At 32.0% G+C, this 72,089-nt stretch overlaps 5 protein-coding genes across 5 annotated transcripts; 2 read left to right on the forward strand and 3 right to left on the reverse strand.

Annotated features, from left to right (window-relative positions):
- Positions 1 to 5,523: 5,523 nt before the first annotated feature.
- Positions 5,524 to 8,813, reverse strand: LOC133702653 (small ribosomal subunit protein uS11z-like). The gene is made up of 6 exons (XM_062126958.1): positions 8,622 to 8,813; positions 7,928 to 8,047; positions 7,791 to 7,836; positions 7,423 to 7,508; positions 6,365 to 6,494; positions 5,524 to 5,802 (listed from the first exon to the last, which is right to left on the reverse strand). Exons 1-6 carry the CDS (start codon positions 8,622 to 8,624, stop codon positions 5,735 to 5,737), a joined length of 453 nt encoding a protein of 150 aa, XP_061982942.1. The 5' UTR covers positions 8,625 to 8,813; the 3' UTR covers positions 5,524 to 5,734.
- Positions 8,814 to 16,830: 8,017 nt separating this feature from the next.
- On the reverse strand, positions 16,831 to 23,302 carry LOC133703791 (phospho-N-acetylmuramoyl-pentapeptide-transferase homolog). The gene is made up of 8 exons (XM_062128471.1): positions 22,919 to 23,302; positions 22,704 to 22,772; positions 22,375 to 22,595; positions 21,231 to 21,681; positions 21,085 to 21,149; positions 20,137 to 20,330; positions 18,781 to 18,989; positions 16,831 to 17,381 (listed from the first exon to the last, which is right to left on the reverse strand). Exons 1-8 carry the CDS (start codon positions 23,024 to 23,026, stop codon positions 17,199 to 17,201), a joined length of 1,500 nt encoding a protein of 499 aa, XP_061984455.1. The 5' UTR covers positions 23,027 to 23,302; the 3' UTR covers positions 16,831 to 17,198.
- Positions 23,303 to 24,138: 836 nt separating this feature from the next.
- LOC133703745 (la-related protein 6A) lies at positions 24,139 to 29,883 on the reverse strand. Its single transcript, XM_062128378.1, has 11 exons — positions 29,569 to 29,883; positions 29,248 to 29,329; positions 28,276 to 28,370; positions 28,096 to 28,167; positions 27,926 to 28,005; positions 27,749 to 27,833; positions 26,782 to 26,829; positions 26,625 to 26,690; positions 26,423 to 26,560; positions 25,854 to 25,947; positions 24,139 to 24,612 (listed from the first exon to the last, which is right to left on the reverse strand). Exons 1-11 carry the CDS (start codon positions 29,761 to 29,763, stop codon positions 24,476 to 24,478), a joined length of 1,092 nt encoding a protein of 363 aa, XP_061984362.1. The 5' UTR covers positions 29,764 to 29,883; the 3' UTR covers positions 24,139 to 24,475.
- A 9,254-nt stretch (positions 29,884 to 39,137) lies between these two features.
- LOC133702902 (stigma-specific STIG1-like protein 1) lies at positions 39,138 to 39,823 on the forward strand. Its single transcript, XM_062127233.1, has one exon. It carries the CDS (start codon positions 39,252 to 39,254, stop codon positions 39,729 to 39,731), a length of 480 nt encoding a protein of 159 aa, XP_061983217.1. The 5' UTR covers positions 39,138 to 39,251; the 3' UTR covers positions 39,732 to 39,823.
- Positions 39,824 to 54,998: 15,175 nt separating this feature from the next.
- LOC133702893 (uncharacterized protein ycf23-like) lies at positions 54,999 to 58,439 on the forward strand. The gene is made up of 9 exons (XM_062127223.1): positions 54,999 to 55,280; positions 55,598 to 55,663; positions 55,762 to 55,836; positions 56,328 to 56,390; positions 56,548 to 56,607; positions 56,909 to 56,998; positions 57,081 to 57,188; positions 57,753 to 57,875; positions 58,115 to 58,439. The coding sequence occupies exons 1-9, from the start codon at positions 55,083 to 55,085 to the stop codon at positions 58,244 to 58,246; spliced, it is 915 nt and encodes a 304-aa protein (XP_061983207.1). The 5' UTR covers positions 54,999 to 55,082; the 3' UTR covers positions 58,247 to 58,439.
- Positions 58,440 to 72,089: the final 13,650 nt, after the last annotated feature.

Here is a 72,089-nt window from a genome sequence, read left to right on the forward strand (position 1 = left end):
ATTATAGTCCTTGTCGGATGTATTTCATACGTGATGGAATTCTAGATAGTTTAATGGAACAATAAAAAATATTTTATATAAAGTATTATTTATTTCAAGATGTAATAACAATAGTTAAATTTACAATATTTAAATTAAAAACCATCAATATATATATATATATATATATATATATATATATATATATATATATATATATAACTTCAATTTCAAAAGCATTCTTAACCAAACACATTAAACTACTTTTTGTTCAACCTCAATTTCAACCATAATTTTAACTAAACATACATAAATATCAAATCAATCTCAATCAAAAATACTTTTTATAAAAACAATTTTTTTCAAACCACAACCACAAAAGCTACCACAATACCAAATAGACTTTTTAGTACCCCCTAAAAGGAATGTATGTGATAAAGGGTATTGGCCTGTAAACAAGCTAAGTTATAGGCTTGATACAATACTTTTGATTCAAATGTTTTCACTAGGTCTTTGATCTCTACTTTTAACCCTCATAAGAAAAAAAACTAAGGTCTGGTTCTCAATGATCTCTACTTTATTCTATAATATATCAAAATCCTAGATGTAAGCTTTCAAATCACCCTCCTATTTAAAGTCTTTAAGCTCTTCTAGTGGGTTTTTCTACCTATCAAACCCGCAACATAATGCCTCCACATACTCCCTCGAAGTAACACCCTAGTTTTCCATGCTTCTCATAAAATTATGGTGCAAGTATAATGTTCTACCATCTAAATAATATATTGCTAGTTCAAGCTTATCAGCCTCTTGGATTTCCTCAATCTCAAAATACTGGTTGCACACGTAAAGCCACTTGTGAACATCATCACCATCAAAACTTGGAAAGTCACGCCTTGGTTTACAAACCTTATAGGATGGACGATGGTCCTTATAATTACAACAAGCATTAGGGAACTGATTGATGCAACCATATTATTCAATAGTTTTACTCATATTTACTTAGTATTTTTCCTATGTTTTATATATAAAATACTTTGATATTCTTTATTTTATGTTTTGAAAGCACTTTTGGATGTAAGATTCAAAAAGAAGTAAATTTAAGATAATTAGCAGATTTGACCTCCAATCGATGTTTTGTGTAGAGCTTGAGCTCTAGAGGTAAAAATAAAGTGATTCTAATGGAATTAAAAAGTTAACATCCATACCTTTTATACATATATGGAAAGAAAAATAAAAAGAGAAAAAGCATGGAAATCACAGCCTTCAAAGACAAATCTTACATTCTGTTAGTGTTGACCTTCGATCATTTCAATTTGAATATCTTGAATTAGAGAGTCCATTTGATGCAAACTTAATTTTTTTAGATTCATAACTCGAAGACCTATCAGCTTACCAAATTTCAGTAGAAAAAGAGCTCATATGAGACATATATGATTTTTCAAATCAAACATGGATTGCAGACAGTTATGTTATCTAGATTCATTAACTTATCTAGTTTTTAAAGCTGCCATTGAATTAAATTACTAGTACGGACATTGTGGTTGTTTGATGGTTAGGGTTAGTTATACGGCGGATCAGTTAACTAACTAATGTTAAAAAAAAGATAAATATTCAGAATATAAATTGATGTATCATTTCAATGATCAGTTCTAATTTTTTATAGATAGACGTCTACTTGAAACTAAGGTTTGTTCTCTTAATAATTTTCTTATTTATTTAATTTAGCTTATTTGTTTTGTTCTGTTATAGCGTAGATAATCTCAAAACTCCTTTCATTTGCATATCTTCTAGCATAAAAATTTGAACTAAACCTTCCTCATGGAATCGACCCCTTACTTGCTATTTGTTATCTTACTTATTTAAGTTAGGGTAATTCATTTATGTGACTGCTACAATACAACATAGATCATAGTTCTGAGCACCTTGAGTATCTATGGTTGTACTAGATTCCCCCAAATATAGTTGTAGTTTTTATATAAAAGAATATTGTTAAAATGACATTCCACGGATAAGGTTCTTTAGTTCATCAATCTTCATTTCGTTTCTAGTTCTAGTGTTCTTTAACTTCTAGCCATACCCTTCCAATAACATCATCACTTGTTTATATTTTTTAGCCTGCTCCTTGTTAGCTTATTCCAAAGAGTATTCTAGCTTCTTAAGATCCCGGGACCTCATGTTTGGTGTCATTCTTTGAGGCCAAATATTTGTTTTGATACCACTGGGAGCGAGTTATCAAAAATCCATTATAAACTTAATCATGATTCAAGGTTAGTGGGAGCGGAGTCATTTTTATAATATATAGATAGCATGTTATTCATAAGAATTTGTTCTTCTAGTCTAATAAATAAAGATATAGTTAACCAATAATCTCTTCATGAAAGATATAGGAGAAACAATCTATATGCTAGGAATAAATATTTATAAAGATAGATCTAAAAGGTTGTTTGGATTATCCCAATCAGATACATAGACTAAATGTTAAAATAGTTTAGCTTAGAAGAATTTAAAAGAGGATACTTATTTGCAAAGAATACGTCTCTTCAAATATATATGTTTGAAGACTCAGATTGAAAGAGAGGGTGGAAAGGATACCCTATGATTTGGTTATAGGATCCATTATATATGTAATGTTTTTTCAGCATAACGAGTATATATCAATTTAACCCATGTGGGGTTTACTAAAAAATAGTTAAAAACATTCTTAAGCACTTTAAAAGAATTAAAAATATCCTTTTGATCTATGAAGAAGATGAACTAGTAGTTCATCGTTATTTATAAGCTAGTTTTCAATCAAATATTAATGATAGTAAATCCCTGTCAAAAAATATTTCTACTCTAAATGGTGGTAATGTGAGTTGAAAAGGTTCTAAATAAGAGATCATAATAGATTCTACAACTAAAGGTGAATACACCTCTCCATGTGATGCACCAAAATAAGCTATTTAGACTAAGAAGTTCATCACTGAACTAGATGTAGTTTCTAGCATTGTTGATCTCGTACTTTGCATAACGACTCAATAAATACCTTATTTTATGCCTGAAATCATCCTCTTTTTTATTGTATTATTATTATCAATTGAAAGATGCATCACTCAAACTCTTATGAAACAAAAGTTTCTCATCATATACCACCCTAGCTATTTTATTGGATTAGATGCACAAATGAGTCATTGACATTAGGTGTCTTTGTACTTGGTAAATTCTAAAACTTTGGATTTTTATAAAATTACTACATTATGTATAAGACATATGAGTGGCATTCATCAGGCTATTTAAATGTGTTCCCTCTCTATCATTCTCTAGCATTTCTTAGGCCCCGTTTGTTTGCAGGAAAGTAGTTTTCTTTTGGAAAGTGAATTCCGGGGAAAGTGAATTCCGGGAAAGTATTTTCCGATGTTTGGTAGTGTAATGGAAAATAAGTTGGAAAACACTTTCCAGTGTTTGGTTATGTTATGAAAAATGAGCTGGAAAATAACTTATTAATGTTTTATTTTTTCAAGTTTATTAAAATAATAAGGAACAAATCTTACAAATTAAAAAGTTTAATGAGAATGAAATTGAAAAAAAATATAATTTCATAAATTATCTCAAATAAAATAAATAATAATCAAAATAATAGAGATCAAATCTAAAAAATTAAAAAAAATAAAAGGTGAAGAAATTAAAATAATAATAATTAACATTTCATAAATTATTTCAAATAAAATAATTAAAAATCAAAAGAATGAGGACCAAATTTGATAGATAAAAAATTTCAATAAAAAAATGATAAGGAAAAAGCAAATAGCAATTATAAAAATAAGGACCAAAATTAATATAAAAATTAAATTTTAAGAGATGAAATTGAAAAATAAATATTCAAAACAAATTATATATAGCAATCAAAAGTTTGAGGATCAAATTTGATATAATCAGCAAATAATGATGAATTTATTTTATTATAATATATATTCATACATAGCTTATTTTATAAAATATAACTATATATGTCATATCATATTATATAGAAATAAGCTTGCGAAATATTTTTTAAGTAAAACCTATTACTATATTTTTTTCAATTTTAAAAGCTTAAAATAAGTTTTTTTTTCAAATTTATCCATATGTAACAAATATAATTAAATACTAATCATGAATTAATCAAAACAAAATAAAACAAGTACATCTACAAATATAGCAAAATAAAATAATAATTGTGGCAAAAAAATGTGTACAATGAAAGAAAAGGAAAGTGTTTTTTGGTTCTTATCAAAAGAAAAACACTTTTCTTTGTTGAAGTTGTGTTTCCTTTATTGACCGGAATTAAGTTTCCGTTGACTAGTTTTTCATGTTGTTGCCAAACATGAAAAAACAAGAAAAGTGAATTGTGAATTCCTGCAATCAAACACGGCCTTAATGGGAAACAACTTGTTCGATCCAAATTCCTCAATTAATTGTATTTTTAGAGTTTCCATGATGGTGATATTAATTGTAGGAGATGTTTGTGTTTGCTTATGGAAACACCATGTATGGAAAAGAAACTACAAATCAGAAGCAAAACCTAATCCTCCTAGTTGGTCGTTTGAGAGTGTAATTATGGTTATTTTTTAAAGTGTTTTATTTCAAAATGCATCAAAATAATTTTTTTTATTTTTTTAAAATTAACGTATCAAAACGATTCAAATCCTAAAAAATTTACTATTTAAAAAAACAGAGGTTGCTGATGGTATTTTTATACAAGTAGATACTGTGGATAGAAGAAAGACTGCTCCGTCATTTGTGTCATCACTCGTGCATTTGTGCATTTGGAAGAGGAAAGAAAGATGACATTTCTACCGAATGTTGGGCTTAAGCCTGAGCCCCGCTAGAAAGATGATATTACTTAATACCCTAAAATTAGTTTCCTTCCAAACCAGAATCGCATTGCTTCGATTTATAGTCAGACGCCAGCTTACACACCGTGCATGGTAACTTGCTCCTGTTAGCGCACACATTACCAGGTAGAATCCGATTGCTTCCGTTGCTTGGTCATTGAGCAACTAGGAGCACCTAGTTCCAAATGCCAACCCCCTTTACCATGTCTACAATTTACAGAAGTCCTGGCAAGCTCAGGCAGGTGTGTACAGGTTAACACGAACCGTCCAGTTTCACCACATTTCCAATCCAACACTGTAAATCAGATTTGACAATTATATCCTCCGTATTTACTGCTTCCAGCTTCCAATGCATACACTCCATCTTTCAACATCCATGATAAACTTTTTTCTCAACCAAACTCGTCCTTGGGAATGATATGTGGCTTCGTTGAACAACTATCACAGAGCATCACTACAATTGCAGGTTATTGCAGACGACTAAATTTGATTTGAAAGACTGATACATGACAATAAGGCCAGAACACTTCAACCAGTCAAGGCACCAGAATAACCCTACTCTGGCACCCATCTCGTCCGAGGTCTGCCACCATCATCACAATCAATGTATTAAGTAGCGGAAATAGGCTGCCGACAAATGCTATTGCTAATGGCAGGAAGAAAAGTACTGTTTTAACGAAGCTACAACAGATCACTATTAATAGACCATACATAGCATTTCATATCTACCAAAGCAAAATTTCAAGTACTTCACAACCTCTTGTTTCTACATGAGTTCAACATGAATCATTGCAAAGGTGACTGCGAAAATCTAAACAGCAATTCTGAACTGCAAGGTAACTCTACTAAAATCGAAGAAAGAAGTCTCCATTTTGAACCAAATAAAAACAGATCCTTCAAGATCACAGCCTTCTCCCTCTTCTACCACCCTTTCTACGAGTGCTATCTGTTGGAATTGGAGTAACATCTTCTGAAACATCAAAACAAGCCAAAAAGAAAAAATAATATTAGTACTTATATATCCCATGGCTAACATATCTGAAAAATTAACATGCGAAAACAAAACCCATGTCAAACACAAATTGCTACTCTAAGCAACTAGTTCACTCTAGAAATTGAAAAACAACAAAAACCACAAGTTCGCAAAACCCATGTCAAACACAAATTGCTACTCTAAGCAACTAGTTCACTCTAGAAATTGAAAAACAACAAAAACCACAAGTTCGATTAACTAAAAGGTTAATTGAGGGGGAATCTGAAGGAGAAAACGAAATCTTATAGTAAAGAAGCCTTCATTTAAAGCAAGCAGCTTATAAATTGAAACGTAAAAAATTGGTTTAGGAGACATGCACAAGGGCCAAAATCCACCAGAGAAATTTATCACAGAAAATGATTTGCCAATAAGCACAATCTAGGTGGATGGACCAATAAACCCAGGATTTGCAACAAAAACAACCAAAGAGGAACAAAACTGATTGATACATTTATAGATAATCTTGCACAATTCAAAGTCAAACACAGGAAAGACTTGCCTATGCGGCCAATTCTCATTCCAGAACGGGCAAGGGCACGCAGGGCAGACTGTGCACCTGGACCAGGTGTCTTTGTCTTGTTCCCACCAGTAGCACGAAGCTTAATATGAAGGGCAGTGATACCAAGTTCCTGCTTGATAGGAATGAAAAACTGGATAGGTAATTTTGCAGTTCTACTTATGGTGCTTCACTATTTAAAAAATTCTAATGCTAAATAAAATTGTTTGATTGTGCAAGTTAACAAAGATAATGTCAGATTTGAATATCTCAAAAGGAAATAAAGCCAAAAGGTTTTCCATAAATCACCACTTAAGTGATTGAAGGCAGGCTCCAAAATGAGATCATGTATTTAATATTTAAATGAGAACAAAGTGAAGTGCTTGCCAGGTTTATGTTAAGACTGGATCCATACTGTAATTACTCAAGCAATTACAAAGGGCATCTCAAATTCTGGGCCACTCATGTAATATACAGCAAGGGCACTGCTAAACCAATAAGATACTAGCCTCGAGTGCCTCTTGGCACTGGTGAGTCAGTTTCCTAGGCACTAAAAGTCACCTCAAAGTTAGGGCACTGCAAGATTGTATGGCTTCCGATTCAATGGCATCTTCTCTTATGATCTTTCTAGTTAGCGCATAGTGGCTTAATTCGTATCCAATGAGAAAAATCGGTCATTCACAACCACTGATGAAGGATTTCTCGAATTAAGTACGGTAGAAAAGCGTGGTAAAGAGAACCTCAAGGCTGCTAGCAAGGGTTAAGGAGAGGCTCTCTTAATAAGAGCCTTTTCTTAACCTCTCCTTATGCCTTATTTCTGAGGTTATGAGCCTCTTTTCCCTGCAGCTAAACAACGGTAAGAGAGGCAAACCTTAGCTAAGCTCCCGGCGAGCTTCTTTCTTTGCCGATACCTCACTAATAGCTTACCATCACATAAGCAATAAGTGAAGCACCAAGCTTGATTTTGGCTACAGGAGTCAATATACCAAAAATGAAAGCAATCTCCTCTAACCTATAATGAATACATTATAAGAATAACATTTTTTACAAAAGATTAAGACCTTGCATCTCTGTGAAACATCCTGCGCAGCAAGCATGGCAGCATATGGTGAAGACTCATCTCTATCAGCTTTCACCTTCATTCCACCTGTAAAAAAATGATTATCAACTTTGTTATGCATATAATTAGAGTTTATTGATTCATGTGCATGCAAGTATTTCTCAAAACCTATAAGGAATAAAGCCATACTTATCAAATATACACAAAGCCACAACTCTGTACAAAAGAAAACATGAAAGTAGCAGATCAAGCTACAAGGGTCACTCATATAAAACTACATCAATTTTAACTACCCTACACTTGCACAATATACAGCATCTCATATAGGTGGAACTCCTGATAATTAATATAAGAAAAGGCATCACTTACCAGTTATGCGGACAAGGGTTTCTCTTCCAGAGAGATCAGTCACATGCTGCAGTTGAAACAATCAATCAAAGTAAATAACAAAACTGAACATCAACTAATGCCACTCGACAAAGTATCAAGAAACCTCTGTTACTCACAATGAATGTGTCATTAAAAGATGCGAAGATGTGAGCAACCCCAAAAGCATGCTCCCCTTCCCTCACGGTGGGTCCAAGGGTCACATTTTCTTCCTTTGGTTCTCTAGTCCTTCTCTTTGACTACAAATCCCTCATACCATAACATAAAAAGCCAAGTACATTAGAATTCGAGACATCTTCCAAATGCTAAGCAAAGCTTACTGTCTGTCTAAACAAACCACAGCAATTAACATACTGTAATGTTCAAACATCAGACCATAATGCAAAAAAAAAAAAAACTATAACTGCAAACTTCTTTAGAATAACACAACATGCCGAAATATATTCAACTCTGCCCCCTTAATAAAACAGGCTGTTAATTAACCAACATCATACATTTTTCTCAATTTTTTCTTCCCAGGATAAGTTTTAAGTACAAAAAAAAAAACGTTAGTCGTTCAAATTCTCCCTCACCAAGGTTCAATCTTTAAACTCCTAAAAGCAAACAAAATCAATAATTACATGCTACTTGACAGTGATTCTACAACAAAAGGGGTATCGTAAAATTTGAGTTCCTCAACAAAATAAATCTCTCAAATCAAGATAACTAAATACCCTGATCTTTTCATAAATCAATGTGTGGATTAATGGTTAACAAGAACAGTACTATCTGAACATCATAAAACGAATCAAGGAAAAAGAAGGATCGGCTTACCATGGCTGCGAAGAAGTGAGATTGAGATTGGTTTCTGCGGAGGCTGTGTGTTTGGTGAAATGCGAAAAGAAAGCACCTATAGTGAATCGGCTGCGATTATATGAGACGTGGACGGGTTAGGGTATGACTCCTGCGTGAGACTGTTTTAAGTTTTGGAGTTTCCATTGAAGCCCTATAATTTTAGGTTGATAGTAAAAGGGGTACCTATGAATCGTCTTATTTCTTTTGTTGTCATGCTGCTCTCTATTTTTTTTATTTTATTAGAAAAGGTACAAAAATATTCCATTAAAAGTAGAGATGCCCAAAAAATAAACAACTAATTAAATAAAATAACAAGAAAAACTAAATTAATTAATTAAAAAATCACAAAAAATTCCAATTTGGTTTGGTTTTGATTTTTAAAATCTGAAATCGATTGAATCGAACCAGTTCAACCAAGCCAACACTTAAAAAAAAACAAGTATAAATAGGATTTTTTTTTCTAATCCTAACCCTAAATTAGTATTCCCTAAAAACAAAATCAATCGTCGCCCCTCTCTTTACTCTATGCGTCTCTCTTCTCTATAATTTTTCTATATAATCTATGGTCCATAATTGTTAAGCTCTGCAATATGCTCCATGCTCCTCAATCCTTCAATTAAAGGCATGCCCCTCTTTACTTTTGCTTTTAATTTTTTTATCTTTTTTCTTTCTATTTCTCACATAATCTTGTAATTGTTATATAATTTTTCATGCACATGTAACCGTAAAAAATTGTTGAATCAGTAAAAGGCTTTTTTGTGCTCTCATTGATATTGATCTTGTAAGGACAACAATTGAAAATTAGGTTTGGTTATTTATTAAAGAGACCGAGTATAAAAACATCAAACACTTAATTGATGATGAGAATTTATGTAAACTATTTGTAATTGGTTTCCTCTCGTTCAAATAATAATGTTTTGATGGTTTTATATGTCAATAATAAATATCTTTTGATGTTCCCTTTGTTTTTTGTTTTTTTTCCAATAAAATGACTTCTTTTCTTTCCCACAAAGTTTAATTTTTGGGCAAGGATCTAATAAAAACAAATTTGGGGTTGAATTCTGGATATCATACATGCCTAACTGATTTAAGAAAGAGCCATGCTTGTTGACAAAGCCAAGATTTCTCATAAAATAGGTACAAAGCTATGAAAATAGAAATAAGATGAAAATATAATCCCTGAAGAAAATAACTAGTGAAAAAACCCAAAAAAAAAATAGAAACAAGATGAAAATAGAATCTCTGAAAAATATGGCTAGTGAAAAAACCCTAGAAAAAAGCTCAATTGAAATAATTTTGGTTTAAACTGGTTTGAAAGGGAAAACCCCGAACCAAACATGGTTGGTTCGAACTTATTTTCAGTTCGGTTCGGTTCAAAAACTTGAAAAAATTAATTTCATTTTGGTTATTTATTTTGACTCAAAACCAAATCAAACTGAAAATGTTCATCCCTACTTAAAAGTTAGAAAGAAAGAAAAAGCTTTGTGAATACGATGTCACGCTACACTGTGGATACATGTTTTTCTTTGCATATAAAATAATGTCTCAAGTACAAGAACCGTGTTTTATAAATTTGTTTTCTTTTAATTATATATTAAAAAAATGAAAAATGATGGTGAAAAGACAAAATTTCTATTGACAAAAACCACAATAATTTAGAAAAAAAACTTTTGAAGGTATATAATTGGATAAAAAAGAGATAAAAAAAAACTCGGCTCAAGTCAATCCAAAGTAGCGTGATAAATATTTAACTTGGATAATAAGGATAAACCAACTCGGGTTAACCCACAAAATTCATGGCTCAAATTATAAAATTAGGATAACCTAACAGAAAAGAGATTGAAGAAAACCAAAAAACTAATTTTTTTATTAAAAAAACAATGTCGAACAATAAAATCCAAAGAGAAAAGAAGTCATAAAAAAAAATGTTGACCTGCATTAACTTTCCAAACTCATGGCTCAGGTTATTAGACCGAAAGTACCATATATAAAAAAAAACATAAAAAAACAATCCCTAGCAAATCAAATGTTAAAAGATGAAATCAGGAAAAAATCAAGTACACAAAAGGATTTAAAATAAAAAATAACAATTAAAAGAATAAGAGTAAAAATAAAAATAAAAAATAAATTAGAGGGCAATAAAAAAAATTTATTAGAAGGTTAAATTGAAAAGAAAAAAATAACAAAAAAATCAAAAGAAAGAGGACCAAATTAAAAACAATACACCATAAACTTGGATTGAAAGATAAAATTAAAAACCATCAAAACTTTTACAAAAGAACCAAAGAAAAAAAATACAAATTGAAATAATAAGGACCAAATTGAATAAAACTATGTATCAAAAATTATAATTGGATTAAATTGAAAATAAATAAAACTTTAACAAAAGGATCAAGGAAAAAAATTAAAAAATAAAAGAATAAGGTTGAAGTTGAAATATCAAGAACAAAAAGGACTAGCTTATATTTTTTAAGGTAGGAGAGAGAGAAAGAAAGAGAAAGAAAGGTCAACCGGCAACAAACAACCACATTGTCACATCAAAAAGAAAAGGACGCATCGACACATCTAACGGCACAACAAGAGAGCATTTTCTTCCATCGAGAGGTGTTGCTCATGCTACCTAAAATGTGTAAGTGCCTCCCACACATCGACATGTACGTTGCACACACCACCAACTTCTTGAAATTAATTAATATTCAATTGATGTCAAAAGACAATAATACCTTTTAACACCTTGATAATTACAAAAAAATGAAGGAAAAGACCAAAAGGCCTATGAACCTATGATTTTATTTTTTTAACCCAAAGGTATATTTGTCAATTTATTGTACATGGTTAAAAGAAAAGATATTTATACCCTTTTTCACTAGTTTTATAATCTTATGATTCTAGGGGCAATTAGATCATTTTATTATGCTTAAAAACATGAAAAATACAATTATACCCCTGAATAATCCTTTAATAATCAATGCACCGTATGAAAAGACCAAAACATCCTCAACACAAAAGCAATTGGGTTTTTTAGGAATGGTAAAAGTCATTTTACTATTTTAGTGAATTGTACACTGAGTATAGGTGCACAATACAGGTCCATAATCTTTTTGCTTAAGCTTTGGTTTTTATATTTAACAAGATATATAGGACTTGGTCATTTCATTGTAGGAGTAGAAATTGATTATTGTGGATTGCTATAGTGAAATGATTATTTTTCCCTTGAGTGAAAAAAAAAATATGAGCCTTAGTTATGGGGTGCTTTAGTTTTTTTCAATGGCTCAATGATCATTAAAAGATTGTTTGGGGGTATCTAAGTCTTTTTCAGTTTTCTTGCATAAAAATATGTTTTTACACCTAAAGTCCATAAAATTTAAAGTTATTGACCAAGGGTTGTTTTGACTTTTTATAAACTTTTAAATAGTAAAAATACTTCTTTGCTTCCGTGGTAAAAAAGGCTGGGTTGTTAGATAAGGGTTTACTGACTCGATTGACCTGTCTAAACCTGGTCTCAATTTGATTAAGTTAACACTAAGAAAATTTTTTTCTTAAAAAAGGAACAAAATAACATTGTTTTGATAAAAAAAAAATAATTTATCCAAATTGATTTGATAACCTATTAATTGACTTAACAACCTAATAATCAAGTCTTTTTTTGGGTCAGACCTCCTAACACCTATGGTTTTTTATGAGTTTGATCGATATTTAACCAAGCCAATAGAAAAATGATCCACACCTTAAGTGAGGACTAGTTTCATATTATAGGTTACGTGTCACTTGTTTTTCATGTTTATTTACTAATAAGAAAATAAGTCAAATAAAAGATTTTATAGCCAATTTAAAGTTTAAGGAATAAAAGGTATAAAATATTTTATAGTAGAGAAAGCACAAAAAAGTATAATTGCAATTATATATATATATAAAAAAACACCAAAACATAATGTTCTTTTACTATGTAAGCATTGTTTCCCTTCTCACAAAATCATTTTAGATGGCATTGCTAATTCTATATTGACTATTTTTTTATTTCGGTCCATGAATTTTATTTATTTGCTATTATATCCTTGTAATTAATTTTGGCATCGATTTATATGTTAAGATAATTAGTTAATCTCTTGATTCTAGCAATTTGATTCATTCTCACTTGATAGGGTAAATGGTAGTTAGTTCTTGATACTTGTAAGAAGTCCTATTTTGTGGATTTGGGGACTTTCTAATGCTTGGGTATTTGAGAAAAAAATATATTGATATTTTAGAGAGACTCTAAAATAAATGTCATGTAGAATAAAGATTCAGGAAGTACCTTCTAATGATCTAATAGGTCTTTATATCACATCCTTCTTATCTTTTTATTGAGGGGAGGACTAAAAGGTTCCTTTTTTTTATATATAGATTTCAATCCTCTTATGTCAAAGAGAGAAAATATCTCTAACTCATTAGATGAGAAAATATCTTTGAACTTATTAGAGCAAAAAAAATTTTTGACTTTATCAAAGAGAAAATATCACTAACTTTATTAGAGAGAAAATATCTTTATATGTGTGTGGACTTAGCGCTTAGCTGAGCCTATAGATACCAGGTCTGACAGTTCATCAAACTCGTATATGTTTGGGCACAACGCTTAGCTGAACCCAAAGATGATAGGTCTGATAGTTCCTCTAGACTTGTATATGATTGAGCTTAACATTTAGTTAAACCTAGGGATGATGGGTTTGGCAGTTCTCTAAACTCGTATATGCTTAGGCTCAATGCTTGGTTAAGCTCAAGAATATGAAATTATCACCCAGCCTTTAGTTTCTTTAAATGAGGATCCAAGAAAAAAAAGTAGAAAACATATTGATCTATAAGTTATACATAAATTCTCAAGGTGTATCTTGTATCCTCTATACATGCCTTGGATTCACAACTTTTCATCAAAGATTTCATATACATCTAGAGATGGTCTCAAACCATTCGATATATTCTAGCAAACCCTTTTTATATCCTTGGCATTCTCATTCTAGTTCAAAGATTTCCATAATCTAATAGATGAAGAAATACTTCTCAACAAATAGCCTGCATATACTTACCTATATATGCATAAAGATATGTGTCATTCACATACTAGGTGTATGTTTTCTTAGTTAGAGACTTTGAAAAATTCTTTCAGGTTCAAATCATCATCTAAGCCATAAACATCTAGGGTCTCTATAACCTTTATAAGATATTATGTGACATTCTTTTATTTTCTATTGAAAATATTATATTTAGATTTAACTTAGTTTTTTTGAGATAAATTTGCTATTAGATTTTGCTAGCTTTTACTTAAATAACATTTTAAAATCTCTTTAGTGAGATAGTGATATTGATCACCAAAAATACTTACAATAATTTATTTTGTGTTCATAGCATGGTGGGTGTTTAATGTTTGGATGTTTCCCTTATCATTTGTTTGAACAAGTGGTACAAATCATCCTCAACAAACATCATTATTTAAAGGATAATGGTTTTAGGTAGTTTTGTCATGGGAAGTAATTGAGTGATTCTATTGAGAACTTGGATAAATATAGGATTTTTATTATTGGGGACTTAAAGGCTTATTGTTGACCTTATTGTAGATTAACATGAGTTTCTTGAAAGATTTGTCGGATATTAATCATGACCGAAAGACTTGAATATAAGGTTGTTATGGAATAAACATAAGCAAGGGGTCAAGACAAGCCATCTCTTAAGATGTTGGCAAGCTACCACTTTCATTTTAGAAAATTTATTCATTATTATTACCCCTAACATTGACAAGGTTAGTGTTGTCTACATTCTTATTAGGATCAAGTAAAGTCACATCATCATTTTGTATGGATATGTTGATTGTAGAATTATCATTTTTCTTGGTGGCGTGGAAAGAAACATTGTTTTTTCACAATCACTAATTCCCCAGTGGAGTCCCCAAAATGTGTGAGAGGATTGGTGAGATAATAAGAACTAGTGTTTTAACTTATAGAGCAATAATACATCAACTAAGAAATTTGCAAGTAGAAAGGCATAGAAGAAAGAGCAGTCAATGTTAAGAAAGTGTAAGTAAGTGGAAGATCGAGTGAATAGAAAAGTTTCAAATAGATTAAACCTTAAAAGTTGTGTGTTGTGAGATCTTAGAGAGAGTTTTAATTAGAAAAAAAAATTAAAAGATCAAAAGATCCAAAATAAAAAGATCTCCTCACAATGTTTTGAGGTTGGTATTTATAATGAAAAAAGGATGTTCTTGACCACTAGAATCATATCACATCATCTATTTATGAATGGTCAAATTTGAACAGATAAAAGAAAATGAATCATTTTGGGCTAAACTCCTTTAACTTTCTAGAAAAGGCTAATGCCCTGTTTGTTTCATGGAAAGTGATTTTCTGAAAACCATTTTTAAATTTCATGTGTTTGTTTGTCATTATAAAAGTTGGTCGATGAAAAACACTTTATAATCAAAGAAAAATTTGGTTTGGTTTCCAGAAAAGTGTTTTTCTTTTATTTTGGGTGAAAAACACTTTCCAGAAGTTGTGAAAATTTATAAATGTCATGTTATTTGCTGATTATATCAAATTTGATACTCAAACTTTTGATTGCTATATATTTTATTTTGAATTTTTTTTTTCAATTTCATTCTTTAAAATTTGATTTAATTTGATTTTATATCAACTTTGATCCTTATTTTTATGATTGTTAATTGCTTTTCTATTATCATTTTCTTAATTGAAATTTTTTATCTATCAAATTTGATTCTCATTCTTTTGATTTTTATTTATTTTATTTGAAATAATTTATGAAATTATAATTTTTTTTAATTTCATTATCTTTCAACTTTTTTATATGTTAGATTTGATCTCTATTATTTTGAATGTTATTTATTTTATTTGAGATAACTTATGAGATTAGATTTTTTTTTCAATTTTATTCTCATTCAAATTTTTAATTGATAATATTTGTTCCTCGTTATTTTAATAAACTTGAAAAAATATTAACAATTTATTTTCCAGCTTATTTTCCTTAACATAGCCAAACACTGGAAAATGTTTTCCAATTTATTTTCCATGATACCACCAAACATCGAAAAATAATTTACTTTTCATAAATTAATTTTTTAAAAAAACTACATTTCAAAAAAAAATTATTTTTCAACAAACAAATAAAAAATAAATAAAATAATAAGTCAACCTGTTTTAGCCACCTATGCTTAGAGCCCACCAAGTCAATCAGGATAATACATCTAAAAAAACAAGACATGGACAGTAGTCCTACCACAATACATGTGCCCATCCTTGTGCGAGTTGAACCTTATGCTTGGCAAAGCCATCTCCTATTTATTCATCTGGTGTGCAACTTAGATAAATGCCGAACCAGAAAAAAAAAAAAAAAACTATTGAATTAGTTCATAATAAATTAATTAAATTCTTTAAATTTTGGGGACAAATCAAATATATAAAAACCAAAATAAAATTTCTAAAAAACAGCATTTAAATTTTTTTCAAAGCAAATCAAATCTACAAAATGTTCCTACAAAATACTGACACGTTGAACGATGAAGTGATAACATGTGGATCCTACAAATGCAGATAATTGGTTAAATGCGCTGTTTATTTTTGCAGCCCAAGAATAATTTTTTAAAAAATTGAATTTATAATTAAAATTAAAATTTTTATAATTTTAGATCGTTATAAAGTTTTAATATTAGAAATAAAATAACAGAAAAAATTATTTTAATATATTAAAAAAAACTTCAAAAAATAATGTAAAATCAACCCATTTATATTCCATACACCCATCTCAAGACTCAATATCACTGTTGCAATATTATCAGCTCCCATCTCTCTCGTGTAATTTTATTTTGGTCTTAGAGCTCGTAATCTACTTGCAATTACAGGCTCCAAGGCGCCAAGCACGAATCCAAATCATTTGTCTTGAGAAAATTCTGCCCGGCTAGATTCCCCAGCTAGATCACAGAATCGACACAAGTTGAGATTTTTCTCTTCATCTTAAAGTTATTTATAATTGCGAATAACGGCACCGAACTATTAATTGAATGGTCATATGTTTTTAGAAAAGCTGCTGCAGATTGACTCGCAAATTTGGGATTACCAGTGGACCGCCATTTTCACATCCTCCACTCGCCACCCTCCACCAGGATGTTTGTGTACAGCTTATCTAAACATAATGCAGGAGAAAAGATGGATTCTTTCCCAACATCAAAAGAAGCTTAATTATTTCTGTTAACAAACAAACAAATCAAACCGCCCGCTGCCGCTGCAGCTGCAGCTGAAGTGACAGGCGTTAGAAGGAAGAAAAAAAATATTACACGTATTGGCCCCAAAGATATGGTCTGGACTAACACCCTACAGCTAAAGAGAAATGTCCAATCCTGACTCAATGTGCCTCGAGATCTACTACATCTCTACCTGATTCTCTAAATCATATTTACAAAAAGCTTCGGTTTAAAGGGAAGAACTCCAAAAGAAGAATAAAAAAAGCATTTGGAAAATTAAAACCTAGCGCACTAACTGCAAAAGTGATAAGAAGAAATGAGCAAAACTGCTTCAGAAACTATGCAGATATTAGACCTACATACCCAGCAAACAGAGCCAGCACTCCAGATATAACATAAGCCCCAGCAACAATGACTGGTTCCTTTAGCCCACATAACTCGAGGTGGTGATGAATAGGAGCCATCCTGAACAAACGGCACCCATCTCCTCTCATGCGTTTGGTTGTCTTGAAGTACAGTACCTAATGCAGGTAATGGTTAGACTGGGATAATCACTTTCAAATTAACAAAATCATCACCGTTCATTTCATAGGTCTGGCAGCTGCACACGAATCAAAAACAGAATTTCTTCGTTGTAGCAGCATCATGTGAAAACAAAAATAGGAGGAAAATTTACAATGAAGTATACTGCAACCTATCCATTTAAGCTCTTTTACTCCTCTTGCATTGTATCTAATAGATGACAGCAAAGAATACAAGGTACAGGTGCATCAGCAAAATACTGGAAGTTGCTAAAGAAGAACTAAATCAAAGTTGGCAATGCAAAGGAAAAAATACTTCCCAGAGAATTATAATCCATGGAAACATCATCAAAAGAACTTGAAGGCAATATCATCACAAATATATGTGGGTTGGAAAAAAATAAAAAACAACTAATTAAGACAGAATTAAAAGTTTAACATAGCATGATTTTTGGTTTATCAACACAGCAGAGCACAAGAGCTCTATGACTTGGTTTATAATTTGACAAGAAAGTACTGAACTAGAAGTATGCCTCTGAAAATGTTCCACTAGAAATCCACCAAGCTAGTATATGATACCAATCACCATTTGGGAGGATTGGTAGTGACCACCTGCTTTAAGCAAGTGGCTAGGGTTCAAGACCTCAGACCTTACCCTACTCCTTCCCTTGCAAGACCAAAAAATAAAGTGGAAATATAGGATCTACAAAACTATTGACTCTAAGAATGAGGTCTTCTGTCGATCCATCTCAAACTTGCAGCAACATCGTGTTTCTATCTACTTTTTATAGTTCCTGAAGCCTGATTGATATTCCACTACCAACTTTACAGAATCATTTACGTGTTTTATAAGATCAGATATAAGCAGGCACAAGTTATAAGGTAAAAAATACACTGTAGAAGAGGATACAAGAAATTGACATCAATGACAATAATTACAGAATGCACTAGGTCAACGCAGAATGAAAGCACATGACTACATAGGCATATAATAAATAATAGCACTGATCATGTGTAGAGAAAAATAATTGACATCAATGATAAGAATTTACAGAATGCACTATGCCATGGATCGCAGAATGAAAGCACATGACCACGTAGGCATATAATAAATAATAGCACTGATCATGTGTAGAGGAAAATTCTTCCCGAGAAAGAAGTAATTGTGTTTTGTTTGAAACAAAGAAAGCACATAGCACTAATCATTTGTTGAGAAACATTCTTACCAAGAACAAAGAAAGTGTATTTTGTTTGAAACGAGGAAAAGAAAACATTGTCAAACTCGGAACACCAGATTTGCCTACATTTCTTGATTAGAACTTCCTTGTGTTGTCATGGTAAAGGGACACTTTTCTATCATCGATAGATTATATATATCAGTGTCAACATGTATGTATACCTGCATAATCACTGATGATGCATCCAAGAAAAAGATCCCAGAAGAGATAAATAATGGAAGGAACATTCCACTACAAGCAGCCATTGCAGCTAATGCTCCACCCAATGCCAAGGATCCAGTATCCCCCATAAATACAGAAGCCTTGTACCGGTTGTGCAACAGAAAACCAAAACAGGCCCCTGCCATCGATGCCCCAAATATAGCAAGTTCTGATTTGGAATGTAAAACAAGAATTAATACAAATAAGCTGACAGAAAAGGGTAAGATCTCAAAACAATGAATTAATAGTTACAACATAACATTTTGAAGATCATACTCCTTCCCAACATTCAATTGCACACCTCGGTAGCACATCATTGCTCATGATGGATATCATAAGCCATCCACTTTGTCAAATTCCTCGGGGGGCTCGAATGGAAAAGGTTTAAAAATATGGTACAAAAGTTAACAAGCATATTGACTTGTTCATTTAGCTCTAAAGGTATTGGCATGCAATTACATTTTGCAGTAGTTATTAAAATATAAAGAAGAAATCTGCTTCTATATATAACTATGAGTTGACGAGCTAATTTTCTCACTATGGTATCAAATGAATTCACACACATATGTCAAGTGATTGCTTCATAAGACACTAACTTGACGCTGTTCGTCTTTTCATGGTAAGATACAAGGGTTGAACAAAATTAGGCGATTACAAAGATTCCCTCCAGCTTACATGTGATATTTATCATGCCCCCCTAATAATGTAAACTGCCTCTGCAAAATGCAGGCGGGGCCATAATTGACTTCGAATTACAAAGAATAATGTTAATTTTTCTGAATCTACCGATGGGATTAGTGTGAGACCCACTCATCCAATGCTCCAACTTTTCTGGGGAACTGACTCTACAACTAGACTTAGGTAAAATTAGCATTTTTAATTACTAATGGTGGGCTAACCCATAAACTCATCTCTCATCAACAGTCTCACTGATTCTTCAACATACAAAATAGCCATAAACTGGTTTCCCCTGCAACAAAAATCAGAAATTCTTCAAGAGGAAATGCAAAATCAAAGGCTGACTAGATTAGGATTCTATCCAGCATGCTTTGGGCTTTCTGCAGCGATTTTATATCCAATTGCTTGGGCTTACAGCATATAAAAGGAAAAGAAGAAGAAAAAGAAGAAACTGAATTCCAGAACAGGTGTAATGTTTATAGTTCCCATTGCTTAGCAAATTTCCCTTTCCTGTTTTAACTTCTTAACAGGAATAACGTTTATCAAAATGTCACTTTCCAGATCTTTAGAGGAAACTTCCCAAACCTTCTGGATTTTCAATTATACCGAGGCTTAAGTTCATTAACATCCATACTAACCAGGACATATTGGCAACACTGCGATCGACATTCCTACAAAAGACAATGCAGCCGTTCCAGCAGCTAGGCCGTCTAGACCATCCATTAAGTTAATGCCATTTCCCATGGAAACAAAACAACATGATGTCAATAAAGAATAATATTTTCCTAGGCATATGAGGCCCAGCGGTGCAGGTAGGGCAACCAGCATTTTCCTGTAGTACAAGACATCAATGGATGAGAAAAGAAAAATGTTGAGAATATATCAAACAAGCTAACTTGACACTAATAATTAATATGTTGAAATTCTACCATTATCACATATTATATCATTAAGTGATTAACATGAGATGTCATATCAATTCAACCAAGTTTTTCCATAGTAGTTAATACCATCGAAAAACTTCAAAGATACAGAACTAAAAGATTCCAATATATGCTTTTAGAAAATTCATGATAAACTTCAAAAATAAATTTAATATGTTTTTACAAATCTTTTAAAAGAACTTCAATAGAAACCAAACTAGAATTTCAATTTTGTGGCAGAGTAGATGTAGCAACTTGGAACAAACAAAATTTACGTTGCTAGACAATTATAAATTTCCTGCACTGAATGCCCAATGGCCTTTCATTCTTGAATAGCAAACAAAATGGAAGTAATTAAGTCGTTCCTTACTGTACTAATATAGAATATTATAGTGGCATTAGAAACTCTATAATTTGCTAAAAATGAAACCATAAGAACTACCTAATCTTTATTCATTTATTTTATTTGAGTCAGGAACAATATTTCTACTTCAAAACAGGTAGCATTACAATTGGTATCTGATCACAGAATCTCTAATTACAGCATAAAACCTTAATTAATCACAAAAAAGTGGCATCCTCCCTTAAACTTTTCATCACAAGATTAGATATGTGAGTTACCGTCATAAAAATGTTGATCAAATTAGTAATAAGAATTTATACATGCTGTAGGGTGATGATATACTCGTAGTATGCAACCAAAATGAAAAGCAGGTCCCAACAGCTACCTGAAAAATACATGAGCAGTTATCTCTTGCAAGAATGTTATCAAATTTAACATTGGAAGCAATTAACTAAAAAACTTTTACCTCCAAAAATATTTTCACCCACACAGACAAACCACTATTTCGATTTTTTATGACGGTTAAAATGTCATCTAGTAAGCCAATTGTTGCAAATGCCAGAGTTGCCACTGCTGTTCCAGAAACTTCAACAGAAGAGAAACCAGCAACAAATTTTGCAACGCCTACACCAATTGGTACAAAAAATAGTCCACCCATTGTGGGGCTTGCCCTTTTCTTGGAGTGCCGAAGTGGCCCTTCTTTCCAGATATTCTGATGAATTCTTAACTCACTAAGTAGTGGAACACAAAGATAACCCAAAAAAGAGACTAGAACTGCTGATATAAAAAATGGACGACACAAGTAAAATGGTTCTAGGGGTAATCTGACAATCTTCCATGCACACCAATCAACAAATAAGAGAAGAACCGTCAAAAAGGCTAGCAGACACAAATTAATTAATGTCCCGAGTTTGTTCCTGCAATTGCAGTATGAAAAGAACTAGTCAAACCAAAGTAATGCATATAGAATTCATGAAAAAGAATCGACTGAAGTATCATCCCCTACAAACATGGAAACTCTCAACTTTCCAATTAAGTGCACATGTAATCTCAAGAATAGAGCCAAACTTGGCCAGCGAAAAACCAAATGGAAAAAAAGTTAAACATCACTAATGGAATCTAGACATGCCCTTTTACAGCTGCAACTAGATGAATTTCCTAGGATGGACCTTTATAAGGTATAGCATTTAAAACATGAGATTCAACTAAGGAATTTTTGCACTGAGTTTTGATGCCCAGATATGGTACAGTGCAAAACAACATCAAATAGGATGAGAGGTCCTAGGACTACAAAGCCTTGATTGCAGTGAAATTTCTTTAAACATCCAAAAGCAATCAAGCTATTTCAATCCATGTGCGAGACTGATTTTGCATTAAAGTGTCAGTGACAACCTGCAACAACCAAACATTTTAGGCACAATAATGACCTTAACCCCATTTTAGCACAGCTGACAAAGGTTAACAAGAAGTTATATACCCTTGCTAACCCAGGGCTACAATTACATCGATCTTGTTTTCCTTTTAATTTTTTATTTCACTGCCCTATTCACTCTCTAAAATCCATATAAACCATAAGAGTTTCATTTTGCGTAACAATGCAGCACACTTGCCTACGTTTTCGGGGGGCCCTCCCAATCATTGCAAGCCTGTGAGCTGTAAGTGTAAGAGCATCATTAGTTGATACTTTAGCAGTAGGCAACTCCATATCCGTCACCGGATTTATAATATACTCTCCATCACTGTCTTCCCCGTCACTGGATAATAGCATGTAGCCAGAAGCCCCATCATTGTTAGCCCAGTCATCAAGCGGGGAGGATACACCAGACAAGTCCTATAAAACCAAAATCGAAAGCACTGAGAATCACAAGAACTGATTGCTTGCAGGTAATATATCATGTGCAGAACTAGTGAGAAATGGACATTTGGATAGATTACATACCTCATCAAAGGCCCTGACTTGAACAATCTTATGGCGCAATCGTCGTCCTCCAGCACTTGATCCATTTAACTGCACAAACTAGTCAGTCAATAATCAATTATCTAGTTTCCAAATTCATTGCCGGCATGGATGTTTAAATAATTGTTATGCATTAATAATTTATTTTTTAGAAAAATCGAGAATAAAAAATGAATAAATAAAAGGAAGAAACTGACCTTGAAGTTGTGGAATGAATTAGAATAAAGGGGAGAGGAAGAAAAAGGTTTTGGTGGTCGAGAAAGCCGTATACGAGAGAGGTGATGGTGGTGGTTTATAGAAAGCATGACTAGTCCAGAGGAAAAGGAAGAGCAGGAATAATTACAGTAAATGAAAGCAGATGGTTAGATCCAAAGGAGAAGGTGGAGGAGTTTGGTGAGAGAAGAGAGGCCATCAAAAGAAGAAGAAGAAGAAGATGCAAGGGCGAGGGCGTGTTTGTGTTCGTGTTTCTTTCTGAAGATGGAAGGTGACAGACGTGATATAAATTCTGCTTCGAAATTCCCGCAACATTTGACAAGGTCTGTTCTTGCCCTGTTTGAGACCACCCTCCTCCTCATCCTGCTATTGTTATTACTAGTTTAATGCCAAATGAAAATATTTTTTAATATAAACAAAAATATTAGAATTTTTTATTATTATTAAATTTGATATAAAGACTTAATTTTAAAAATAGAAAGCTTAAAATTAAATTATATATAAATTGTTTTCATCATAATTGATTTAATTTTAAAAATAATAAGTTTAAAATTAAATTTATATGAATTTGTCTTGACGTGATTATTTTATTTAATATCTTCAAAGATAATTTAAAAAACTCATGATTTGGTTTAAAAATAAATTAAAATAATATTTTTTAATATTAAAATAATAATATATTAGATCACAGTTTAATTCACTATGCCTGTCATGATTTTCATAAAATTTAAAGATTTTTTTAAAATTATTTTGTATTTAATTATATATTAATAAAAATAAACATATAGGTTATAAAGGGAAAAAAAAAAGAAAGAAGAAGAAGCTAACAAGTGGGTTTAAATATTTTACCAGGGTTCAGATGTTTAATCAAGGGTGTGTTTGCCACCACATTATCTCATTAATTTATATTCAAGTTGTAACTAGTTTTGATATGGGTTGACGTTGTTATGTTTTTGTTTTTATTTTAATTTTCTTCCACGGGGAAGATAGCATACACGGAGCTCACCCATTGGGTTCGGTGCAGAACCATGTTTTGGTTTTAAAATTTTATACCGTGTGGTTTTCTGTTAACCTCATTTGCCAGTTCCTAATCTTTAATTACCTGGCCTCATTTGCCAGCACATTCCGGGACACGGCAAGAGCTTGGAGCCAAAATCACAAGTCAAATCTTGTTCCTGACGAATCAACAGGCCCAGAAAATACATTTTAACACAGAACAAGAGGGTATCATACCACATTAAACTAGGCCGTGTTTCCGAACAATTGCTTTCCAGAACAATACATTTAGAGAACACATGTATCAACGAGTCAAATGCATGCAGTACTACAACTCCTAAAGGGTTGCGTTTCTACCAATACGCAAGCACAGAACATGAGCCCGTACTTGATAGTTCGTAATCAAAATTGCACCCATAAGATCAACCAACAATCCAGCTGAGAGATTAGGATAGTTATCCTTCCATGCAATTCAAACACCACTTCCATCTCCCATGCTACTGCAAACCACAAGTTATAAGGCACATTTTATACAAGTGTAACTGTCATACGGTTTCCTGGCTTTGATTGGGTATGGGAGGTCGGCCTCGTCCCACCGCGAATCCCCTGGTTCCATCAGGCATTTTTGGCCCAGGAGGTGCTTTCGAGAATTCAACAGCATTATAGGATGTAGTTCCATGGCCTGGTAAAAATAAAACAAATGATACCAATTCATTGTTATGTATAAATGCAAGATATCCTTAAACTTGTTATAATGTCATGAACATAATAGGTTTTCTAATAAAATTGAGCAGTAATCTATATATAACATTTTCACATGAACTAAGAAGAGAAAGTTAAATAAACAAACTCTTTCTTCTCCTTTTTATTTCTTTTAAGTTTAAAAACTCATGTTGCCTTCTCAATTGAACTGTTTAATCTATTTTCGAATACTTTATACACTATTACAGACATAGTAAAAAACCCCTAACTAATTTTTTCTCCAGCTCTTTGCCTCACAAACTTCTGGATTTAAACACAGAAATTTATAAGCATTTACTTCTTTTTATCTTCTTTTAAGCTTCCAAGTGTTAATTAATTTTCAATTTCAAAAGAAGTACCATACCCCTTTAGTTTTTGGGTCTTTCATGAAAAGTGTTTCTAATCTTTTAAACCGGAAAACACTTTCCTCCATCTAAAGCTTATGCTTTCTTTAACCAAAAAGTGAATGTCGTTGATCAATTTTCACAATGTAACTAATTATGAGAAAATATGGAAAGTGCTTTTCAAGAAAACATTTCATCAAACAAACAAGGCCTCAAACAATTACCGATGAATTTCATGGTTTGAAAATAATTTCTTACATTTTTGTGTCAATAAGATTCTTGAATGGTGATTAAATAATGCATACTTATCTCTATTCAAGTATAGTTTAATCTCTCTCTTATTACATTGAATAAACAAGGCCCAAAACGTTAGACATGTAATTTTTTTTATTATTGGTTGAATAAATGTGTTCCACAAACTAAAATTTTGTAAATGTGGGAAGAAAAAATAAAAGAAAAAATTAAATTAATTTAGGAAAGATTTTCCTTTTGTTGTTGTTAAAATAGGTGTGTATAGGTTTGCAAGAAATATGAAAAAGAAGATGTTAAGAAATAAAAAGACTGCCGATAGCTCAGGAAAGAGAATGACATATAATAATTATATTTTAACATAACCTAATATTTTAAACACTATTAATTAATTTATCAATTACTAAACTAATATTTTTCACTTTTAAGCTTTTCTAAATCATATGAATATATTTCTAACATGAAATTCTTGTATTTGGTTATTTAACTATTTTTTTTTTAAAAAAAAAACTTAAACATAGCATGTGCCAAAGTAATTAGTAATAAAAAAGGAGGAAAAAAGAAAATACAAAGTGGCCAGTCTAAATACCCATCCCATTTGTAACACGAAATTTGTTCTTTCTTGATCGCCCTCGATTTCCACCTTGCTGACCATTTTTCTCCTTGGATATATGCTCCCCATCCTGAAATGATATTTGATGAAACAGGCACGAAGACAACATTTTCTTAGACATCCAATTCTCTCAATTTCATTTCTTATGAAAACAATTATCATCACAATTCATGTTCATTCTATCAATATTTGAAGTTATTTTTCATGTTCATTCTTCTCATAGATATCCTTAAAGGAGATTTTAAACTTCCTTCGTATAGGAATGCTTTCATATAATCAATCGGTGAAGGAAGAAACGGTAACCCAATCTAAATTCTCTGTGGAATTTCAACATCCACTAGAAATGCTCTTTCTAAGGGAAAAATGAAATCTCTATTGCATTTACTATAATAGAGGTGTACTATCCTTGAGAAGCAGAGTTGTAATCTCCGGTTGATAGTTTGGTTCAAACAACAATATAACTTGACTAGCACATCAAGTTATCAAGGACTTCTATAGAAAAAAAGATTATTAATGAATAAAAAAAGAAGGCAATCATCTCTAACCTCTTCAACAGGTGTATCATCATGATGCTCACTTGAATCATGCTTCTCCACATCTCCTGCTAGATTAGTCCCACGACCTTTGCGATTCTTCTCAGAATCAGGTTCCCTCCAGACTTGTCTTCTCTGCCCATGCTTTGCCTAGAGCAAGAAAGCTTAACAATACTACCGGTTGTTGTTAATAATAAGGAGCAATATCACTTACCATTTGATTAAGATGCTTGACCCGCATGCCATTTCTCCAATCCTGTTCGTTATTTAAAGTTGCCACCTGATCCAATTACCAGAAAGTACTGAGCATTAGAATTATACAATCAAGCACCTCAAGCAAAAAGCAATAGATTTTACACAACAGCACTCACAGCTTTCTCAGCAGCCTCTACAGTATCATACTCCACAAAGGCATGCACCTACACACAGAAACCAGAAAAGGGATTGATAGCAAAAAAAATTAGTTTAATATTAGCAAACAAAATGTCCATAAAACAACAACAACCACAACCATGCCTTAGTCTCAAACTAGATAACTAAACAAGATGTCCATAAATAGATTTGAAAAAAAGAAAAAAAATCTTTATGAGCAGCAACATGATGTTACAAAAACAAAATGCAGGGATTGTAGCTAACATAAGGATCATTGTGGCTAAAGCTCACTTGAAGTTGTCTTTTGAAACTCAAAAAGGATAATCTAAAGGAAATCACTTTATCCTCAGAAAGTCAATAGCTACAACAAAAAAGTATCAGCAGCGACCAAATTTGACAAGAACCAAACAAAAAGGTTATCTAGTTGTAAACTTGATGTGCTAGTCGGAAACTACCATTTGCATATCCAAAAATCATTGCTGTAAGGTCCTCACAACTAGAGCTAAGATTTTCTATTATGTTTTTGGAACCCAACAGTCTCATGTAAGGCACCAACTACACGTTCCCATGGGCAAAAACAAAGCACTACAAGTCTGCCCATTGAAGCTCATTCCAAACAATGGTCACTCACCTAAACCTGATACAAATCTTATTCTTGCAGAACATAAATGCTCACTTTAGAATATTACCTAGTGTACCTCTCAATAAGATAAGTAAAATGCTCATACACTATTCTAGAATTCATCTCCTAAACTTCATATTGATAAGCTGCATTCTTTGTCAAATCACAATAGAAATCAAAAGGCAGAAAAAGGTAAAAGGAGGAAATGAAGATTAAAGCAGATGACGAATAAGAGTAAATATGAAGCAGCTAAAGAACTAGCCAATGATAATATACCATTCTTGTAATAAAGAACGAGTTCAATGCAATAATCCTTCAGATGAATACAGTTCCATAATCCATACCTTGCTACTGATCAAAATATCTGTTTTACTTCCTTTCTTAGACTTTTCCACAGCTAGTGGATCACGGATGGAAATATTCTTTATCCTGAAAGTTGCAAACAACAACTTTTAGAATGAACAGACCCACCTAAAAGGCAATAAGAAACCAAAATAAAAGACTAGAATTAAAAAGATTACTTTCCAGCAGCACCAAATATTCTCTGGAGGTTGTTCAATGAGTGATCCTCTGGAAGATTCTCAACCAGAACAGTGCAAAGCTAGGGTCCACAAATTAGATGCTCAAAGTTTTATTATAATGCCAGTCCAAGTGATTGGGGGTGGGGGGGAGATCAAGTTCATTAAAATACCTTAGGATCCTTAACCTCAGCAAAATGAAAAGGATCAAGGCGCTTCACCTTCTTTCCATCTGAATTTACAACCTGTAGATTAAGGCAAATAAATTTGTGACAAGCAAACTTTTTTCTGTCCACAAAATCCAAATTCCATAAGCATGACATAAAAGAAAGGGAGAAGATGAAGCTTCTTACAAGAATGGAAGACTCCCTAAGTGCAGCCGCAATAAATGTGGAGTCTTGAGTAAGCTTCTTCATTTTCCTAAAAGAAGCAATAACTGTGATAGGAACTGCAAGAAAACACTTACCATGAATGTGTATAACTATTACATGAAAAACATCACGGTAACATGTATGAACAATTAGCAATATTTAGAAGCCTAAATCATAACAAGATTGTCTACAAAAGCCAAGGGAAACCATTCTCCAACTCAGATCATTTCATACTTTGATGAAGTAGTGCAAGCAGACTCCCAATTCCACAAGTATGAAGATGGTTAATTCAAATGTACAAACAAAATCATCAAAATTGTTGTGTAGTTACAACATATAAAGGAGAGAAAGGATAGAATTTGCAAATGGAGAAACAACTATATCATAGGAGTAAAAATATAAATAAAACAGGGAGATGATCTTGTATCCAAGCAGCAAGAGGGTAAATTCGTAACTCCAAAAAGAAGAAAAAATTATGGCACTGCATGGCAAAAGAGTTTCAGAAGGCAGTTAGAAGATAGAAAGCAGACATTGATGTCCAACTTCATTATCACTAAATTTACATGCATAGTCATATCACTAACCTAGCATGATTTTATTTATTTATTTCTTGGCATAATCAAGATAAAAGGTCAGCAACACAATTCTAAAAAAACAACCCCTTCGTCACTCTTTATGTCTTCCACATAAACAGGGAGCACTATAACAATGGAACCAGACCAGAGAAGTGAGCCGATGGCAATTCAAGTAAATAATATTCGAACTGAAATAAGCACTTTAGATTATTTATTAATTAATAATTAAAGATATATTAGCAATCACTACTCAATTCACTCATTAGCTATATTTTCTACTTCGCCAGCTACAGAAGGTTCTCCGTTTCTCTCTAACCCGTTAACAAATTTATCAATTGACAAGCTACAGACATTAAAAAGGGAAAAACAAACTATTTACCAAAGCCTTCTTTGTTCTTCTTTATCAAACTTATCATATACTTGTCGGTAGGCAAATTCTCATCACTAAAATAATATTCCACCTGCAAAACAATAATTTAGGAGTTGTAATTCAGTAACTTCATTCGCAAGTTGAGTATTATGCAATAATTAAGACTTCTTAACCACAATTGTAATTGAAATAAATTCAAAAGAAAAAATATACTAAATTAAATTATTGCCAAACAGAAAACAATATATATATATATATATATATATATATATATATATATATATATATATATATATATATATATATAAGAAATAGAAAGAGAGTGCTTGCCTGCTTAATGATTTTATGCTTGAGATCCACAGTTTGAACGGTAGGACCAGATGACTGCTCGTGTTCGCGATCATGATCCGGATCATGATCTTCATCAGACGGCAGTGCGTGGACGTCGACCTCAGGAGATCCAACGGGGGTGAGTTCAAGAGGAGATTCCACGGTGGGAACAGGGGGGCCCACTTCACCATCCATGGAGGAGGAGGAAGAAAAAGGAGGGCGTATGGTTGAAACAAATGCCGTAAAGAGACTAAACCATCCCGCTCTTTCTTCTCCTCCTCTCTAGTGGCTTCTTCTCCTAAAAGCGTTTATAGGATTTATAGGAGCATTTATAGGGTTACGCAACAGCAGGGACATTTTTGTCGAGTAAGGTATTGTTTGCTATTGTTGTAGATTTTATTTTCAAAAAAACAAATTATATTAAAATAATATTAAAATTTTACTTTTTAAAATTTAATCTAAAATGTTTTTAAAATGTTTTTTTCTTAAAATTATATAAAAATAATATTAAAATTTTATTTTTAAAATTTATTTTTAATATCAGCATATCAAAATAATCTAAAAAGTTTGTAAAATATTTTTTTCTTGAAATTGTATAAAAATAATATTAAAATTTTATATTTTAAAATTCATTTTTGATATAGCACCTCAAAATAATCTAAAAAAATTAAAAAAAAATCCATTTGTTTTTGTAAAATGCTGTTTGGGTTGCATTCCCAAACAACACCTAAATTTGCTTTGTTGAATTGTTTTTTCTTTAATTTTTGCCATGTGGCTTTGATTGGGGTCTATTATCCTTTCTTGTGGTTTTTGAAAAGATTCGTGCGCGAAGTTACATGTTGGAACAATTTTTTTTGGTAAAAAAATTAAAGCTCGGCTAACATAATTTTAATAAAAAATACATATTTATGAACTCAAAATATGATGCACATTGAATGCAATTTTTTTTAAATATTGACATGAAAATATATTGGAAGATAATTTTTTCAAATATTAAGAGGTATTAGATCAATTTAGGTTAACCTATCAAATATGTGACCATAGTAATGAGATCATGTGAACCTTATAGAAAGCAAATATGATGTGAACCTCTTGATCACGCGGTCAAGCAACCCTAATAAAATAGATAACAACCTGGAAAACCAGAAATCATATTCTAAATAACCTTTAGCGCTCATTGCGTGTTGTTTTCCCTTCATTCTTGACAATTACTTGCATGCATGGTATACAAAATAACGAAAACAAAACCGTCAGAGAGAGAGAGATGTGTAGCTTTAATTAATTAACTATTCTAAGCTTTCGGTTTCATTTTTCAAACTTACATTAAATTGGTCATTGCAACGTCCAAACAAAATTTGTCAAACTAATTTTTCAGCAAACATCTTCAGCCGGCTTTTCTTGTTTCATTTTTCTCAAGCAAACCCTACGTCTTTGACAAACTTGAAAAACCATTATGGGAGCACTTTCAGATCATGGCTAAATTGCTTTAGTCTAAAACCAGATGTCAACCGGAGCCTGAATCTCTAAACCCGGTTTTTTGGATTGGAGCAATTGTAGAAAAAGCAAGCCTTCACCCTTATCCACTGCCATCTTCATTTTTTTATTGGCAAATACCCAACTTGCACTAACATATCATACAACCTATCTATGATTACCCTTAAAACCTTCCTTTTTTTTCTTCCAAACTCCATAACATTTACTCTCCCACTACTAGAAGCATGATTAGGTAGCGGTTGAAATTGATGTTGGGGGTATCTTCAAAGGTTATCTATCATGCTTTAAATAATTGCAAGAACTTCACCTTGAATGCTGAGCAAGTATCAATACTTTAGCTAGGGTTTCCAGCATGATACTTATAGGTTAGGCATAGTTCATATTAATTTGAGAAGCGAGGTTTTAGTGGTGGAAATGGAAGAGAAGCCATATGACCTATGTTTAATAGTTTTATATATATTTCTCCTAAGCGCATAGGTATATTTAAGAGTTGTTCTTAGTTTCTTTGGTAGACTTTCTTTGAATTGTTTCTAGCAAGTTAGTGGGCTGATTTACTGAAAAAGGGTTATCAAAGTTAATATTGGATATTTGGGAAGACGGGGTTTGATAGCTTTGGGTTTGATAATTTTATTTGCCTTTATACTCTTTTTCCACATTGTTCACTTCAACATCCCTTTTCCTCCCAGTATACCCTTTCTTCTTAGCAGGTTTTGAAATTGTACCAGCTCTTATTTATTGTTATATTCTCTCAGCAATAACAACAACATCATAAAAATGTTGGGCAAAGCTAACAACTAGATGCTTATAATATGATGACTTAAAAGTATTAGCAAATAGAGTCACCATCTCCTTTTCCAACCAAAAGGGTTATACATGCATTCCTTTATTTTTCCACCTATGAGCATACTCCCTTACGGTTTCCATGTTGTTATTCTCTATCACCATCAAGCTCGTCCACTCTGGAGCGATGTCAATATTGAGCTTGTATTATTTCAAGAAAGCATCACATATGAATTCTGTCATTTTGTTGCAGTATGACCTCAAGTGTGTTTTAGGACATTCCAGTCTCGTATACTTGACAAGTTCTGGCACCCTAAACTTCTTGGGCACTACTACATCTAGCACCAAACATATCTCATCTGTCTAACTAGGTCATAAACATCAAATCCCTCAACAGCCCATAATTAATTTCTAATATTTTCTTGTATTGATTTATGGTCAACTCTCAACATCCTCAAGTTAACTTCCAAAATAGTTTTTATCATCCATAATTATCCCTTCAAGGTATGCTAACATTTTGTTTAATATTTTTCCTTATCAAGTCTTCTCTATAAAAATCTACCACAAAATCACAAAGAGTGGTAGATTACGAGGTTAAAAAAAGGATTGAGAGTGATTAAACAAGGAAAATTGAAAGAAAAATCAAGTTTTTTCTTATTGAGGGCTATGGTTTCAAAAGAAAAAAAAAAGGAGAAAGAGAAGTGATTTTGTGGATGCCATCCAAGCTTTGATCTTCCATTTTCATCTTATTTGGAAGGTAATTCCCTGTCAAACTACATTTTTGTTGTGTTTTTGTGATTGTGGAAAGTTTGAGACTTTTAGTATAATTAGAAATTTATTTTATGTTGTTGTGATGGGATGATTGTTGATTTGATGAGAAATTGGTGGCTAATTGGATGAATAAGTAATGGGTAAGGTTTCAATCTAAGAAAAAAATTGAAGAAAAATTATCCTTTTTTTTATAGGGTTTTGGCCAAAACAATAAATTGAAGGGGGAGAATTGTTAACATGAGATTTTGTTGGTGTGTGTTTGATTGACTATTTGATGAATGTGTGAAGAATTAATTGAGAAAAATTGGAAAGAAAACATACCCCCACTTAAATGGAAGCATTCAACCAAATGAACAAAACTGGATGAATTGGTGTGTTTGAATGCATTGATAATTGAAAAGGGGTAGAATTGCAATGAATTATTTATAGGATGATTAATTGATAACTTGGTTTTAAAAATTTTAAGAAGAAAACATATACTTCTTTTTTTGGTGTTTTCAACCAAAAGGTAAATGAATTGTATTGGATAAGTAAATTGTTTATGTATTGATTTCTTTTCCATAAATGAAGTTAATGTGATGATATGATGCATGTAAGTTGTATAGTGTAATGAAAAATTTAAAGAAAATGTGTTTTCTTTAAATGGTGTAAAAAAACAAATGATTTAAGATAGAAAGAAAGATAAATATTATAAAAGGAACTTGAGTTTTCTTGATTTCCAAACTCAAAGAGAATTCGAGACGTCTACCATTGAGTTGTTAAAATTTACAGGAGAGACTACTGAGGGGGTACCAAGACAGGATCCCACAGATAGAGCTTAAACGCCAGGCAGGTGCTCGAGACCTTATTAATTCTATTCTATTTAAATATGTTAAAACATCATATTTAAATTATTTATTATTCAATTGTATTATTATCTAATATGATATTGTTACCCTGTTCTAGGCTGGATGACTAGTTCTTTGGTTTAAGGAATATTTACCCTGTTTTAGGCTAGATGACCAGTTCTTTGGTTTAAGGACTAGTGCCATATTTTAGGATGTGAAACTAGATACCTTGAATAGGATTAATGCTCAATTTTCTCGATGGTGAGGATTTTACCTTGAATGAGGTCTAATTACCCAGGTCAGGGTAAAGGAATAAATCTTTTGGATGTTCAAAGGATTGCTGTAATAAATGTGAAGAAAAGATGAATAGGAATTAAGTTAATTGTTAACTAAATTCCTGATTGATATGTATACCTTAGTTTACTTGATACAATCTATTATATTGGATTTGAAAACTTTATGTTATATTAATTAATTACTTTATCGTACAAAATAATTTCAGGATCCTTGCAGCTTCGCTGGGATTAGTAGACGACGAACCTTTGCATTTTTTATTTATAAGAATATTAATGATGTTACATTCTGCAAGTAATTTTTAGGAATAATAACATGGATGTAAATATTTTATTGTAACTATAATGCTAGGATTTTATGATGTTTGGGACTTAAATATTAATTAAATCCATGAATATCTGATGTAGATTTTAATTTGATAATGTTTGTGTTAAATTCCTAACATAGTAGTTAAATGATACTTAGTTTAATTTATAGGTGGTCATGTTCCGATTATTGTATAGATGATTCAATTGGAAAATTTCAAGTAGGAATTTTATATTGGCGTAGCTTGATTTAAATGGCTTTTCAAAAAACAAAATTATAAAGAAATAAAAAATTATTAAACTTTTATATGAGGATTAAATAATGTAACATGGGGATGTTACATTATGCTTCTTATATTTTAAAGATTTGAATATTTTATATTGATAAGTATATGCATGTAGTGAACTATAATGAAATGTGATAGATGTGATGTGTTGAGTTGTGATGTGACGAGTCCAAAATAATTGGACAATGAATGGAATGTAAATTGATTGAATATTGAAGTGTAATAGGTTTTTAGTTGATAACTTGGAACCTTCTGATATAAAGGAGATTATATCAAAATTTCAGTAAATTTTCAAATCTAAAATAAGTAAAGATTGCATATAATTATTAAGGATGTTACATTTCTTCTATCATTTTTCTCTTTAATATATCTTGGTCTATTCTAACCTTTAGAGGAAATGGTTATATAGAGACAATGACTTCTAGCTTCTTAGTAATTATATCTTTAACATAGATCATCATGTGATCAATATTGGTAACCGGTTTAAGAGTTAGTGATATCCTGTCGAAAAATAATCCTTTAAGTGCACCTCTTTCAAGCAACATGATTGGTGTTGAAGGTGGTTTTTTTTAACTGTTTTTTTGTTACTGCAATATCTATGACCTATTTTTTTAGACAATGTGTATGGCTAAACATCCTTTCCCCTTACCAACATGCTTAGGCATTGCATCCTCCTACCTTTATTTCCATCTTCTTTCCAAATCTAGGAGATGTTGGTGGTGACTGACAAGATCATTATCAACATGTCTTTTAAACCTAAAATCTTTTGCCTGTCCTTAAAGCATTACTTGTACAACATTAGACCCCAAGTCATTACCTTTAGGAAAATTCATATAGGATGTAAGACAACTATATACCTTACCATGAATTATATCTTTGGCTTGTCAAACTATGTTTTTTTCCCATTGTATGTACCTTTTCCCATTACTAGTAATTGTGACCAACAATTGACTCTATCATGGTCAATAAGCCTTTATCTTTTGGAGTTCTCCCTTTCTAAGGACCCCAACAGTCTAGAGAATAACCATTATTGTAATGACTTTAGAGAATGGATTATCATTCATTTTTATTGAAATGAACCAAGTCAGGTCTAAATTTGGCCTTAAAATGTTTACTAACCAATCTTTCGAGATATGACATATTTCTCAAACTATACATCATAATAAGTTGACAAATTACAGGGAGATACTAGACACATGTAACTATATTTTGGTAATTGTTTAGGTCAAATGGACTTCAAAAACATATTATTTTAGAGGGTTAAAATTACTAGACAAATCTTGTCAAATCTGCCAGACTAGATCTTTGTGCACTGTTTGGACATATCTGGAGTTACATGTGGAATTTCACTGAGATTCAAGTTGGGCTGAAAACTATACATCACAAGCTTTCCAATAATAAATGGAAGGCCTAGTAATTCATCCATATAAAAAAGAATGATTTGTTTTAAATCAGGACTGAAGATCTATTAAGAATATGCGAAAATTAAATATTTAGCTACATAAAAGATTTTTGGCATGAAGACTTTGTTTTTTTTGTTTAAATAGAGGCATTATTTTCATTTCCCTAATAATTAATTAACCATAAGAGCAAAGAAAAAAAACCTTGGTTGATGTATGAAAGGTGTAAAATTTATTAGAGTTAAAAATAGAGGCGACAAAATATAATATTATTCTATTTTATTTATTTATTTATTTTTGAATAATTATTTTTAATTTGAATTTATTTTTTTGGTTCATTAGACATTGTTTAAGAGTTTATTACATTATTGAACGTATGGATTACTAGTTTAGGCTTATTAGCTTACAAGCTAAAAGAGGTTCATTAAGGTTAGTTAAAGGAGACTATATTATGTTTTTTTAGCTGCAAATTTTAGCAGCAAGTTGGAGAATAATTTCCTTTTGATTGTTTGTAACAAAACAACATTTCTTTGTAGGGATAAAATCGTACACTGGCTTATCGAAGATTAACTGGTTTCGTGGTGTCATTTGCATACTTAGAGTTCTTAGATACAAGGTTGTCTTTGGGTCCAAGTTTTTTTCAAATATTTTTGTTTCTTAGGTGCATGATTTCTCTAGGTCAAGGTTTTATCAAACTTGATTTTAAGCTTTCCAAGTTATTATCTTCTTCGTTGGAGGTTACTTGGCCATGTGATCAAGAGGTCTGCATCATTTATCTTCTGATCTGAAAAATGGATATGCCTAGATTCCAAAGCGGATTTCTAAAGACTATATAACTATTTTTTTCATGTTTCTAAGAGTTATGGAACTTGCAGCATTGCTTCCCTTGACTTTATTAGCAATAAAGATTGTATGATTTCTAAGGAGCTTAATTTTCTTCTCACGCATCAATTGGTCAAGGATTTCTTCAGCTCTTTTAATGTCAAAATAATATTCCTTGTCTTCAACTACTTTTATAGCATTTATTTCCTTGCTACCAAGTTTAACAACCTTTTTAGGCTTTCTCAATGCCATGACCTTAAATGGTCTCTCATCTTTTATTTCAGCGACCAATATGAGATGTTGTTGAATTTCCTCAAACTCATTATTGGAGGCTTCATCAATCAATGATATGACATTGTAGAAAGACCTAATAGGGTAAGTTCCTCGTAATGGATTCTTATATGTTGTTTTTATTACCTTCGTAACATCTTCCGTGATATCTAAATATTTAGTTTCTATATACATTCCCTCTCTAACAGTAACTTTATGCACTAAGTCCCTCTAGCAGTATTAAACTTGGTGCTCTTTCAGTATTCTCCTTATTAATTATATGCATATACGATGCATTTCACTACCAAAAAATTGATAAATACAAACGAAAATAACAAGGAAATATTTCCGTCGGTAAATTTTCGAGGGATTTTACCGATAGAAATATTCCCTCGGTATATACCGAGGAAATTACAATGGGAAAAAAAATTAAAACAAAGCAAAAAAAAATTATGACGTATCTTTTTTACCAACGGAATTACCGATGGAATTATTCCGTCGGTAAATTCGTTGGTAAACTGTGAACACTGTTCATCATGTCAATTACAAAAGGAATTACCGACGGAAAATTCCGTCGGTATTTTCCAGAGAGCTCCAGAACTGTTCGCTTTCCAATTGCACTGTTAAGTCGTTGGTGTTATTTGGCAGTTTTCTGAAAAATTCAATTAATTAAAATTTTTCATTTAAATATTACAAACGGAATCACCGACGGATTGAAAAATCATCAGTAATTGTTGGCGGTTTCTGAAAAAATTTTATGAAATTAAAAATTTAAATTAAATATTACTGATGGAATTACCGATAAAATAATTAAAAAATATTAATATTCAATTATCCATCGGTAAATCCGTCGCTAACGCGCCCCAATAAAAAGGCTGAATCCCCTTATTTCACAAGAGATAGACTCATTTCTTATTATTATTATTATTATTCACTATATGTAAAAAACTTCAATATCTATTTCTTTCTCTTCTTTTCTCTTCTCATCTCCTGCTCAGGTATGTCTTTTTCTTCTTTCTTATTTTATCCTCTTAGTTTTTTTTTTAATTAATATGCTTTATGAAAAAAAAAAAATTTCTCCTTAGCTTCACTTGCAACTACATTAAGATAAGATTTTTCTTTTTTCTTTTTTTTTTCATGATTTTTTTCACTATATTTATTTTTTATTTTATTTTTAATTGTTTTTGTTCTTAATAATTGTATAAATGTTGTTGTGAGATTTTTTTTTCATATGAGATCAATTTTTAGTTGATTTATTTATAGGATTTTTAAATTTTTAGCAATTGCAACTTCATTTTTTTCATATGAATTTTTTTAGTTGAATTTATTTTTTCATTTTATTTATTTGTTGCAAATTTGTTTGAGTTGATTTTCTTATTCTTTTTTCCAAGCATTTTGAGTATATATTATAGAATGTTGTTGATTTATGTTAATTTAATTATTTTTTAATTTTTTAAAATGAATTTTTTAAAAAATATTTTTAAATAATTACCGATGGAATTTCCTTCGATATATCCTTCGGTAAATCTATTGGTAATAAAAAATATTATTACCAACATGTCTGTTCTGTTAGTAAATCCGTCGGTAATAATATTTTTTTATTACCAACGGATTTATAGACGGACAAAAAATTACCAATAAAAGATTCACCAACAGAGTATTTATGTCAATAATTTTGTTAATAAATTAATTATTAATGGAATATATATCTTATACTAATAGAAAAATTTTATCGATAAAACTGGTAAATGCTGTAATCTTTCTAGCAAATTTCATATACAGTAGACTTCTTGATTTAATTAGTCGAAGCTGAGAGAAAGATTACATGGACCCACCTTTCCGCTTAAGTATTGCATAATCTACTGAAAATCACGCCACTTAGCCGGATGATTGTAGAGTGTCTGCTAACATTTCGTAACAAAACCAAATTTCATAAATGTCATTTTCCCTTGCTTCCGCAGACGGCATGCCTCATTTTCCTCAAGTCTGCAATGTGCAGGGCTTGCTTATTCATGGGGTGCCCCATCAATGCAGCAACAGTGAGAGAAATCAAAATTTCCCTTGTAGTTTATAGTTAAAAATCATGAGCAAAAACATTCTCCTCTTGCGCAAGCTATGGTGCACTCAATATTTACAATGAACTTTCTTAATTAGATAACAAAATAAACCCTAGAATTACACCACACTCTCTGCAGCGCATTCACAAGAGGACGTTTCACAACCTTTTACCACTTTTCCCGCGTCAACCCTTCCTTTTTGTCGCATTTTAAAATCGGAGTCTTGCACCCCATTTGGTCTCCATCTCTCACCTAAGGATCCAAGACCAACTCTCTCATTATCAGAAATTAAAGAAGAAGACGACGACCAACTCTGCAACTATCAAAAAGAATAGAAGAAGAAGACCAACTCTCCCCCACTCAAATCCCTAAGCAAATGCAACTCGTCAAGATAATCTTCATTGTAGCTATAACGACGGCTTTCTCTATCGCTCTCACAATGAAAAGTGTTGTCGAAGTTGAAGAGAAACCACCATATGAGCATAGTATTGATACATCAACGACATTGTCACAAGGGCTTAGCATGCATGATGAGAAGAAGCTAATGCCTTCAAAAAGGTTGAGTCGGTTCCTCACAGAAGAAAAAAACCCTAGAGCAGCTGACCACTGCTACAAAGACAATGAAATATGCCATATTCAGCAGGGTAAAAACCATAAATGCTGCAGCAACAAGTGCATGGACTTAAATACAGACAAACACAACTGCGGTTCATGCAAGAGAAAGTGTAAATACACAGAAGATTGTTGCAGAGGAGAGTGTGTACTGCTTTCTCTTGATAAGAGGCACTGCGGGAAGTGCAACAACCGGTGCCAGGACGGAGAATTTTGCGTCTATGGAATGTGTAATTATCCATAAGAAGGAATTGGGTTGAGGTTCGTTATTTATTCATAATACAATAAAAAAAAAAACCCGCATTTGGGTGGTCCTCCCACGATTTATATTGCTAATTACTTCTTTTTATAATGTTGATAAAAAAACGAATATAATTTTTTTCAACCCTCCAGGATTTATCTCTATGTAATACTACAATGAAATTTAAGTAACACGTATTTTTTCCTTATCATTGATCGCAATTCACGTGACTTTTGGGTTAGCGACGTCAAAGGGGAAACATATAAGAATATATTTTTGAGTTAATATAATTCTATGAATTCATGAGTTCTGCTCATTGTTTTCTAGCTAAAATTAAATCAGATTCAAGTGGTGTGGTTTTCTTGGGATCGTTAATCACATTTATTCAAATGCAAAGAAAATTAATTCAATCACCTCATATCCATTCATGAATTATTCTATATATAAAAGGACGGATTTATATACAAGACTTGGGTGGGCTATATTCCAGATCAAAATTTTATCAATATTTTTTTTTGTACTATTATTATATTAATCCAAGTTACATTTAATTAAATTAGCTCAAGAAAAATATATGTTTTGTCCATAAAATTAGCTGCCTTCTTTTTAATTAAAATTTCTATCTTTTTGAGTTAAGAGAGTCAAAGTCAAAAATCTTATTCCCCTCATGCTAGACTACTTATTGTTTCTCTACATATTTAACTCATAAAATTTAACAAAAGCAACACACCTTTTCTTTCTCCATTTATTGTATGGTATTATCCATCACAAAAATTCAACTCAATCTTGTCTCAACTATTAAAACATTGCTTCAAACTTTAAAAGATTCCGGATTTGATATTCTCCTTGCACATGTGCAATTTGTTTGCACATAATATAAGATTGACGTACCTCATATAAAAGGCTACAAGTCATTCATGTCAGCAATAAGGATTGGTGACAATTTAATAACATTGTCATTAAAACAATTAAGAATAATGCAAGAAACTCTCGTGATTTGTTCAGCGAGAGATGACCTCTATTTATATTCATTGCAGTACACTTAAGGAGAATGAATTATAGTTGTGTAGTCTATCAATTACATCTAAGGAATATACATGAAAGACAAGTATTTAACTCCTGTAATCAAGGTGTAATTCATTTGCTGATTTGCCGTGATCTGTAATTGCATGTTTTGCCACAGACCTGGCACTGTGATCTGCAGATTGTATTTCCATAATATGCCCCTTCAAGATCAATAGGGATGAAATCACGTTGAGCTTGTCTCTGAGGAAGGAAAATCAGGCAGACACAATTGGTTTAGTGAGCCCGTCAGCAAGTTGATCTTTACTTGAGATGAAGCGCACGTCAAGAGTTTTCTGTTGAACTTTTTCCCTGACAAAATGATAGTCGATCTCCACGTGCTTAGTGCGTGCATGGAACACTGGATTGGCTGTGAGATATATGGCACCGATGTTGTCACATTATAGTATTGGACACTGGACTAAAGCAATACCAATTTCACATAGCAGGGATTGCACCCAAAGAGATTCAGCAGTGGCATGTGCAACTGCATGGTATTCAGCTTCAGTGTTGGAACGTGCCACAGTTTGTTGCTTCTTGGAGCTCGATGAGATTAAGCTGTCACCAAGATATAGGCAGAACCCTGAGGTGGATTTTCGATCATCTGGACAACCCGTCTAGTCAGCATCAGAGTAGATAAAGAGCTATGTGGAGGTGCTTGGCTTAATAAGTAACCTGAAATGAATTGAAAACTTGAGATATCGTAGGATTCTCTTCACAACTGTCCAGTGTTCATCAGTAGGTTGGTACATGAATTGGCAGACTTTGTTAACTGCAAAGGAAATATCTGGTTGAGTCAGAGATAAATATTGTAATGCTCTCAATACACTGCGGTAATTGGAGGGATCTAAATAAGGTGCACCCGAGACCAAGGATAGTTTTTGAGAAGATGACATTGGTGAAGAGACTGGTTTGGCATCCACCATAGTTGTGCGCTGGAAAAGGTTAAAGATTGTCAAAGAACCATCTCAACCCAAAAGCTTAAGCTGTTAGGTAAGGTCCCAAGATATAATTTATATTATTCTCTAACACACCCCCTCAAGTGAAAGCCATTTGGGCTTGAAAATTGCACAGACCCATATTACCTTGTGCTTAATTTTTATCAAATAAATGGGGATGGTGAGATTCGAACTCGTGACCACTTGGTCATCAAGGCTCTGATACCATGTCAAAAAACCATCTCAACCCAAAAGCTTAAGCTGTTAGGTAAGGTCCCAAGATATAATTTATATTATTCTCTAACAAAGATATAATGGCTTTGCGAGAGAACAAAACCTTTGGCCAACTGATGTGCTTCCATGCCTAGAAAATATTTGAGGTGACCAAGATCTTTGACAGCAAATTCATGACTGAGATTGGTGATCAGTTGGGAGATAGCCAGTGGATTTGATCAAGTAATCAGGATATCATCGACATAAACAAGGAGGAATAATGAAGTCGAACCGTGTCTGCAGATGAACGGAAACGTATCAGAGCAGGAGTTCACAAAACCGAGAGAGAGTATGTGCTCTTGTAGTCGATGGTACAAGGCTCATGGAGCCTGTTTCAGGTCGGAGAGGGCCTTATATAGTCGGCAAATATGATTGGGAAATCGAGGATGAACATAGCCAAAAGGTTGGTGCATGTAAACCTCTTCAGATAAGTTGTCGTGAAGGAAGGCATTTGTATGTCAATTTGATGTATCGACCACTGATTAGAGACAGCATAGCTGAGCATGACGCGGATGGTGGTAGGTTTTACCACAGGGCTGAACGTATCATCGAAATCAATTCCTGGTTGTTGATGATAACCCTTGGTGACAAGTCTCGCCTTTCTTTGTTCAAGAGAGCCATCAGACTTGCGTTTAGATTTGAAAATCCACATGAAGCCGACTATATTGAGACCAGGTGTGGCAGGGATTAAAGACCATGTGCCATTTCTCATGAGTGCAGTGAATTTTTCATCCATTGTTGCACGTCATTCACGATGTTTTGAAGCTTCTGAATAACAGGTTGGTGATTCTGGAATGATACCTGTTACAAGAAAATTTGTGACAGGGGATACCTAACAGTTCCATCAAGATTCTTCTTTGGTTTCACAATATTGTTTTGAGATCGTGTGATCATCTGATGAGGACGATGCGAGGGGAGTTCTGCAGCAACTGATATGTGTTGGGTTGGCTGTGGTGTGGGAGCAAAGTCATTGGGAGGGGTGTAGGAATTTATGTCTGGTGGAGATATGTTTTGGGAAGGAGCAGGGACTGAGGAGGATGAAGAGAACGGCTGAGAATAGGAAGAAGGTGTTGTTGGTGGTAATGAAGCTGGTGTCAGGGTATGAATGATATTGTTTCTTAAAAGGAAAGTGGGGAGAGTTGTATATGAGGTGGATGGAGGTCGAGGTGGGGATGTATTTGAATTAACAAAGGGAAAAGATCCTTCATCGAAGATCACATATCTTGAGACAAATACCTTTCAAGTGGATGTATCAAGACATTTGAATCCACGGTGAGAATTTCTATAACCAAGGAAGATGTAACGTTTAGATCGAAAGTCAAGTTTGTTGCGATTGAAAGGACGAAGAAAAGGAAAACATGCACATCCAAAAAATTTTAAGGATGAAAAATCAGGAACATGATTGTAGAGTTTTTCAAATGGTGGCATGCCAAGGGGGGAGGTAGGAAGGCGATTAATAAGATATGTGGCCATGAGAAAAGTGTTATCCCAATAAATATGAGGAACATGACTATAGGATAAAAGGGAGAGACCCATTTCAACAATGTGACAGTGTTTCCATTCGACAGATCCATTTTGTTGGGAAGTATAAGGGCAGGAGATTTGATGTTGAATGCTAATTTTTGTAAAATAGGTGTGAAGGGAGCGATACTCCCCACCCCAATCGGTTTGGACAGATTTGATCTTATAATTAAATTGGTGTTCAACAAGTTTTTGAAATGAGTAAAAAATAGACATGACACTGGATTTATTACAGATTGGATAAAGCCATATGAATTTGCTAAAGTGATAAACAAATCAAACATAATATATATTTCCAGTTGTGAACATGATAGGTGATAGACCCCACACATCAAAGAAAATTAATTCAAGTGGTTGATTAGAAACTGATTGAGAACTAGAAAAAGAAAGGCAATGACTCTTTCCTTGTTGACAAGCTGAACAGATACCCGGAGTTTTATTAAACGAAGTAGGTAAAGAAAAATTTGAAACGAGATGACGAATAGTTTGATAGGACGGATGTCCCATTCGATAGTGCCAGACATCAAGAGGTACTCGTTGAGATAGGTAGGCTTGTGGATGGTTTATTGATGTCATGGAGGTTGAAAAAATGTAAAGGTCGTCTTTAGGTTTGCCACGCAGAAGAACTCTCCCCGTTGCTTCGTCCTTCACCAAAAAATAAGAAGAGTGAAATTCAATATAAACATTATTGTCTCTTGTGAATTGGCTAACAGAGATTAAATTCTTTTGAATTTGAGGCACATGCAGTAACTTATTTAAAATAAAAGAGGTTGTTGGTATAGAGAGAGTAGTAGAACCAATATGTGTTATAGACAAACCTGCCCTGTCTCTAACATGAATTTGGTCATTGCCCAGATAAGCGTCTGACTGGAGAGACAAGTTGTTGAAGTTGTTGGTGAGGTGGTTTGTGGAACCAGTATCCAGATACCAGTTGGTATCATGAGGTGGTGAGGAAGTTGTCATATAAGCTGCCATTTAATGAGAGGTGCCTTGGTAGGCATGATCAAATCTGTAATAACATTGGATGACAATGTGACCAAGTTTGCCACAGACATGGCACTGTGGTCTCAGATTGGAGGAGTAGTTTGGAAGTGGACCTCTTCTTTTATAGCCACATCCCCTTCCTCTGTTGTTGGAGCCATAAGACTGGTGATGAGGGAGACGTTGGTGTTGTGAATATCTTCCAACACGTGATATGTGGTCATTTTTTGTGGCCATGTTCACAAAGTTGACAGAGTTATCAAATGAGATTTGTTGTTGTTCCAGACATAGTTCAAATGCAAGAAGATGATTAAACATAGCTTCTGAGGTCATTTTGTCAATTTGAGTGGAAATTAAGGTGATAATAGCATCATAAGAAGTATCAATACCACCAAGAAGATAAGCTGTAAATTCATGGTTTTGAAGGGGTTGTCTAACGGCTGCCAAGTTGCCTGAGAAGGATTTTATTTTTTGAAAATAATCAGAAATTGACAGGTTACCTTTCTTGGTGGAGGCAAGGAATTGTCTAGTTTGTATGGTGTGGGCAAAAGAGTGAGAGGCAAACATTCTCTCAAGAGCAACCCAGGCTTCTCTGAATGTTGACAGGCCAACCATTTGTGCAAGAATATTTTTAGACAAAGAAGATACCAGTGCACTTAGCACAACCTGATCTTGATCATACCAGGTAGAATAGTGGGAATTTGATATTTCAGCAGGAACGGTTTGAGAAATTGCTGCTTCAGGATTAATAATGGTGGGGCTAGGACTGGAGATGGTTCCATCAACAAATCCAAAGAGACGCTGACCACGTAGGTAGGGGACGATTTAATTTTTCTAGAGTAGATAATTATCTTTGGTAAGTTTGACTGTGAGGAGGTTATGGATGTTGATGGGAGTGACGGAGTTGGAAGGAGAAGAAGCCATAATAGTGGATCGAAAAACGGAGGTTATGTGATGTGACACGATCAAAGAGTTGATGTCTTATCTTAAGTGTAGGAGTGTCAAAGTAATAAATAACCGGCAAGACTGGGGTCAAACCACAGGGAGATGAACTATAATAATAATAATAATAATAATAATAATAATAATAACAACAACAACAACAATGATGGTGATGGTGATGGTGATGGTGAGTTCAAGAGGACTTTGAGATGTAAGATAAATGTGAAGATTAAACAATGATAAAAACAAATGTCAAGGTTAGAGGATCCACTAATAGTATTAGAGATAAGTAAAATATAAACTCTTTATAAATTATCAACATGATCATATTAATCATCTTATTTACATAACATCATACTTATAAATTTTATCAGGTATTCATGATGCTAACTTATGTTGACAACAAATCAAATTCCTTTCATAATAACGATGTCGGCCGAAAACTATGAAGGATCAAGTATTTGATGTACCAAGTATTATACAACACAAATCTAGATTAACCATTTAACAAGTAGGGTATTAAGAATTAATAAGATAAAAATGATAAGACATGTTAATAGCAAACTTTCTTGGATATAAACATTAAAGTCCATGTTGAGTTTATATTGTACTTATCCAAACACCATTAGCGAAACCTTTTCACCTTGACATAATTAACTTAGCTAGACATTATGAAGAAGACAAACATAAATAAATAATATAAGAACATAAAAATGATATAAGTTAACTAAGTATAGTAAAGGAAATGAAATGCATGAACAAGAGATTAATGAAAGCAAAACTTAAGTTCCTCATGAAAGTTGTTGGCAATCATCTTATCTTTCCACCCATAAACTTTCAGAGCATTTGGATCACTAGAGCTTGGGATATGGCTAAAATACTGAGTAGTACTGCTGGTGGACGTGGTGGATAGCCCTCAAGCTATTGTCTGGATGAAATGTCATTGTCACCATCAGAATTTGAGCAGGTCTTCTTCATGAAAGTTGTTGGAAATATCTTTTCCTTCCACCCATCAAATGTCACATCATTTTGCTTTCTAGAACTCCAGATATGGGTAAAATTCGGGGCATTGTTTGGGCTGGATTGCAGGACAAATTTTGACTTCTCTTTTGTGGCCAAACTTTGGATTTGAAAACGTAAGATTTAGGTCTTCCACTACTCATGAACATTGTAGGCCTATTTCTTAGCTTTCTATCCATATAAATTAAACTGAAATCCAAGATCTACAGCTCCAAATATGATCCAATAACTGAACAGTGTTCCAATTTGAATTGAATCGGTATCTCCTTTCTAAGCTTCGCCTTTTCTTTATCCTTTCACTTTTAATAGTTAATCACATCAATCAATCCTTTGAATTGTGAGATATGCCTGTATTTAAATGAGCATTTACTGTAAATTAAAGCTATCTTATATTATCAGACTTGTTATTATAAAACATGCTCTAGTTAAGGAGTTATTGATACTTCAAGTGCAAAATAATGATATAAAACCTTGATAAAAATACACTTTTAAGTACTAATCATGATGCTATGATACCATAAAACAATTAAGAATAATGCAAGAAAATCTCGTGATTTGTTCAGCGAGAGATGACCTCTATTTATATTCATTGCAGTACACTTAAAGAGAATGAATTACAGTTGTGTAGTCTATCAATTACAGCTACGGGATAAACATGAAAGGCAAGTATTTAACTCCTATAATCAAGGTGTAATTTCATCTGCTGATTTTTCATGATCTGTAATTGCACGTTTGGCCACAGACCTGACATTGTGATTTGCAGATTGTATTTCCATAATAGTCATTATAATATATTTAACTCAGCAATAGATTTTCAATTGGAAGAGTTGAATTCTAGATTCAGTGATGGGACAATGAAACTTCTTGTACTTGGCTCTTTTTTAGAATCTAAGGATAACTTTAAATCATTTAAAGTTGATGCTATTTGAAGCTTGTTGATAAGTTTTATCCTGAAGATTTCAATGAATAAGAGATGCATTATTTAAAATCTCAATTAAAGTATTATCAAATTGATTTGATTTATCATAAGAGCTTTCAGAATATGTCTATCATTTTTGAATTATGTAGAGAATTAATGAAAACAAATAAGTTGCAACACAATCATTTGATTAACAAGTTGATTCGTCTTATTTTGACTTTGCATGTTTTCAGTACTGCCACCAAAAAGTGAGCATTTTTAGCTATGAAGCATGTTAAAAATATGTTTCATAATAAAATAAAAGAGGAGTTCTTAGCATATTTTATGATGATTTACATTGAACGAGAGCTTGTTGAAGATATCTATTTAGATTCAATTACAGATTAATTTTATTCCACAAAACATCGAAGGGTACAATTTCAATAATGGATTTATTTTTACTTTCACTTCAATTTTATGTATTTTTAAATTTATTTTTTTATATATTTTGAGTCATGTATTTGAATTAAAATTTTATTGTTAATTTTATAAATTCATGTTCATGTGTTAATGATTGATCTTAAAAAAATATATATTTATTTGTTTAGCAGCCCAGGGCGGAATAAACTTCGCCTTTATGTGTGTGTGTGTGTGTGTGTTAGTTGGTAATTGGTTGCAATTCTAAAAGTACATAAATTGCAAGTATTTTTTAATTCAAATTATTGTGTTCTCACTTTATGGCTTGAAGTAGTAGGCTATGAGCATATATAGAGGTTTGTCACGCTTATGAATATATGGCATCGTAGTTTTGCAGGACCCGTTTGCTCCTCTTGGAGTCTATTTTTTGTGTTTGAATAATACTTATACTTCTAAAGTTTCTTCATTTGTTCGACTGGGACTATAACACGTGTGTGTGTGCTTAATAAGCATGAAAGAAATGTTCATTTTTATGAATTTACAAATTACCTTTTCATCTTATGTAAAATCAGATTAGAAGTGAATTAGTATGTGACCTTAAGCAAAGTCGTCCTTTATTATCTATAGCATAATGTTATTCTTCTAAGTATGTGTTTGGTGCCGCGGCTGCGACTGCGTTTACAGAAAAACATTGTTGTCATGTGTTTAGTTACAATCTACATGTATATTACTGTTTGTCGGACCCATAACCATTTACGGTTAAACCGCAAGACAATCAAAAGCAACTTCAAGTTGTTTTTTCTGCTAAGTTGCAAACTATGCTTATAAACACAGTAAACAGAGGCGCGTAAGAAGAAGAACAGAAACAGAGCAATGAACAGTGCACAATGGAGAGCAACTCCCTCAGTTTACCACCGGCCTTCGTTATTTCCACCGTCAGCTACTAATCTTCCTTTTCCCCTTCTCCTTCTCATTCGTCTTTTGCATTCTCCATTGTTCATGTTGCATGTGAATAGTGGAGAGCAGCTCACCACCGGCCTCTGTTGTTTCCACCACCAGCCACTACTTTTCATTTTCCCCTTCTCCTCCTCCTTATGCATTCTCCACTGTTCACGTGAACAATGAACAGTGGAGAGCATCTCCACTGTTTATGGTTGGACTGGGTCTGGCCCAAACCTAAATGCCCGGTGTCTGGGTCCAACCCAGTAAAATAAAAAAATCCAAAAACATTTCTCAGATATTATGTTTTATTTGAAAAGCTAGTGTTTAACATTATTCAATGATACTACATAATTATATTAGAAGGAGATAGCATGATGAAGTAGCATTTGCAGAATTTGATCGCAATCCCAATTTTGTTCCTGTTGATATTTTACCTGATGTGATGATATTTTACCTGATGTTGTTGCACGCTCAGGAAACCATAGAAACTGTAGTCCTTTTCGGATGGATCTCGTACGTGATGGAATTGCAAATAGTTTAATGGAACAATAAAAAATACTTTATATAAAGTATTGTTTATTTCATGATGTAATAGCAGTAGTTAAATGTACAATATTTCAATTAAAAATCATTAATATTAATGTCTTTTTTAGTTATTTTATAACCTCAATTTGAAAAGCTTTCTTAAACAAAGACATTAAACTACTTTTTGTTCAACTTCAATTTCAACCACAGTTTTAACCAAACATATATTTTTTCAAATCAACCTCAACTAAAAGTACTTTTTATAAAATAATTTTTTTCAAACCACAACAGTTACCACAATACCAAACACACTTTATAAAGATCTTTTCAATTGTTTTTCTCTTTTTAAAATAAGAAAATTCAATTCTAGTAAAACTTCAAGTGTGTGTTATTAACAAAAATGAAAGTATGTAGGTTAAATTATTTATAGCATTTTTACTGTTCACCATCTCATAATTCATTGTGAATATTAACAAAAACTAAAGCATGTACTATAACATGTTTTACTGTTCACCATCTCATAATTCACTATGAATTGTAATGGTGAGGTTTTTTTTTAAGAAAAAAAATTATTTTGGCCCTCAAACTTTTTTCTTATATAGTTGGGTTATTTTGAGCTCAAATTAGTACCCAATTGCATGTTTTTTGGAACAAATAATTGAATTAAAAGAAATAAGACTAAAGTGAAAAAAGCAGGTACAATAGGTGACAATTTTAAATTTTATGTTAAAAGTTCATTTTAGCCCCACATGGTTTTAGCTATTATGTAACAAGTCTCTTTAATTTTTAAAAATTCAATTTTGGTGTCAAAATTTATTTCTCATATTTTTAGTTCTTTTTTTGGTTAGAGGAGAGAGAGGAATTCTCATATTCTAGTGTAGAGAAAAGAAGTTGTCATTGACGACAATTCTAGCCACCAATATGTTGGATTTAATGAGGTAGATCTAACCGCGAGAATGATTTTGGGTTTGAGATGTCTTTTTGGTTTTTATTGGCCATAGAAAGGTTTATCAACGTATTTATGGTGTTTTCTAGATGTGTTTGGGTCAAAATGAATTGAAAAAAGGTTGAAATTTTGGTTTATAATTGAAAGAAACTGAAGGGTCGATTTTCAATTTGATGTTGTAGATGGTGCATGGTCTACTCTTTTTTTCAAAATAATAAAATAAATGGGGCGGATGACCCTTTAATGAAAAAAAGTGGGCCAAGCCCAAGCATGCAGGCTAAGTCCTAGGACCGCACACCTAGGCTGTTTTGTTTTTAATGCACAGGGCCACACAGCTGGGATTTTATTTATTTTTGCTATTTTATATTTGGCTTAAAATTTTTTGATAAAACAAATCATTGAAGCCAATTGAATCTATTAGTCGAGTCGCAGGTTTAATGGATTAATCCACAGTGTTTAGATTTGTCACAACCCGATTTTTTACCCTTTTCTTCTTATTTGTTTCAAAAATATGTTTTTGATGTATTTGCATCGTTTTTGGTATTTAGTATCTTTTCAAAAAAAATTAAAAATTCAAAAATTTACTTTTGACATGTTCGGTTTTGAACATATTTATTTCAAAATCATTAATCAATTTTATTGAGTCAATGATGACATTGCTATTTTTTCTAAAAATTAAGAAAAAACAAAAAATATTTGGACAAGGAGACCAAAAATGCAAAAGAGAAAAAATAAGGGACTAAAGTGATTTTTTTAGTTGCTTGGGATCTAAGCAATTGAGAGAAAAATAACAAATTATTCTATCTATAAATAAGTGGTAGGGCTGAGTATTTCCGGTTCGGTCTGGTTTTAACCAAAATAAACAACCAAACCAAATTATTTTTTTTATTTTGTGAACCGAACCGAACCGAAAACCAGTTCAAACCGATTAATTTCTGTTTGGTTCGGTTCGGTTTTTTTTTCTTTCAAACCCAATGGTCCTCTCTACTTCTCCTGCAACCTCATACAGTAGATCCCAAGTTGATAGAGGTGAAGACCCATTCAGGCTTCCACAGCTAGATCCTTGTCTACAACTGCACTTGCATCCAACTACACATAGCGTTGATGAAGACGATCCAGACAAAACCCAACCTTGCAAATCAGGAAAAAAACCCAAGACCCGAACATCAGACCCAGAAAACATAATCACATAAACTAAAGCAGGTCGTCCTACTTTAAAAAGAAACATAAAGGAAGCAATACCTTAGTCTTTTTGGTGCTGCAAGGGGGGTCGTTTCTCTTGAAATCATCTTCAAGGGCGGAGTGAGCCGTTTGGTGAGTTAACTCAGCCAAGTAATCTTCTTCGTCACTTTGTGTCTCAGTAGAGCCAACGACAACCAACTTGTTCTGCTTTGATTTTTCACCAGCCAGAGAGTAAAGAGAGAGATGCAGAAAAGGGAGGGCAGGGGAGGGGAGGGGGGCAACCAAAAAGTAAAGTGAAAGTAAAAGTAAAAGGAGAGAGATGCAGAGAAGTGAGGGAGGGGGGGCGGCGGTTGATGGCTTAATGTTATTCTAGGGTTAGAAAGCATGGTATTTATACTTGCCTTTTTTTTTTAAAAGTGGTGGCTGGTTGAACCGGTTCGGTTCGGTTCGGTTCAATCGGTTTCAGACTTTAGAAACCGAAACCGAAACCGAACCGAACCGGATTTTTTTGTGATTTTTTAATCGGTTAATTCTGTTTTTTTTCAGTTCGGTTTTTCGGTTATTTTTTTTTTCTGGTTTTCTCGGTTTAATCGGTTTATCGGTTTTTTTGCTCATCCCTAATAAGTGGTTATACCACACAAAAACAGAAAAAGAATTTTAGATGAAACATTAAAAAAAAAATTAGTTAAAACACACAAAAATTCATGCACACAATCACACCCTCTCTCCCCATGCACCAACAACAAAATACCTAACCTTTTTTCCCCCACGAAATGGCAACCTAGCCGTTAGATTCAAAAGGCAGTCACACTCCAATCAAAATTTGTCCCATTTACCACACATTTCTCCATTTACTCCTACTTTTTAAATCCAGTCAGTGATCGATCCGATTCAAGCGGCTCGGATTAAAGTTTTTCTCAAGTAACTGAGTTTTAATTAGATCAGCTTATTTTTAATATTTTTATAAATTAAAATGATATTATTTTGATTAAAAAAAATATTTAATAAATTGTAATTAGATTTTTAACTAAATCAGTCAGATCATATGAGTTTTTAACTTTTGTTATTTTTTTTTAAATTCAATGTAGTTTCAAGCTCAAATCAACCGGGTCTCGGATTAATTCATTAAGCCGGACCGAATTTTAAAAGTATGCATTTACCTACATAAACGGCTCAATTAAAAGAAAAAGAAAAGTTTGTATCTTAGACATTTTAGAAGAGATCCCACTGTTTCAAAAAGCAACAAATTCAAAAGCTCTATCGGGGACCCGAAACAAGGAAGCTTGCTATCAGCAACCAATAAAACCATCGATTACCAATCTCCTCACCGTGGTCTCCATCCACCACTTTCACCATAAGAAAACCCAGCCACGCAGGTCACCAGCCCTTCTCCTCCTTTTCCAGTCATAGAAAGATAGAAACACACCACTTCCCACTCATAGCTCTCATCTCCCTCTCCGTGCAAATCACAGTCTCCCAAAGCAGCTTCTATTTAAGTTTTTTATAAAAAATATTTTTGAAAAAATTTAAAATTTTTTATTTTTTAACTTTAAATTATTTTTTAACTTTAAAATAATTTTTAAAAAATAAAAACATTATTATTTTAATGTATTTTCGAGTGAAAAACACTTTAAAAAACAACCGCAACCACACTTTCAAACACCTAACATTCCCTAATCCACACTCGATAACACCTACCATTCACCTATTATTTTTCTCAATAACTCAGTCACCATAACATATCTCCTTCATCAACCCAATATCCTCCATTAAACCCATTTTATCCGAGCACCATCTTTAACCCATGACCCTCATCTTTCCTTCCCCACAAATATAGTAGAGAAAAAATAATTTTGGAAAAATAATTTTTTCACATAAAATTAATTCAAAATTAATATTAATAATAATTAAAATACGCAATTAATAATCCTAATTGTCTAATGATTACTTTGATACTACTATTGGGTTTTCCAAAACCCTTATACATAGCAGAAACTATAAATTTAAAATCTTTTCTGCATATTCAAAGATCTTGTTAGATAGATTTAGAGTTGTTTAGCATTTATATGATAAATACTTTTTTACTTTGAATAATTGCTTTAAGGTTGGGTTAATGCAAACCAATATCCAAATGTTCGGCCTTTAATAATAATCTACACGAACCACTGGTGAGAAATCTCCTAAATCTTTTTAGGTGAGAAAAATTCTTATACATTTGAGTGCTAGCTTTTTATATATTTTTTAGGTATTTATATATTGTACTCTTCTAACATGAAATAAGAGACATAATTTTTTTATTTATAGGCAAACTTAAAAACTCTATAAATAGCAAAATATCAATTTTCCACTTAAATAATATCACATATATTATTTTAGTCTAATTTTAGAAATTTATTTAATTAAGTCCTTACTTGATTGTTTCTAAGTCTAAAATCATAATTTCCTGTGTTAATTATATTCTAATCCTTAATTTTTAAAATTTATTTACAATCAAGTCACTCTTGATTAATCATCATTTTAATTTCTAACTAATGGTTCTTATATGTATGAGTCATTAGATTCTCTAATAAGTTAACCAAAATATAAATCATAATCCTAAATAAAATAAAATAAAATAATTTATTATTAATTCAATAATCAATTGATTTATATTTGAAGATCAAGTACAATGTCTAACAACCTATTATGATCCCTTAAATATTAGAAAAGTCATAAGTAGTTTGACTTAACTTTTCAATGATTGGTTTCTCAATGTAATATTATTATCACTTTATCAACAATGTTATGATTTAGACATTATAGCATGAAGTGTGTCTACTTCGTCAAATTATGTTTGCTCTTAACACCATAATCATTGATTCTTTGAATAAGTTTTGAAACTATTTTGAAATCTCATTCCATCTTATGCAAAAATTTACAATCATTACTATTTGAGAACAAGTGAAATGTTTTTCCTAATTCACCTTGAGTGATGAATCATCTCTTGACACTTAAATATTTTTATGTAGTTTATAATATACTCATTATCTATTCATTTGTTACCCTTGATTTGGACAATGTGTAATATGGTCATAGCATAACATTTTCTATATAAAAAAAACTAAGTGATTCCAAGTCTAAAAATCACTTATACGACCGTCACGTAAGTTTTTTTATAGACACTAATGATCTCTTCATATGAAATTCTATAAGAGTCAATTCAGTGTACGTGTCTTCTAACAAGTATCTACATATTAGTTCTAGATATCTCTCATTCCTCAACTTATTAGTATAACTATTTCATTTCATAAAAGAAAAAATATAATATGTATCATTCTTAATCGCTCTAATTAATATCTAGTTTTAAAAGAGTATTGATCAAAAACATTTAATAAAGAATACTTTGATGCAATAATAATTTTATAATTATAATAATTTTATTTGTAAAATATTTTTGTTCCAAAATTTTTATTATTATAGATTTATTAATCAAACATTTAATAAATATTAAAAATAAATATATTTTTATTAATAAATTAAATATACTTAGATGAATAAATTCTGCGTTACCATTTAATTGATTATCCCTAACTGGGACATGATCTGTAAGGTTACAACTTAGAAGAAGCCAACAAAAATATCTGCACTTGAGACGTTTAAAGCTGCTAATATCTCTTATCTCTTCCTTCGATTTCCCACCTTACCTCGCCCGGATAGTTGAGAGAAAAATGTTTTCTTCCTCAGTCTGCATGCCGATTTCACCATCTTCCCACTCTCTCTTGAAAGCAAATCACAATCCTCTTCAGGGATCGAAACCATCATGTTCTCCTTCGAAAATAAGAGCTTCTTATTTGACTACTCGAGCTCTTCTCTCAACTACCAAAGAAACAGTGTTGAAGGACTTCCATGAGCGAAGAGCTCTTAAGGCATAGCTAACCCCACCTACTTTGTTTCTTGCATTTATGTCTTTTGTAGCTTCTTGGTTATTCTTTTTTGAAGTGGACGTTCCCGTTTTACTCAGGAAACCCAAATACCTAATAACCAGATATTTCTCTTGTTTCAGCAATGTCATATATACAATCATGATGTTCAAAATTCTGTTTTCTTTGCTTTGAGAAAATCCCATCTTCTTTTAATCTTTTCCTTTGAATGTCATGGATTTTACACCCTTCATCTGGATTCATTTTGAATTTTGGCCTTTCAATTATATTTGAGAACTATATTTTTATTGTGTCCTCTACAGATTATCTCAGGTTTGCAGAATTTTAATAAAGAAAATGTTGCTTCAGTTGTTACTGCTGCGGACAAGGTTTGCAGAGATTCTTTGTTATCAGATATACAAGTTGCTGCAGTTTATTATTATTATTATTATTATTTTATTGTGATCCAATTTCATTAAATGTGCAGGGGGGAGCAACTCATGTGGATATAGCTTGTGACCCAGAATTAGTGAAGCTTGCCATTATCCTAACTTCCCTGCCTGTAATATTTCTCACTCTTTAAATGGCTATAGCTAGATTCTTTTTTTTTTTTCGTATTATATACATAATCAGAGAAAACTTTCTAATAATTTTTAGAAAACTATTTTAACTGGGGAGTCTCAATGACTTTCATACGCACATGCTTATATATCGCTTCTATTTTATCACATTTGCATGTTTTAATCTACTGAAATATGGATTAGATGACATTCTAGGAGTTTTTACCACCATATATCTTTCTTAAAGCTTACATGCTTTTCATGTCACAAGTAATGGTCCCTTCAACACCAGATTTAGAAGTTCCGGGTTGGTGCAGGGTTCCTCCCTTCATAATGTCAGCAATAAACTAAAGAACATGTTCTTAATAGCAAGATCCTGATAGAGCTGAAAAATGTTCAGAGTCGTGCATGTAGATATAGCTCCAAACATGTTCAAAATCATACATACCATTTTCTTTTTCTTTATTTCATTTGGAATTTCCCAAACTTGCAGGTTTGTGTTTCTTCAGTGGAACCAAGAGCATTTCTAGCTGCTGTTGAAGCAGGAGCACAGATGGTTTGATCACAAATTAACTCATTTGCTTTCACTTTATTTTTGACGCAAATCTTTGATCTTGGACATCAATGGCTTCTTAAGGAGGCATATGTATGCTGAGATGCAAAATGAGAAAGCAATTGTGTTGCCATGTTAACAAGACTGATGTTTTTTACAGGTGGAAATTGGAAATTATGATTCGTTTTATGATCAAGGAGTGGTTTTCTCTCCAGAGAAGGTATCAATCAACTCTTTATATGATCATGAGAAAGTATTTTCTTCAGTTATAATTGATTTCTGGGGTTGAACCTTACTCTACACGGTACTTTGAGCAAACACCGTTTCCAATTTCAGGACTTTCCAGTTCTCATTGTCATCAATTATCTACACTGTATAGTCCATCCTGTTCCCAACATCTGTCACTAATGCCCCAAAATAAAAAAGGCCTCGGATATTAATTTTTTCAACTGTCCAGATTAGTCTTTCTGGTTTCTACAGTTCTGTTTCTGCTTTCTTAGTTATAGAAGAAACTTGTGCAGATATTAAATCTGACAAAGGAGACTAAAAGGATTCTTCCATCCGTGACATTATCAGTCACTGTTCCTCACACCCTAAGTCTCCCCGATCAGGTAACAAGCAGCACTCGTCTATTATGGAAGGAAAGCACTATCATATTTTGTGCACTGATATTCTTTTTTAAATGGAGAACAGGTCAAGCTTGCAGAGCTATTAGAACAAGAAGGAGTTGACATTATACAAACTGAAGGAGGAAAGTGTTCTAATCCTTCAAAATCTGGTGTTCTAGGTTTGATTGAGAAGGTAATGCAAAACAATCTTGCACTATTTATGGAACTTTTTGGTCATAGAATAATTGTGGAGTAGGAAAGGAAAATAGGGAAGTGTGGGTTTCTTAAGCAACTTAATCAATTTCCGGATCAAGCTAATTTGAAAGAAAAAACCAAGAAGGATAGTGAAATGACTCATAAAAAGAGAACAAAACATTGGATCAAAGAGGGGAATTAAGCCCTGATGCTCTACATGAAAAATAGACATCTGGTAAAACGTACTCATTTTTGGTTGTTAAAAATTGCAGCTCATCCTTCCTTCCTCTTTTTGCTGTGATCATGTCCTAAATTAATTTCTAAATGTTTGAGTTCCCATTCTAATTATCTGGTAATACCTTAATGTATATTTGACACGTTTGATTATGAGTTGAAACTGCTGCTGATGAAAAATATTAATGCATTCAGAATACAGAAGTTTCGTTATTTTAGTGTGTGTTTTTAATTAATTATTCATAAAAAAGCTAATTTTGATTGTGTATTTGTGATATTTCTTTTATTCTTTTTCTATTTAAACTTACCAATTTGCATTTCACTGTAGGCAACACCAAGCTTAGCAGCAGCATATTCCATCTCAAGGGCTGTGAAGATTCCAGTTATGTGTTCATCTGGACTTAGTGCAGTTACAGCACCAATGGCCATCACAGCAGGGGCAGCTGGTGTGGTATGAAAATTAATTTACTTTCATGAATTTGATCATTAACAACTCTACAAAGTTGTGCTACATAGAATCATTCCTGGAGAAAAGCCAGCTGCTGTAACGCAGCAATCAGGGCTGTGCATGCACTCCATACATCTATGGGGCAAACCAAGCACGATGTGCTTGCTCGTTCCCAATTGCTGCAGTTGACAAATTCTTTACTCCTGAGAATAATGCTGACATTAGTATCACCTTTGAAACAGGGAGTCGGCTCAGCAATTAACAGGCTAAATGATGTGGTGGCAATGATTGCAGAAGTCAGAAGCATTGCAGATTCATTAGGCAGTTCAGCTGATAGACGCACCAAATCTGAAGAAAAATCTGTGACATTGTAATTAGTACATGTCCTGTGACTTAGGAAGACACTAGTTGATCAAGGACAGCACGAGCAGAAAATCAAAAGTTCCAGCGATTAAACAGATGCGAGTATAATAAAACAACGTAGAATTCCCGCATCTATAAGTTAAGGAGCATTCAAGACTATGAGATATGATAGCAATCAAGAAGAAATTTGCAACATTTCAACCATTCCTTCTTCTTTCTCTTCAATCTCCTCTTTCTCACTCCACTTTCCATAGCCATCTCTCCTTTTCCTTTCCAAATTCTCTTCAATCTTGTGTTTTCTTCACAAATCATCAAGAATTATTCATGGGTTTTTCGCTTGAAGAAGGAATTTTGGAGATTTTATAGAGAAAATAGAAAGTTTCATTTTTTCCCCCTCGTGGCTGTTTAGCCGATTATTATTAACAAAGGGAGAGAAAAGGTAGGACATGCAAACTCTATTTATTATTATAATCATTCAACTATAAAAACACAATCATATTAATTTTTTATTTTCATAATCATCCATCATGCATAATAACATTTTAATATGCATAATAAAATTATTGCATGCTTCAATTCTAATTATTGTTTTTATGTGTAATTTTTAAAATAATATTTTATCATTTAGAAATATTAAATAAAATCTAATTTGATAATTTCTCAAATATAATAAAAAAAATTAATATAAATCATATTGGAAAAAATAAAAAAAATAAAAAAATTAATCATATCAAAATTCTTATTAAAATCCTAAATTATTTTAGGATCAAATAAATAAAATTTCATGGCCTAAAAAAATCTCTTTATTTGAGAAAAAAATATAAACATTATTTAATTAAACATTTTAATTAAATCCTAACCTAATTAGAATATTACAAAACACAAAACAAAATTGAATTAAAATTTTAATTCAATCTTAATCCTATTAGGAAAATTAATTTGATTTATGTTTCAATCTTAAATTATAAAATTAATATTTTATATAAGAAAGGACAGAATCATAATTCTATCACAAAAGTTAAAATATAATAATAAAAAAAAAGGGGGTCAATACTTAAATTAAACTCTCAAAACCCTTTTGTAATAAATTGTAAGTGTCGGTGGTATCATAGTAATTATACCCCAAAACCGTAAAAAGCACCTAAGACAGAATCATAATCCTGCCCTTCTCCCTTCTTCTTGCTACTGTAGCCATATCAACGACAATTATGGCTACCGTTAGGCTACTGTCCAAGAGCGATTATGGCGTCCGAGGCTTCGCCATGCAACACCCATGGCACTAAGTGTTTGGCGCTGCTCACGGTAGTGCCCATGGCATCAGGCATATCGCGCAGCAGCGCCCACAAGGCGCCAAACGCTACTCACAGCAACACCACTAGCAGATCTCCTTTTTGTTTTTCTACAAAATTCTGGCTATATTAAAAAAAAAATTCGGTCAAATCTAGCTGGAATGATACTTTCATTTTTTTTGAAAAAATCAGGACAAAAAAATTAATTTTGGGTAAATAGTTTTGCACATAAAATTAATTTAAAATTAACACTAATAAAAATTAAAACAAGCAATCAACAATTCTAATTGGCTAACAATAGTTTTATTACCACCATTAGATTTCCCAAAACATATAAACATAGTGAAAAAATAAATTTAAATTTTTTTAAAAGTCCCAAGAATTCTGTTAGAAAGATCTAGAAGTTTTTTTAGGGTTTTATGCAAAGTTATTTAAACATCAAATATTGTTTTCAACTTTTAATATTTGCTTTAAAAATTGGATTGTTATAAATCACAAGACGTCTAATTATACAGCCTCTAACAATAATTCACACGAATTACTAATGAAAAATCTTATAAATCATTTTAGAAAAGAGGGATTACTATACATTATAGTGCCAACTCTTTTTTTTTTTTTGTGTTTTAAGCATTACAGTATTGTAATTTACTCATCCTTTTTACTATCCACTAAAAATAAAAAGCATAACTTTCTATTTATAGGAAGACTTAAAAAACTTAAAAAATATCAATTTATTCCTTAAATGATATCATATATATTATTTTCAATTAATTTTAAGAATTTATTTAATTAAATCCCTACTTGATTATTCTAAATCTAAAGTTATAATTCACTATATAAATTACACTATAGTAATTTGCTTAACAATTTCATGTTATAACTCAAGTGATGGTGTTCTTTGCTTAAGTCAAGTTCATGGGTTTAGAGTATGCTATCGATACATAGTTTTAAAAATTGTCTATTTAAAAAAAAAAAAAAAAGGATTGATGACAAACAAACAGAAAAAGAAGAAGCCTAGTACACAGGGTTTCTCTATGCCTACGTGCTTAGACTTTTAAAACAAGCCCTGGCTTGATATTGTGACAATTCAGGCTAAAGAACTTGGTTCACTTTCATATTACTATTTCTTAAAATTTTGATTGATCAAAAGAGAAATTTTGTAGATGTAAGTTTTCTATGCAACAAATATTGATAAGCAAAATTAACAATAATAGTATAACTAAATCACTCTTACACTATGTTTTTTTTTTCAATTTTATCCTTTAATGTTTGGTTTTTATTGAATTTTATTATTCGATATTAAATTTATTGTGAATTGATTTTTGTATTTTATTATATAATAAACTAAAAAATTCATTCATTTTTTTCTTTTGCATAACAAGGTCATGTCAGAATAATTTCCCCACAATTTAATTTAAAATCTGGGCTAAGTACATAATCAAATAAACAAATTTCAAGTTTGAATTGTTATACCAAATTTATTGATAATGTCAAAAAAATTCTTGATGTGCTAAATATTATTTTTTTTTACATTTCAAAATTTTTAGGCTCCAAATAGTAGCGACAACATGATTAATAACCTAATAAATAAACTAAATTGAAAGAGTGTTTTGTTATTTTAGTTTTTTTAGTGTTAGACTCAACAACACTAGCCTTTATTTTTCTCTCTACTTAGGTTGTAAATAAGCATTATATAGTCTAGAATTTTTTACTTTTTTTCATTTTTAATCCCTAATTTTAGAAAGTTTCAAATTGTAGTATGAAACTTTAACCTTTTTTTGTGTTTTAGTCCATAAAATATTATGGGAGAGAGAGACTTGTTAAAAAATAACAAAGAAAAGAGAAAATTATTGATTGACCATATTTTGATCACCATAAAACCAATATTTGTGTTAATGGGCTTTTTCTTGACAATATTAATGTCACTTGAAAAAATAGATTGAGGCTTGAAAAAAAAATTTATTTAGTTCAGTTTAATTTTAAATTTTTGGACAATTATAAAGGTTTTTGAAATTAAAAATGAGTTTATTGAAGTTTTTAGGTTGCATTTCAGTGTTTTTAGGTAAAAAGATGGTCGAAAATGAGTTTTTTAAGTAAAAAAATGCGAATCTCAACATTCCAGACTCTAAAAGTGATTTCTAGTGGCTGAAAAGAAATCAGCAAATAACACTTCATCAATATTTTAAAAGAATAAACAGGTCGATGAATGAAGTGTTGTTTGCCCTCTCAAAAAAATTAAATTAAACCAATTAAGTATATACGCCTCAACTTCAAGACTCATGCACGTCTAACTTGTTTTTCAAAGGCCATAAATGCCTAGGATGGAATACTAGACCCAAGCATACTTTATTATTTTCTAGTTATCATTTTTTTTCTCTTTTTTTAAGGATTTGTACCCAAACATATCTCTTTAAATCAATTTGCTAAATACTATTTAAGCAATTATCTAATTATTTTATTGTTGTAAAGAAAATCAGGGCTATTTATGATGATATTATCGATTGTTTTATGGATAATTATATATCGGCCTAATATGCAGAATTTTTTAAATATTGGCTCATTAATATTTATTAAGAACAAAATATCTATTTTTTATTGTATTGTTTATATAATTTTCTCAAACTTATTGTCCTCAAATCTCTTCATGTAAGTGTACAAAAATAATTGATTAATAATTTGCTTATTAATATTTTTTAATTGAAACTTTTTTCACATTCATAATAAGTTTTTACTTAGAAAATAATATTGCTCATAAAAAATTCTTTTCTCTCAAAATAAAAAGAACTGGAAGAATAAGAAGATTAGGTTTTAGATTAAAAATACACTTTTTTTCCTTTTTAATTCAAATCATTATAGTTTTTATGATTTTTTTTATATTGTTTTTCTTCTCCATAATTTTATTTTTTATTTTTCTTATAAATATCTATTTTTATTATAGTATAATTAAATAAATAAATAATTTTTTAAAAAAAAGTTATAAAACTCGATTATACCCATAACGCAGGTCACGAGTTAAGTAGGTTAATCCGTGTAAATCAAAATCATCATTGTTTGAGTATCTTTTTAAATGTTAAAGTAATGTCATTTTGAAAAAGAAAATTAAAAAGTGAAATAGAGTTATGACTAGTTCGACCAATGTATGAGTGGAGCCATTAAATCGACCAAGTCATAACAAGTTGTTTTTCATTTGGTTTAATTTAAAAACTAGCTCAAGCTAGGGGCTAAATCGATGAGTTAACAAGATGATTCATAGAGACATATCAAGTTTAATAATAGTGTGAATATATTTCTAGCTTCTGCACACGGATAACTAACTAGTTGATGCTAAAAATAAACCCAATACAAACTCTTTCTCATTTTTAAGCGTTCTTATACGTTGCTAACCATTTTAACCAAAAAATAGAGAGAAAAAAAAAAGAAAAATATATACAAGGGAATACATATGAAGCAAGTCTATAAATATACATGGATTATCTAAGTTTGTTGGTGAAAGACTGGAATGCCAACTAAGAGTTGATAGACTAAAATGTCCAAATTAGTAGTCAACTTATCCTTTCGAAAACTGTGTGAGATTGATGGGTGAACCCTGTGACGGTGTCATGGAACCTAAAATTTTGATTGACAAAGGAACCCATTAGTGAAAATGCTTTAGGTGTTTTAGAATGTTTAATTAAATTTATGGAGGGCTTAATCACAAGGGAAATAAACTTTTAGGAGTCAATTCGGATGTTAATTGAAACAAATCAAGTTTGAGGATCGAAATTGGATTTTGAAAAGTTTAATTGGTGAAATTAGAGGCTTAATTGCATAAATTTCAAAGTTTGGTGAGGAATTAAGAATTTAAATGAACAATATGTGAACTAAGGACCAACTTGCTAAACACGTGTGATTTCAGGGCTCAAATCAAAGAAAATTGAAAGTTTGATGGTCATCTAGGGATCCAATTGAACAAATCAAAGACCAAAGATCTATTTATAAAAGGTGCTTAAATTTGGAGCTTAGAATTGAAAATGACAGAGATGCAATTGCATGAAATTAGAAATTTAGAGGGAAATTACATGTAAAATCAAATAAGATTGGAAGAATACGGATCAAATTGCAAAATTCCAGATCCCAAATAAATAAAGAAAAACCCTAATATGTAGGGATTAGTTAAAACAACACCATTCAATATACTATACACTTTTTATTTAGTTTTTAGTTGATCGGGTAAGCACTTTAAGGCAAATGACTATGATGTTTTTTACCACTCCAGAGCAATAACAATCATCATTCAACTAAGAAACACCCCCTATAACCCCATGTCTTTAAATTCAAATGTTTACATCCCATATTTTTCTTTGATCTCCATAACATCTTGTCCTTAGTCAGCCAACACTATAGTTTCAGTTGTCACGTTGTTTGAGTAGACATTTTCAAACATTTGAATGTGGAGCTACAAACCTCTAAATAAGCAATAATGGATCCGATCGAAAGGTGTGAACCCCCTATGCCAAGATCAGGTGGTCTCAAGCAACATTGACGTTGGAGTTGCTCTGGTGAAGCCACAAAAATGACCAACCTAGTTAGCCTTATCTGGATATTCATTTGTAGAAAACTACCTAACTTTTTCATGTTCTCCCACTTAAAAACCCCCTAGAAGGTTCCCATCAAGGTTTTAAAACCTTTCTCTGTATATCTAAAGGCCAAAAACACCTCACCTTGGTCTCCAAGTTTCTTACAAAACCACCTAAAAAGAGGGGTATCTAGGAGCACGAAGGAAAAAAAAAGAAGGGGCAGGAGAGAGAAGAAAAAATAAACTTTAGCTAAGATGCAAATGATTCAATACAAGAGGATTTGGAAGCTTCAGCTCTGTCTAATAAAGTTTGAAAATAAAGAAGAAGGAAAGCAATATCAAGAATCACTTCAGATTTGAAAATTTTTAAGCTAAAAAGGTATATACATTCAAACCTTGAAAATGGAGTCTATGAGGCCTACTGGAATGATTTATTGTGTTTAATGTGAAGTTTTGAATGTTTTGACATGTTATTAATTGTCTTTATACATTACATTGCATGGTGTTTTGATTTAATAAATGCCAAAAGTGGCAGCAAATAGGGAGAGTTACTTTTTGTTAATGAAAAGATAGTCTGAGGTTCTGGATTACTGGTTTGGTCTTTTGAAATGACAAAAGTTGGATTTTGAAGGTCATTTTGTTCATGCATGCCTTATGTTTTTGAATTATTAGTTTTAGGGATTGAAAATCAATGCATCTTCTGAGTTTCTTGCTTTTTTATTATTTCTTTGGTCCCAATTATATTCATCATTGATAATGTGGTATGTGAGAATAAGAAAAAACATGTTTTAGAGGCTCAAAATGGTTTTTCTAGGTCTATTTTGTCATTCTAGGCATTCTAGCTTGGCTTTTCTGGGTTTTGATAGATTCATCCGTTAAATCTTGCTTTAGGTATTAGTTTTAGAGCTTGTTTGGTTTAAATTCTAATTCATGCAAGTTCGTTTTATTAGTGTTAGTAAGTAATCTAGGAGTTTCATTGACATGACCAAAAGATTGATGTCTTTTCCCAAGTGCAGGAGTGTCGAAGTAATAAATAACCCGGCAAGACCGGGGTCAAACCACAAGAAGGTTACTTGTATAAATTATAAGCAACAATAATACTACAACAATAGTAACAACAACAACAACAACAACAACAACAACAATAATAAATAATAATAATAATAATAATAGTAATAGTAGTAGTAGTAATAATAATAATAATAATACCAATAATAATATTAATAATGATAATAATAAAGATGATGATGAAGAAGAAATTGATGAGAACTTTGAGATGAAAGATTAATGTAAGGATTAAACAATGATAACAACAAATGTCAAGGTTAGAGGATCCACTGATGGTATTTCAAACAAGTATAGTATAAACTCTTTTTATTCAATTGGAAACCACACACAAAGAAGGTTCCAATCAGATTATAAATTTTTAACATAATTACATTAGTTATCTTATTCGAATAATGCTAATACTTGTAAATATTGTCAGGCATTCATGATTATAACTTATGTTAACAACAAATCAAGTTCCTTTCATAGCTCAGGTGTCGGTTATACCATATAGTATGGGCTATGAAAGTGCCAAGTATTTGTTGTACCAAGTGTTATACAACTTAAATCTAGATTAACCATTTAACAAGCAAAGTATTAAACGTGAACAAGATAGCAAATATAAAGCATGTTAGTATCCAATCATTAAAGTCCATGTTAAGTTTATATTATACTTATTCTTACACCATTAGTGTACCCTTTTCACCTTGACATAATTAACTTAGTTAAACATAATGAAAGAAAGAAACATAAACAAACAAAATAAGAACATAAATAAGATAAAGGTTAACTAAGTAAAGGAAAGGAAATGAAAGGCATAAACTTGATATTAATAAAAGCAAAACATAAGTAATACAAAGAGAGAAAACAAGAGCATGATCTTGATCTGAACACCAAGATGCCTAAATATATGGCAAATGCCTCCTTTTATAGGCTAAAATTTGGAACTATTGATTTGTTGACTAATTGATGAGTTGGTGGCCACATCTTGACTTGGTGACAATTCTTATCTTCTTGTCTGCCAAAAACGTCATTAATAACGTCATAATTTGAACAGACTTCAATCATGAAAGTTTTGGGATATTGTCTCATCTTTCCAGGGTAAACATTTGAGATCATTTGGACTTCTAGAACGTGAGATATGGGCTGAACACTGAATAGTGTCTAGGTTGCAGGACAGATTCAAACTTCTTCTTTGTTGCTACAATTTGGACTTGAAAACGGCCTTGTTAGATCTTGGGCTCCACATGAAAGTTGTAAGCCTATGTATTATCTTTTCATCCATATAAAAGGGACCTAAATCCAAGATCTACAGCTCCCGATATGACCCAATTACCAAACAGTGTTCCAATTTGGACTACACCAACATCTCTTTTCTAAGTTTGGCCATCTCTTTATCATTTCAATTTCAGTACTTCAACTCATCAATCAATTCTTTCATTTATGTGATAGGCCTGCATTTAAGATGAACATTTACCATAAATTAAAGGTATCTTATATAATTAGATATGTTATTATAAAACATGCTTTAGTTAAGGAGTTATTGATACTTCAAGTGCAAAATAATGATATAAAACCTTGATAAAAATGCACTTTTAAGTACTAATCATTCATGCGTCAAAACAGGTTTTAATTCTAGAGTTTTCAGTTTTGAACCGAAACTCATTTTGGCAAAATCGTGTTGCTATGTTAACCATCGAGGCAAAACGAACCCCTAATTCTTGTTCTATGCATTATTTCAAACAAGACCATGCCTTTCTTTGTTCGAGATCTAGTCTAGATTGAGGTTTGAATTTACAAAATGACCATGAATGTTCTTCATTTTTTTGTCTTGTATGGATTTGATCTGTTTTGACTGAAAGATTTTTAAGTTTTTATGTTTTTGTGAAGTTTGATCTATTTTAATTTTGGTTTTTCTTTTTGGTTTGTTTCTAAGTCAACTCAGTCTAGTCAACCTAATCGGGTCAATTGCTTCTAGGTCCACCTGATCAAGTTAACCTAGCCAAGTAAAAAAAAAAATCAAATTTGTCTTTAGGCTTAGTTTGGATAGTTTTTAATTGTTTTTTTTTTGTTTAAGGATGTGTTTGGTAAGACCTCTTCAATTTTTTTGGTTAGTTTTTATTCCAAGAATTCTACAAATATACAAAAAAAAAGTCTTTTGTGTGTTGGATACTGCCAAGTCTCTTAAAATTAAAAAAAATCTTCTTAAAGAAAATAAAATATGGTATGTTTAATTTTTTAACATGCATCTTGGATTTAATAATCAATTCAATAAATCCATGATAATTTTTTCAATATTCCAATAATCACCAATTTTGTAATTCATGAGGATTAATAGTTGAATATTATGGTATAAATGCTAGACCTCCAAGAGAGGCTGATATTAAAATATTAGGAATTGACCAGAAAATTCTCGGAGTTATGGAAATTATAGAAAATCTTTTTCATAAGAATTTATTTGGGTATACGAGTCCATAATAAATTATTAACATTAGATTTATTCACACGAATATATCTCAATCTTAAACCACAGATAAACCATCGATCAGAAAATCATCAAAACCTCTAAATCACTTAAAACCATACAAAACAACTTACTTCAAGTAAAGTATACTAGAAATGTTAATACATTTTCTAACCACAACTAATATATTATCTTTTGAACCTTTAATAAAACTAGTGTTCATAAATTTCTTAACGATTCTAAACCAAATAACTAGATTACGACGCCTTCAAATCCCTGAAGACCTCTCGCACATATGCGACATTATCCAGCAAATTAAAGCACACAATGCTTTCTGTCTTTGCCGTCCGTCCTATAGTCTTGATTGATTCAACTCAATCACATAGACAATCGGACGGTGCCCCATGTGAGAAAAATAAAGTGGAAACGCCCAAGAATAGTCCTTGAAAGGTCTACACTGAACGAGGGAAAAGACAGCCCTTTCAGTGTTCAACTTTGAGTGTTGAATGTGGTCCTTCAACCGCTCAACGTGACTGTCTGTTCATGCCCGGGATAAGAGGCAAATGTTTTGAGACACAGAGATGGATTATGAGTGTGTCTCAGCCAAGACAAATCAACCATGTACACTGGGTTCTTTTTCATGCCTCAACATTATCCTCACTGGATTTGAATATTAGCCACATGAAATATGCTTCATTTCCAGGATAAGATAAGAACTATAGAGAGAGTTTGAATCCTCGAACTTGAACCAAACGATACTAACTGATGAGACCCAGAATGAATTTAGCTCAGCTCCCTATATTCAAATCCAAATCAAAGCAAGCCTGCACGACCTGCACGAATCATAGTCTGACTAGTCCATCTCTAGCTCAAATGCTCGGTAAGTAGCCTTTCGCCATCATCAGTCAAGCCACAACCTGGAACGCGAATATCTTGAATTTGTGTATACATTATGATGTAGCATTGGCTACATGGAACCACAAAGGACTCCACTTGCACTCGTATCTGGTAATTTTTCCACCTCCCGCATGGGACAAGCTTGTCCCATCTAATTCTATCCTGTCCATAACAGTGATGTGCAATCCTATCTACTCGTTTACACACCCTAATTGCTCAAGTAAGTTGACAAATAATGACGAGAAAAATCTTGATGACTACGGAGCTGGTTGCCTTTCTGCAATCTCCCTTGCTTGTTCAATCAAAAGCTAATGCTAAAATCTTTGAATCAAGTAATCTCGGATTATCTATCCCCATCTTGAGAGTTAGTTAGAATGGCTTTCTTGCAGCCAAACTAGCACAAAAGTAAAATTTTGATTCAACTCCTAGCAAAATTCAAACTACAAACCATAATAGCAAGAACAAAAATGTCCTTGGAATGAAGTTCAACTGTTCAACAGACAGCTTTTACAACATGCTCTCTCATTTTTCCCTCTATGTATTAGTCTTCTGATCAATCTAGATTAACAATCTATGGGCCGGGTTTCGTCAAGCCGTTGCAAAATAAATCTCCTGGCCGTTAAATAGGACCCTTCTTTTCTGAAGAGGCAAGAAGATTTGGCAAGTTTCATGTTAGCATCGTTGATTGCTCAATTCTAGCCCAATCAGACAAGTGAATCTCTTTCTCCTAAGCAAGTATCTAGGAAGTTTCAAGGATTACCTTTTCTGTCAAACACATCAACTAACAGATGGCATCAACTGGCTGCTTCTTGTTAAGCCTAGAAAAGTGAAAAACTGGAAGCCATCGTTCACAACAAAAACCATATCTTTATGATATCTCATTTATCCACGAAAGGTGTGGCATATATCGCATTAAGGACCTACCAGGTCTTGATCTCCTGTAACTGTCCTGTGAACATCAGCCCTTGGCAATCAATACCAAAAGTCTATTGGCGGCACAAACTGGTAAATTTAACTTCATTTTATCTCTTTGATTACGACTCATGCTTTAATTTCGGCCTAAATATTTGAGCTATAAAGCTAACCCATAGCACGAGTTCATCCTCATCCACAGCCTCCTTACAACAAACACTTCCTCCTTTTTTGGAGTCCTGAAACTCCCAAATATTTGAAAAGAATGGCAAATTCACGCATAGCAAAGTTCATCACAGAGGCTGCACCACCACAATATATTAGTGTCATGAGGCACAGAACATCAAAGATGCTGGATACAATTAGCGAAGAGGACAGAGATGTAGCCGCAAGTGATCCTTTTCCCAAGGCACCAACTTCTTCCACCATTGTTACTACCAGTGCTACGTCTGTTGCTGCTAAAAATTCAACGTACTTTTTCAAGGGGATTCGGAGGTCTTTTTCATTGTTTGCAAACTGAGAACTCTGTTTAGCACTTTTTCCAACTTGTTCAAAAACCGTTTTTATTCCTCCCTTGTTTGTTTTCCACTTAATGAAGTTAGGAAAGGAATTGCTATGTTGTACAATAAATGCTAAGTTAGTAAATTGTATTATACAACAGAATGACATGGGAGTATTGTAATTTCCAAGTTGAACAAAGTTGAAGATTTTCAGTCGTCCTAAGTTCCATGTTTGATATATTTAGTAGCTTTTTTTCTTGCATCTGTTAAGAAAATATTTAGCCTTTCTACTGGGATTATGTGTATTGCAAAGGATGAGATATCCTTCTAAGAGACAAAAACTGACTATTTTTTTCTAGGTATAATTATTATAGTGCTTGTATAATCCTGATCATTCAACTAACTTCTTAATGTTGAAGAAATTAAGATCAGAGACAAATTGTTAGAAAAATTATTTTGAAAAACATAGTGAATTGATGCATTTGAGGTTAAATTAAAAGTACAATCTATTTATTTTAAGGTTAAAACTTTAATAAAATCTCTAGTAAAAGTTCTTTAATATGAAACATTAATATAATTAAAATAAATTATAGATGAGTAAGAAATTGATCTAAAAAAACTCTTAATCAATATATATATTATTGTAAAACCCAAACTATCTATATTATATTGAAAACATACAAGATTGTATTGTAGTTTATATAGTGAGAAGTTAAAGAGTCATACTTGAACTTAAACAGGGTGTTTTTAGGGAGCCTAAAGCTATGTTTAGGCTAAAAAGGGAAGGGAAAACTTTTAGAAAGAGAAGGTTTGAAGAGAGATTAGTGACAGAAAGAGGTTGTTGGAGTCATAACTCTGTTATCCACTGTTTTATTCATTTGGGTTTTTAGTATGTTGTGCACCTAGTTATGCCTTACAAACTCACTGTTCGGATTTTGTTGATCTATTGCTTTTTTAGAGATCTTGTCGCCATATTATTTCTAGAAAACTGAAGTTCTAAACGACCATAGCCTTTAGTTGGGTTCTCTTCCATTCATCGTTGGATATGCTTTGAATTTCTTAAAGGGGTTTGCCTTGGTGTCCTCTTTATTCTGAATGATGGAAATCAGATTTGACCAATGCTAAAAATTTGTGTTCTCCTCGGATTGTATTTTGTCAGTTTCAAACATGGCCACTAGTTACCTAGACTTTTTTTTGTAATCTCGGTCTTATGACCTGAGCTTATCTCAATATTGTGACTTGAATCGTAGGTTTGACAGGTTAATCTAGGTTGACTTGGATCGTTCTTATTTCTTAGTTTTTAATTGAATATATATGTTAATTTCACCTTCCAACAACCCAATCTTCTTTTATTTATTTTTTTCAATTTCATCTTTTAATATTATGTTGTTTAGGAATTGGGCTTCATAATTTTTATTTTTAATTTTCTTTATATGAAGTTATTCTGGTCTTATGGATTTATTTATTTATTTATTTATTATCAATTTTAACCTTCAACTTTGGATCTGTTGAAAATGGAGCTTTGTAATGTTTTTATTTGTTTTTTATAGAGTTATCTCGATCTCATGATCTAGATCGCGGGTTGGAGAAAATGCTTTTGGGGGGCTTCATTTAGCAGTATGTTACGAAGTGTAGGGTCTTTCAACAACTAGAGCAGTCCTCTCAGAAGGATGTTGACCCCATCATCGATGCTCTTGGCATTTGTGTGTCATTGATTTAATAAATAGGTTAGCTCGAGTTGACTTGAGTTTTTTTTTTTGTCTTTTTTAATTGATTTTTTTTCCAATTTCATCCTTTAATATTAAGTTGATTTGAAATTGAGCTTTATAGTTTTTTTTTTAATTTTCTTTCTATGAGGTTATCTCAAACTCATAGCTTAAATTACGGGTTTGACAGATTAACTAAGGTATTTTTTTATCATTCTTTAATTCTTATTTTTTAAAATTTTATCTTTTAATATTAGATTGATCAGAAATTGACATTCATAATTTATTATGATTTGTTTTTTTATATGGTTGTTATGATCTGAATCACAAATTTGATAATTTAATTCAGGTTTATCTAAAGGATCGCAGTAGACTCAAAACTTAAAAAAAAATATCGTTCAATGCCTCGCTACATTAATTTTTTTAAAATTTCAATATAGATTTTATTTTTAATTATTTTATTATAAAATACATTAATAATATT

This window comes from Populus nigra, chromosome 9, assembly GCF_951802175.1.
Source record: "Populus nigra chromosome 9, ddPopNigr1.1, whole genome shotgun sequence".
NCBI lineage: Eukaryota > Viridiplantae > Streptophyta > Magnoliopsida > Malpighiales > Salicaceae > Populus > Populus nigra.

Coding starts and splice junctions, on each gene's coding strand:
- LOC133702653 (XM_062126958.1), bottom strand. Junction 7,509..7,790: donor AACCCTTGTCCGCATAACTG/GTAAGTGATGCC, acceptor ATTTTTTTACAG/GTGGAATGAAGGTGAAAGCT. Junction 5,803..6,364: donor AATGAGAATTGGCCGCATAG/GCAAGTCTTTCC, acceptor TTGATGTTTCAG/AAGATGTTACTCCAATTCCA.
- LOC133703791 (XM_062128471.1), bottom strand. CDS start 23,026: ATGCTTTCTATAAACCACCACCATCACCTCTCTCGTATACGGCTTTCT. Junction 21,682..22,374: donor AGGGCCCCCCGAAAACGTAG/GCAAGTGTGCTG, acceptor CTGCAATTGCAG/GAACAAACTCGGGACATTAA. Junction 18,990..20,136: donor AGTGTTGCCAATATGTCCTG/GTTAGTATGGAT, acceptor ATTCCAAATCAG/AACTTGCTATATTTGGGGCA.
- LOC133703745 (XM_062128378.1), bottom strand. CDS start 29,763: ATGGATGGTGAAGTGGGCCCCCCTGTTCCCACCGTGGAATCTCCTCTT. Junction 29,330..29,568: donor AGCATAAAATCATTAAGCAG/GCAAGCACTCTC, acceptor ATTGTTTTGCAG/GTGGAATATTATTTTAGTGA. Junction 27,834..27,925: donor ATATTTGGTGCTGCTGGAAA/GTAATCTTTTTA, acceptor TGCAACTTTCAG/GATAAAGAATATTTCCATCC.
- LOC133702902 (XM_062127233.1), top strand. CDS start 39,252: ATGCAACTCGTCAAGATAATCTTCATTGTAGCTATAACGACGGCTTTC.
- LOC133702893 (XM_062127223.1), top strand. CDS start 55,083: ATGTTTTCTTCCTCAGTCTGCATGCCGATTTCACCATCTTCCCACTCT. Junction 56,391..56,547: donor TTGAAGCAGGAGCACAGATG/GTTTGATCACAA, acceptor TGTTTTTTACAG/GTGGAAATTGGAAATTATGA. Junction 57,189..57,752: donor TTCTAGGTTTGATTGAGAAG/GTAATGCAAAAC, acceptor ATTTCACTGTAG/GCAACACCAAGCTTAGCAGC.